The sequence below is a fragment of the Andrographis paniculata genome, unplaced genomic scaffold (assembly GCF_009805555.1).
Source record: "Andrographis paniculata isolate CXL003 unplaced genomic scaffold, ASM980555v1 Contig9END, whole genome shotgun sequence".
Taxonomy (NCBI): Eukaryota; Viridiplantae; Streptophyta; class Magnoliopsida; order Lamiales; family Acanthaceae; genus Andrographis; species Andrographis paniculata.
Genome location: NW_026137639.1, coordinates 1730276 through 1800635, shown reverse-complemented (window position 1 = coordinate 1800635; position 70360 = coordinate 1730276). Strand labels below are relative to the sequence as shown.

Here is a 70360-nt window from a genome sequence, read left to right as displayed (position 1 = left end):
TTGTATGGATTGAATTATATATTTGGCAAAATAGCATCAAATTCTTTTGTGATTTCTTGAATTTGTTGAAAAACTCTTTTGGTTCTAAAATTTTATAAAACCTACTCGTGATTTCAAAAATATTACACACTCGCCACCTCATTTTAAACTGCACTGACGGCGTTAAATTATTACAAAAAAATAATTGTTATGCCCCTGTCTACTTATTTATACTTAGAAATTTTAGGGTATAGTTAAAATACAATTACCTACGTCTTCTTCTCTGCACTTTATTCTTCTTCTTTCCCACCTATGTTTCTTATTTATTCCTCTCCCTTCCGTATCTTGTTTTTCCTTCCCTAACCACCTAATTCTTCTTTCTTTTTTTTTTTTTTTCTTTTTTTGAATATAGGTGATGCATGGTTCAAATAAATGGTTTTGATATACTCTCTAGTACAAATTTGGTACCATTAATTGAATAGTAGATTATTTCTCTTCACCCAAGCTAGCAAATACAATGAGCAACGACGATGCTAATTGAGAATGTAAGGCAAAATGCAAAAGAAAACTTAGATTTGATTCATCAATAAGCTTCTTAGGGGTCAAACTTACCAGGGAACCTGAAGCTCAGAATATGGAGAATACCGAATTGGCCGGTGCATGATAAGGAGGCAACATCGACTGGTTTTGGCCTTGTGGAAAACAATGGTGTCTCCCCCTAGAGTACAAATTGACTCACCTAATGGAGCCTTAAATAAGAAGAAGTATCATTTTCCACAATCAATTGCAAGCTATTATTCGACCATTGGAGTGTGATTCGGTTAAGAGGATTTGAGTTTTTCTTCAGTTATCTTCATTTTAACTATTGCTTCGTCGTAAACTTGGGCTTCTTATGCCTCGGATGGGGAGTTCAACTCCATTTTTCATTGAAACTAATCATTTTACCTATATAAAAAATTCCTAAAAAAAAATAAAAATCACAGCGCCGCCGTTGACAATCGCCGCCCGCCCGCCGCCTGCGACCTCCTCTGTCTAGTGCACTAGCCGCCGTTTTGATGCCGTGCACCGCTCGAGTCCAGAAACTTCCGCCTGAAACCGACTTGTCTTAGTCGAGGAGTGGACGGAACTCGGAAGGCTACCTCCGGTGAGCTCCAACCTTAGACCCCCTCCCTGCTACTTCTCCGCCACCGTCGAGTCTTTCCTTTCTCATAAAATCGTATTGCAAAATACTCTTCTCCATCCCGTCCCTGTTTCTCAACCTCAAAACCAGTTTCTCCTCTCTACCACCACAAATAATTAAATTAAAAATTCCATTCTTCTCTATCCCATCTCCATTTCTCAAGCTCAAAATCAATCTCTCATTTCCGCCACCAATAATCAAATTCAAAATCCACATATCTGATCTGATGAAGATCCCAAGCAACAAAGTTGATTGATTGACAAAGATATAGCGTAAGGGAGAGTGAATGAGAGAAAAATAATTTTTTTTAATATTTGGGGTATCTTTGTAATTTTATGCAGTGATATATTAGCTTTTGTAAAAAAAAAAAAAAAAAAAAAAAAAAATCGTATTCTGGATGTGTGAGATGCAACCACCTATAAATCCTAACGGAAAGTGATTTTTTTTGCAATATTTTAATAATCACGAGTATGTTTAACGAAATTTTAAGATTATTAGAAATTTTCAGCAAATTCAAAAAATTATAAAGAAAATTTGTTTTTGTTTTGTTTTGTTTTTTTCCATATATTTACTTGAATCTGAGTATAAGTTTGGACTGAAAGTCCCAAGTGGATCTCCGTTTGTGTCCTGATGAAGTTACGCACAAGTGAAGAAGATGAATAAAAGAGCACATGTTGAAGGACTTATGGTTGAATATTGAGGCTTGTTTTGTTGAAATTTATTTTACTATTCACTATTATTTTATTTAGAAAAATATTCTATTCGGTCTGCAAAAATTAGTTCATTTGAAATTAGTACGCAAATTAAGAAAAATGAATATTTTATTGTAAAAGTATAAAAATTTAGTTAGTAATTAAAAAGAATGAAAAGAAAATGTAATTGGAATTTGTTGTAAAGTGTTGAATGAATGGTAATAATTAAATATTGATTTTTTGGATTTTTTTAAATGTAGTAGTGGGGTAAATTAAGAATAAATTTAGCTGATACGGAAGTATCAAATTAAAATTTTATTTTTTATATTATACATTAAATATTAATTATATTTAAAATATTATATTAATATTTATCTATATTATCTTTACCGTGTCATTCAATTGTACGTTCAAATATTTGAATACGAATATTAATAAAAATGAATAATAATAGCTATATTTTGTCTTTTATAATAAAAATGACAAAAAATACTTCATCCGTCCTCCGTACTCTATAATATATTTTATTTTTGTTTGTCTCATGTATACTGCAATATTTTAAAAGATATGAAATAATTAATACATTTTATATCATCAAACCATTGAGAAAAAAGATATATATATTTTTCTATCTCATCAAATCATTTAACTTTTACTTTATTTTACCCACCTAAATTATCCTTATGGAAATTCAAATGTTGCTTCTTATATGGAACAATGGAATACTATACTTTTTTGCTATAAAAAAATAATAATAATAAGTATATTTCTTTAGCCGAGCTTCCCCAAATTTTACTATTTGGACTTTGCATTTTTCGAAAGAAAAAAAATACATTTTTTTTTTTTATGAAACATCCCATCAAACATTATTTTCACACCAAACTCAAATCAATTTTTTTTCCAAACTCATCAAAAGAAACACAATATTTTTATGATAATCCAAAAATAAAAATAAACCTAAATTTGAATGATAAAAATTTAAAATTTTTTACTTTGACCATAACTTAAAATCTAAACTTCATTGAAACACATACTTACCTGGTACTTTGAAAGTAGAAACTGAAGTTGACTGATATCCAAAGCGTATCAAATTATATTGGATATCCTATTTAACCTACCCGAATATCCAGAAGCCATACCTCAGATAATACGCCAAACCCGGTCTATGAGACGTTACTTCAACTATATACATACGATAATATATTCTCAAGATTTCTTCAATAGTCCTTTTTGACAAAATCATTAATAAATAAATAAATAAATTTGGATAACGCTAATCTAATCCTAGCCGGCCATATAACTGTGTAACGTGTCCAACTCAAATATATATATATATATATATATACATTAATTATTATAATAGTAGAATAAAAATATTCCCAATTAACATAAAGAAATAATAATATTTGTATTCGTGCTTATCACTTGTGACCAACTCCCAAATTCCAAAGTGACTTCAATGACTATACAATTCATTCTAAAACTAATCCAAACTAATATAATACTAATAATAATAATTCATGTTCAATTTCTATTTTATTTTATTTTTTTTTTCTAATATTTTATGATACCTAATGATTGAATACCATCTGAGGGTTGGGTTCCAATCCCACCTTTATTTATAACTCTATAAATGGAGTTTGTTATAATGTTACTCTATTTATTGACTAGCACTGTAATTTTACTCTATTTTTTAGTTGATTTTTTTTGTAATTTTGTTATTTTTTATGGTGTGTGTAATATTATTATTTTTTTATGAAAATAGTGTATTAATTTTTTTGTTTTGAAAATAATTATTTTATATATTTTTCATAAAGTTAGGTGATAATATAAAAATAATTTAAAATTGAAAGTAATTTATAAATATAAAAAATGAAATAAAATAATATATAAAAATATATATATTAGAACAAAAGTTAAAATATTTTTATTGTAAATACTGTGAAAAATAAAGTAATAATAGGACTGAAGAAGATGTAAAGAAAAAGTAAAAATTACTTTTGTTTATTTACCAAGATAAGGATTAAGGCAGCGCTGGCCTACAGTGACACACCGTACAGTTCCATCCATTGAGTGTGCAAATCCACAAAAGCGTCGAACCACCAAAAACTAAAAATGAAAACACGATTTACATAATAAAATGAAAACAAGGAAATACATCAAAGCGCAGAAGGGTTCAATCATTTTAGAATTCGCTGCCGGGAACCGCCTCGTGGCTGTGGCTGATGAAGAAGATCTCGTACACGGCGGCGGCGATGGCGGCGCCGATAAACGGCCCGAGCCAGTAGATCCATTGGTAGGTCCAGGAGAAGCTGATCAGAGCCGGCCCGAACGACACCGCCGGGTTCATCGACGCGCCGGTGAATGGACCGCCGGCCAGAATGTTCCCGCCGACGATTAATCCGATCGCCAGCGGCGCAATTATTCCGATCTCGCCCTTCTTCGGGTCGACGGCGGTGGCGTAGACGGTGTACACCAGCCCGAACGTCATCACGATTTCGAACACCAACGCGCTCCACACTGACACCCCCGACACTGTGAACGCCGGCGCGTTCTGCACACGCCCCACCACATAATTCAGTTATCAAATAAATTAATAAATAAATAACTAATTAATTAATTACCAGTCCGCCGGTGGTGAAGAGGAGGAGGAGGCAGGCGACGACGGAGCCGAGGAGCTGAGCGATGATGTAAAGAAGGCCGCGGAAGAGAGTAATATTTCCTCCGACGAAGAGGCCGAAAGTCACGGCGGGGTTGACGTGGCCGCCGGAGATGTTGGCGGCTACGGAGACGGCGACGAAGAGGGCGAGGCCGTAAGCCAGGGCCGCCGCGACGAGGCCGGCGGGGGATGTGGGGTCGCCGCCGGTGATCTTGTGGTAGGCCAAGCTGGATCCCGATCCGGCGAAGACGAAAATCAGGGTGCTGATGAACTCCGCCACCGCCGCCTTGACGGCGCCGGCCTGCCGGAACTCGTCGGCGTTGCCGATGGCGAGGCGGCGGAAGGGGACGTTGAAGTACTGGTTGGGGCCGGACATCGTCGGAGAGTTTGGATAATTATCAAAATTTGAAAAATGTGGCAAACAGTGGGACGATTGGGAGTGTTTATATCGAAGAGAATAAGGTAGGGTTTAGGGAGTGAAGGGGAGACTGGTTAGCCGGTTGCCGGTAAAGTCGTCCAATAATGAAGTTACAGGTGGCAGTACACGTCATATGATCTGTATGATGTGACTGGCTGGAGGAGCGGCCGTGATTATCTGGCGCCAATTATTTATGGTGGCTTTGGAGTGCTCTAGAAATGGCGACCCCAATAAACAAAAGTTTCGGAATTTTTGAATTTATTTTTAATAAATAATAAAAAATTGAGTATATAATATTTATATATCTACATATATATATATATATATTCTTTAAACTAAGAAATACTAACAGTATTTAAATGATACTTGTTTCTATTTTGTATGTAAGGATTTGTATTTTTATTTTTTGGTTTTAATTTGATTTAATATTATAAATATAAATAAGTATTAGTTTTAAAATATTTATTACATGAAGTGTAGTTACTTTTATAGAAAAAGAAACGCATACTTTGTTGTTACAGACAAAATTGAAAAAAAAAAAATATACATATATATACACACGCTTAGAATATTTATCTCATATAGTTCGTTTAGTGTAATTTATTCTATCAATTTAATTTATATATTATTAAATTTAATGGATGACCTATCTAAAATACTCCAAAATCAGTACCTATATCATAAAAAAATCATAATTATATAGTGTTTTATGAATATATATATATATATTTGATTTGATATTAAAAAATAATAATAACAAAAATTGTCTACAAATAATACAGAAATTTTGGTATTATCTCCGTAGAGAGAGCCCAAGTGAAATGAAATTTTAAATTCGTTCGTAATTATTTCATCCGCTATATAAAATATTACTTTCTCTGTCTCATATAGTGTGTCTGTTGCACGGTAGACACTGTATTTTAGAAATTGTGTAATTAGTAAATAATTAAGAATGTATTAGTGAAAATAATTATCATATAATATAAATAATTATAAATTAAAATTAAGATAACTAATTAGTTTAATTAAAATTTAAAAAAAATAAATTTAAAAGTTTAAAATGATATTAAAGTGTGTAATTATTTTTCAAAAAAAGAAAGTGACATAGATAGTAGGACGGACAGAAACGGCAACGTGAACATAGTAGGTGGGACAGAGGGAATAATATTTTTTATTTTCATATGTTTTATATAATTGTTATTTTTTTTAAAATATAATTATACACTTTATCATATTTTAAATTTCATAATTTTAAATTTTAAATTTTAAATTTAATTATTTAATCATATTAATTTTAATCTATAACTATTTTTATTATATTATAATTATTTTATTAATACACCTAATTATATACAAATTTTGTGAAACTAGGGAGCATTAATTATCGAATAGAAAGGAAATGATTCCTTTTGACCTAAACCACCACCTAAGCATCATGACTAAAATTAAACTATATTTCAAATATAAAATATGTGCTTTTGAATGATTGAGGCCAAAATGGCGGATTATTGAGAATATTTGATTTTTTTATTTTTTTATTTTTTTATCAAAACAAATTTTATATGATGTTTATTTATTAATATTTATTTTATTAGCATTTAAAAGCATATTCTTTTTGGGGTGGTTGGAACTACCGGTTTGCAAATTTAGTTTTAATAGCGTTGGTGTACTTTTACAAATAAAAATTAAGAGGTAATTAATTGGTTAATAATATTAATAGGTTTATTAAGTAGCAAATTGCGTGGTTAGGTAACACGTGGTGAATCATTAGAGCGAAATTATATGAGGTAAGAACCATGCATATATATTTTTTATTACTAAGGTTGAATTTTTTTATTTTATTATTATTATTTTTTTTTATGGATAATAAGGTTGAAATCCTCACATTTATGTGTTATTTCCTATTTTTATTTGAGGTTTGTTTAGTTTTGATTTGAAATTGAAATGGTAATTTGAATTTTTGATTGAAATAATGGCTTTGGTACTTTATAAAAAAAAAAAAAAAAAACTAATATATATTTATTAAAAATTATACATGATATAATAGTGTTATTTTGATTTGAATTATAAAAAAACCAAATTCTAAAAATTACAAATTTAGGATGTATTCACCACCCTACACTAAATTTTCTAGCAATACTGGATTAATATTATAAAATAATATAATACATACATCATATATATATATAGTAATACTGACATAATATCAAAAGTCAAAAGATCAAATATTTTTAAAAAAAATATTATACTGAAATTTAAAAAAATTGTAATATATAATTCATATTGTTTTTTTATAAAAACATGTTAATTCTTTAGCCTTACAAAAATCTCAATTAAACTAATATTTAAACACAAATTAAACTAAACGCATCCAAATTCTAATACTCACAACAAATGTGATGTTTTATTCTTTCTTACATAATTCACTGAGGGTGTGTTCGTTTGCAAGATTTTGCAAAATTCTTACTATTCATCTAATTTTTTCCCTCCAAAAACATCAAATCAAACACTTATTTTTCATTTTTTATATTATACTAAAAATTAATTTTACATTCAAAACATCACATCAACCCCTATTTATATCACATCATACAACTATTCAAATTCAAAATTTTTACTATTCAAATCCCAACTCAAAATCCAAACCCCCAAATAATTTTCAATGATACTTTATATTTTAATAGTCATTCAATTTTCATTCATAAATTACCGAACATATTTGTAGACACTAAAAATATATGTCTAAAATCAATTAGATATCATATATTTTGGGAGAAAATAAAATTCCAATAAAATAAATATATGGTATTTAATTATGCACATATATTATTTTTTGTATAATAAATATCAACCATTAATGCAAAATATGCTTAAAATGGAAGATATCGTACAAATATTACGTGCATAAATAGAGTCATAATAAATTTGGCAGCAAAATAAATTAATCTTGTCAATAAAGGAAATATATAAATTAATATCTTCCAAACAAGGCAATGATATGAAGATCTTGTTAATAAAGGAAGTATATAAATTAATATCTTCCAAAAAAGGCAATGATATAAAGATTTTGGCGAGAAATGAAGGTACACAATCAAATCCGTCAAGAATGGAAAACAACATCTGATGGAAAAAGAAAGATTATAAAATCTTTCCATACACGTGGCACCATCCGAAAATGAAGCCAAGACCACACATCCCCTATAAATAGGAGTCATGGTCAGTTTATTTGACACACCGAAGTTCATTTGAAGACTCGCGCAAGGGTATGTCTCTCTAGACTCTCTGCATGTTCTTCATTGTTCTTCGTGTAATTCGAAGCGTTCTTCGTCGAAAAGTCACCGATTTGGACAAATGATTCAATATTGGTTGACGAATCGATGAAGTTAACGTTCTTCGTCGTATGTCAAAGCCAAGGGAAGGTCTTCAAAGTTCCTCTTAAAGCTTCAAGATGTTCATCCGTTCTTCAACAAAGCATCAACTAGGCCCTCTTCGATCCAAAAAGTCAAAGGGACATGCTGCCAAAAGCGTTATGGAGCACTAAATCCACATCCTCAAAGATCAAAGCTGCGGATCGTTCCAAGAAAACACCAAATCCAAAGCCGATGATCAAATCGCCTACACGGAGACCAAAATCCTCAAAAAGCGGCAAAACCAAAGCAAAGGTCAAAGCTGCGGATCGTCCAAAGAAGACATCAAATCCAAAGCTGAGGATCAAATCGCCCACACGGAGACCGAAGCTCTCCAAAAGGTGGAAAAGGCAAATCAAAGATCAAAGCTGTGGATCGTCCAAAGAAGACATCAAATCCAAAGCTGAGGATCAAATCGCTCACACGAAGACCGAAGCTCTCCAAAAGGCGGAAAAGGCAAACCAAAGATCAAAGCCTCGGATCGTCTAAAAAAGACATCAAATCCAAGTCGACGATCAAATCGCCCGCACGGAGACCAAAGCCCTCCGAAATCGGCAAAGACAAATTAAAGATCAAAGCTGCAGATCGTCCAAAGAAGACATCAAATCCAAAGCTGAGGATCAAATCGCCTACAGGGAGACCGAAGCTCTCCAAAAGGTGGAAAAGGCAAACTAAAGATCAAAGTTGCGGATCGTCTAAAGAAGACATCAAATCCAAAGCCGACAATCGAATCGCCCACACGGAGACCGAAGCTCTCCAAAAGGCAGTAAAGCCAAAACAAATGTCAAAGTCGCGGATCGTCCAAAGAAAACAACAAATCCAAATACGATTATCAAATCGCCAACACGGAGACCGAAGCTCTCCAAAAGGCGGAAAAGGAAAACCAAAGATCAAAGTCGTGGATCGTCTAAAGAAGACAACAAATCCAAAGACGATGATCAAATCGCCAATACGGAGACCAAAGTCCTCCAAAAGCGACAAAACCAAAACAAATGTCAAAGTCGCGGATCGTCCAAAGATGATGATCAAATCGCCAACACGGAGACCAAAGTCCTCCAAAAGCGGCAAAGCCAAATCAAAGATCAAAGCCTCGGATCGTCTAAAAAAAAAGACATCAAATTCATAGCTGACGATCAAATCGCCCGCACGGAGACCAAAACCCTCCAAAAGCCGGCAAAGTCAAACTGAAGACCAAACCTCTTCGGATCAAAGAAGCCATCGAAAACCAAGTTGAAAAATAAATCGACCCGAAAGGAGAATCAAAGGACCCATTTAGAGAATAGGACCCACTTTAAATTCAAATCAAATATAATTTGTACAAATTTTGTGTTTATTAAAAATAACACAATTTTTTATCCACAATATTGTATATATCTTTTAGTATGATATTTTCTCTTATTTTACTTTATTTTTACAGTCAGATAAAATTGTATTGAAACTTTAAAAAATTATAGATATTTTCTTTAATTTTTTTAATATAATTAATACTACAATTTCTATGAAAATATATTAGTAATTTTTTCATCTTACAAAAATGTCAATTCAACTAATATTTAAACACAAGTTAAATCAAACATATCCAAAATCTAATACTCAATGGGTCAAGTGTACTTTGATTTTTTTAGGGTTTATTTTAAAATATAATAAGGATAAATTATATAACATTTCATGTATTTTAGTAAAATTACAAATAATACTTTGTATTTTATTTATTGGTGTTGGTGGTAAAAATTCAACAATAAAAAATAAAATTCGAAAATATACTTCGAACTTGAGTGAAGAGTGTCTGGGATCACGGATCCCTAGATATAGGGTACATAATATTGCTAAAGAAAAGAAAAAAGAAAGTTGAAAAACTAAAAATGATGATCCCCAATGAAAATTTCTCTAAAATTGATGTCGATTGAAGATGCTCATGCTTTCTCGCTAAGGCTGCTTATATACGTATCAAATTAAACCGTTCAAAACCGCTTCCACGTCGATTACCTTTGAACCTCCAGAAAAAATCGCTTCAACGTCGGTTACCTTTGAACTAACAAAAAACTGCCTTCACGTCAGTTACATTTGAATCGCCCAAAAATTTGAACTGTTAAAAAATTGCTTTCACTCCAGTTACCTTTGAATTGTAAAAAAAAGTGTTTCCATGTTGGTCACTTTTGAACTGTAAAAAAACTGCTTCACGTTGGTCACTTTTGAACCGTAAAAAAACTGCTTCCACGTCGGTTACAAACCGTTCAAAAACTACTTCTGCGTCGGTTACCGATCCGAACCGTCCGAAACTGCTTCCTTGTTGGTTATCTATCCAAACCGTCTAAAACTGCTTCCTCATCCGTTATCGATTCGAACCGTCCGAAAACTGCTTTTTTGTTAGTTACCGTTGTAAACAATCGCCCCAAGGTTCAAATTCGGATGAAGAAGCATTCAAAGGGCCAACCATACGATTGGTTGGGCCCAAAAACCATCTAATCCGAATGAATATGGCTAGCCACTTGACCATCACTGGGCTCATCCACTCATACTCATTTGTCCAAAATTGATATTTGACTGTAAATACAAAGTTAATTATACAAGTTTTATAAAAGTAATAATAAAATATATTTAATAATTTTTTAATTATAAACAAATAAATTATCAATATTTTATTTTATAATTTTTTAATAGATGATATGTTATCTGATTTGTAAAACAAATTATAAAATAAGAATTGATCAATTATTTATTTTTTATTTTATTAAAATAATTGTTTTTTTTTTTTTTATTTATTTGTATAACCTTGTATAATTGAATCTGTCTTTACAACAAAATATCACTTTTTAATGAAGAGAATATTTTGTATGTCTTTTAATTTAACACAAAATAATTTTAGAAAATAAATAAAATACGAATATGATTATTGCATTGCAACAATGCCATGATTCTACAAATAATGCTAAACGAATTGAGTCCGTAGCTAGACTTTTTGTATGAAGACAAGTATGAACTGAATAATACTATTGTTTTTCGTGTTTTTACCAAAATTCAAATCATATGTTTTTTTATTTAATATTTTACAATAACATTATATTTAATTTTAGTATAATTTAAAACATAATAAATAAGTATTTGATTCAATTTTTTTATATAATAATAGTAAAAAATTTACAAAAGAATTGAAAGTATTTAATGTAATACTCCCTCCCTCCGTCCCATAACAAAATATCCATTTTTTCATTTTAATATGTCCCATAACAAAGTATTCATTTCATTTTTTTTTAGTAAATATACTATCTACTTAACATTACAAATACTTTACAACTTACAATATGTTACACAAATGTCATTACCTTATATCAGACGTACTAATAAGGTTATTTTAGTCATTTCTATTTTATTTTTACTACATCAAAATATAATACTAATATTTCTAAAACTACGTTGCAAAAACTAAATGAATATTTAATTATGAAACGGAAGAAGTATTATATTTTTGTTAAAAAATTATATTTACTGTAATATCTTTTAATTATTATATTGTCAAAAATTCGAAAAAATCTCATATAAACAGAAGCACAAATTTGAACAGATACTCATTTATTATTGGTACAATTATTTATATAGTGTAATTTAATAAATTATTATAATAAATTATGCTATTATTTTATTATTTTTTATATGAATAATTTAGTTGGTATTTTGAAAATATAAATTATTATATATAATTAAAAAAATTTATAGTATGTATTTAAATATTTTTAGTATTGTATCCCAATAAAATATGCGATATATATTATTTTGTAGATAATGAAATTTATATAATATAAATATATAACATAAATATTATTATATTTATAATCATATAATATTACTAAGGATAAGGATAGTTTATTTTTTTTAATCTTTATTTCTACTATATTATAATATAATACTAATATTCTTAAAACTTCATGTAAAAAGTAAATAAATAATTATAAAAGAGATAATATAAAATTTTTATACAAAATTAAAAAGTCTAAATACTTATTATAAGAAATAAAAAATGTTATTACGAAAAATTAAATATCCAATTTAAAATAATACTAGTATTTATATTTTGACACACACCACACATTAAAAATTATTTCGTAAAAAAAGAAATGTTAACAAACTATCAATTTTTTCGTATTAGTTCGTTTCATAATAAAATATTATTTTTATCTTTTTTATAATTGTATTATATACTTAATATTACAGATACCCTTCTAATTTATAATATATTAGATAAATATCATTGTCATTATATTACACTGTACTAATAAAGTTAATACCAACATTTTTAAAATTTGTACAAAAACAAACGGATAACTAGTCGTGGATGGGTGGAAGGGCTTATTATTTTTTATAAAATAATTTGTTCAATTAAAATAAAACTAATACAAGCACCCGATTTTCACTTATACTGTTACCGTGGAATTAAAACCTCGCAATCCGTCCATCTATCCCACAATACAATACAATACAATACAAGCCACTCATCAGCTCCAATCCCTCTGTTCCAATCCTTGAAGTTGAAGATGCAGTCGGCCTTGGCGGCGCACACCCTCGTCTCCGCCGCCGCTCCGGCGGTCCACCGCTCCCTCTTTCCGCCCATCTCTACCTGCTCTGCTTCCCTTGATTCCTCACGCAATTCATCGATTCGGCTCAATTCCTGCTTCCATGGGGTCGCACTGAAAGCCACTGCTCCTTCATTCTTATCCGTCTCAGCCCCCACACCAAATCGCCTAACTATTGTAGCTGCAGCCAAAAAGGCCGTCGCCGTGCTCAAAGGCACATCGGACGTCGAAGGTGTTGTCACTCTAACGCAGGACGGCGACGGTGTGTTCCTTTCTTTTCTATTTCAAGTCTTCGAGGTCAGGAGAAATCCTGAATTTTTTTCGACGTTATAGAATTTAATCGTTAGTTTAGAGATGCGTGGTGAACTTCGTTTTAATTTGGATTCCTAGGGTTTCTGGCTCAGCGTAATGCTTTCATTTATGGATAAACTTCTGAGGTGTATTTGCAAATCGATTCATCTTCTTTACTTTGTCCGATATGTTTTCGTGTTCTAGGTCCGACCACAGTGAGTGTTCGAGTAACTGGACTTACTCCAGGGAAGCACGGCTTTCATCTGGTCAGAATTTCTGTAGAATTTGAAGATATGTGAATTAACCTCTGTTTAGTTAATTTCGTGAGCTAAAGCCTATAATTGGTTCTAAACTTTGTTTCTTTTGGGTAATTTGTAGCATGAGTTTGGTGACACTACAAATGGATGCATATCCACAGGTTTGGATTTAACTGCGTTTCAATGTTGGGTGAGTTGAATGCTGATTTGTTTTTGAACCTTTTGAAACCCTTACTTTGTTTCTTGTAGGACCACATTTTAATCCGAATGGTCTGACACATGGAGCTCCCGAGGATGAAGTTCGTCATGCGGGTGACCTGGGAAACATAGTTGCTAATGCTGATGGTAGTTCTTTGGACGCTTAAAAGAATTTCATCGTTACTTGCAATGTTTCTCCATTTTGATTTTAGTTAAAACTTGAAAGCATTGTGCATTTGACACAGGTGTGGCTGAAGCAACAATTGTCGACAGTCAGGTAATATTTTGTATGCTTATGTACCACTTGTGATCAAGTATTGCTTGTTTTGGCTATACACAGACTTGTTAGTTTCATTCGCCATTGATGATGTTAGGATCTTTGTAATAAAAAATTGTGCAGATACCATTAAGCGGTCCTAACTCTGTTGTTGGAAGAGCTTTTGTGGTTCATGAACTTGAAGATGATCTTGGAAAGGGTAAAGATATACATTCTTTTGTTGTTTTAGTTCTTATCAACGACACCTGTTGCTTAGTCTTGCTCATATTGGATCTACATGTTTGACAATGTAGGTGGTCATGAGCTCAGTCTTAGCACTGGAAATGCAGGGGGCCGTTTGGCTTGTGGTATGCAATTTATATTACGCACTGCAACATTTTCCCCCCTTTATTTATCCTTTGAAAATTATGTTCTATGCTCTGTAATTCTTAATGCATTGATCTTGTATTTGCTGGAATCAGTTTCGCACATGTTATTTTTGTGGAAAATTTTGTATCCTTTCAACTTCAAGTTTAGCCAGACATTCACTATTTCCCTTCTAGAACTGAAATGGGATATTTTAAGTTTATTGTTCCAATCTTGATTCTCTCTAGGCTCTAGTGAACAAAAGATTTATTGAGAGAAGAAATTGTTGATTGTTGACGATTCTTACAGCTCTAGTGAACCTAAACAAAAGCTACTTGTTCGATAGCATTAAACACCGCTAAACATATATCTATGATTATTGAATTCTTATATGCACAATAGTGACCATCACCACACCTATCACCTATCTTATGATAGCTTGTTGCTCCTTTCACTATCTGTTTCATCTTATTATTTCATTATTGGGTTTTCATGTAGAATGAACTTTCCTCTAAATAAGATAGCAGCACTCTTGGAATGATCATACATGCAATAAAATCGAGTGTCAAGAATCATAACAGGTTATTGATGTTAGGATTAGGTTCCCTAGTTTTGAGATTTATAATCATTATAAAAGTAAAGTTTCTATTATTCAATTGAAATGGCAAAATGTTTTCTCACTCCTCACATAAAGAATGTTTTCTGAACTTTAAAACCTTTTCAATAAATGCTAACATCTGGCCGCTAGCTTGTGTAACTTATAACGACGGGCACATCTTTTGCCCTCTTATTCAATCACGGGATTAGCTTTTCCTAACACTGCTAGAATCTCCTTTGTATTTGCAGGTGTCGTTGGTCTGACTCCTCTCTAGATCTCTTGTCTTTCAACGAGAAGTCATCCGAATGCTGTATGCATCCTTGCGATGTTTTTGTTTTTCGAATGGTTCATATATATAGAGAGAGGGATGTGATGGCAAATGGATGCTGTTGTGTTCAAGATTGTTGTAGAAAATAAACAGTCTGTTTGACATTAACCGCACTGTAATTTGGTGATGATTCATTCAACACGGAAACTATCTTTCGTGCCAGTGTGTTGTTTTTGAGCTTCACCGTTGTTATTGAAGGAACGAATATCCGTCCGTTTAGCTTAGTTTAGTTTAGTTGTGGGAACTTTCTCTCTTTATAAGGGTGAAAGGCTACACCACACCACGTAACATCAATTGGTTTTTTAAATTGAAACTTTGGAAATTTTACGAATATGGTATCATATCTATGATATTTGTATTGGGTATTCGTCCTGTTTAGGATTTTGAGATGGTATATCATCTCGGAATCCGACGTGGTGTATGATATGTATCAACATGGCACTATTTGGATAGTCAGCAGCTGGCTGACCGAACAAATTAGGTCGTGTTCAAAATTTACATTTTTGGCGAGGAAGATCGTGAAATCAGCTGTCTAATACACACTTAAATTGCTTATCAGCTGGCAGATGGCCTCGCAGAATGGAACCTATGACCATCCATTGTGTATTAATGGCCAATAATTAACCGTGACAATACTCCGTGAGGTATCTGAAACGGTTAAGGTCGATAGGTACCAACGAACTCTAGTTCATAAGCTTTGCCGATATCGCTTTGGGCAACTTCTATGAAGCAAAAATACTTCCGAAAAAATTAATTTAAACTTTTTTTATATAATATGCAAATAATTTTAAAATAATTATATTATACTACTATTACAATGCATCATATTATTAAAATGCTATTATTAACAAAAGGGACAAAAATGCTATTATTACAATGTATCATATTATTACAAAATACTAGTAATAATTTACAATGCATTTTATTGTGCTACTGTTCCAATGCATCATATTATTACAAAATACTAGTAATAACAAAAAGCATCGTATAATTACAATGCTATATAATAATATTACAAGAATATATTACAGTGAAATAAATTTTAACTTTAGCTATAAAATATAGGGCAGAGGGACATAACATATTCATTGTTTTCTTACAACTGTAATCTCGATATAATATTATTAATTTTTTATGGCTGCAAAATCTTGTCTTATTTTTTCTCCTTGTCTTGTTTTGTGGTATGCCTTCTTCTACTTCTTCGCTGCATATATATTTTTTTCTTCACATTAACACATATAATTAGGAAGTATTTTAATGTTATATATATATATATGTATATTAAACGTAATAATTTGAATAATAAAAAGTATTTCGTTACGTATATAATATGTCCCGTAAGAAAATAATGCAATTGTTTGTTTGTTTGGCAGGAGAAATGACGACGATGAAAATGAGTGTAGCCGTGTGCTGGAAGCGGAGCGAGCTTTACAAGGGAGAATGTGTCCCGGCGCCATGCGACGCGGCTTGTAAGAAAGATAGGTGGGAAGAAGGACATTGTGTTACCGACAGGGGATTTCCTCACCCGCCTTGCTATTGTTATAATTATAAGAGGTGTTAAGTAATAACAATCCCGACTATACGTGTGGAATATGCCTTTAATTGAATTTTCGCAATAAGGATTTCATTTTGTCAAGTTATGTCTATTCGATTGTAATAAAATTTGATAGTCAATTATTTATTTAAATATGTAAATCTTTATATAATATCTTTATTATAAATACTAGTGTTATTTTGTAGTAAAAAGCAGAATCTAATGTGCTACCAATAATATAATCCCTCTCCCAAATCAATGCATCAGTTTAATTTTGTACCTATATTTTTAAAATATTAATATGTAATAGAATAGATGTGTGAATGAACAATTCTATTATCGAGTGACTTAAAATAAGTGATGAAATTGTTATAATTGTTGGGATGGAAATGAGTGCACCTCCAATAAATCCTCGTACACAAATCCAAATGGGCCAACCTCCCGAAGCGTAGTTATATCACAGTTATGACATCCACTTGTCGATGAAGTAAATGAAAGTATTTCAAAGCAATAAATGAGATGCTATTTGTTTACCCGGTTCGGATATAAACCATCCTACATCCGGGGGATACCAATCCAGGAGGTGTTCATTAATCAGTGCTGATTAATAACAAAACACTCAAACCTCCACCAACCCACGCTACGAATTAATTACCCTTCAAGGTTCAGTTGTTACAAACTCGTACTAACAACCGTCATAGCTGGGCTGCACAGAGTTCGAATGCTCCCCTGATCAGAACTCCAGTCTTCCTTTGATCTCCAAGCTTCTCCAACAGAAATACAATGAAAATCACTTACTTAATGCATGGAGGTGGAAGGGAAGTTGTTGAGAGGATAACCACAATAATTATCTTACTACCCAATCTCTCTAAGATCACTCTCACCACTTCCCAAAACTCTAATACAACGAAACATACAACCACAGCAGCCATGAAATGACATGCATTAAATTCCCTTTGTTCTAACCAAGGAATGATGTTGTATCAAATCAGTTCTGATCACAAGAAGACAAATTCGAAATGTCCAATTTGTCTTTGAGCAGCCACCAACGAGAGGGGACACAAGGGCTGCATGATTGGACTTAATCAGCAGATCCAGAGTTGCTGTTTTTGAAAGCCAACGACCACAGAAGCAAAAAGTGTTTTTGTCACTATGCCAAAAATAGATGTAGAGGAATTGAGATTATCTTAACAATCTCCCCCTTTTTGGCATATGTGACCACACACACAATGCAGGAGATAATCTCCCACACATGTAGATTAACCCAAATTAAGAGCAAGTTAAGGTTAGGTTTACATGCCATCAATCCAGAGAAGGCTACATGCAGCCTTTACAGAAATTAAAGTCCAAGAACAGCAAAACAAGAGTCTAAAACAGCAACAGGCAGAAGTTAAGAAGTCATGACACAGTGATGCTACAAACACAGTTCAAACAGAGCTCCCCCTTTCTTGATGATCCGATGATCCCATTCCTTCCAGTAATGCAGCAGCAATCCCCCCTCTCTCCTGCATCTCTCCCCCGTGCGTGGACAGATGCCAAAAAAGGCTGGGATGCTTATAGGAAGTCAGGGAGTTCCTCCTCCTCATCCGGACCGGAGGCAAACCGAGGATGAAGATGTAGAGCACGAATGATTTTCTTCCTATGTTCAGCTAAGGTGGAGTGAATAGAAGCTTGTCCCTGCAAAACTTCAAGAAGTATCCTTCGGGCTTCCAAGAGCTGACCGGACGGATCGGCTGGGAGAGGTTCCTTAAAGTCGTTGAAAAGCTTGTGCAAGTTCGACCGAGGCTTGAAAAATGTTGTTTGAATGGAATCTTCAGTGGGATCAGGAAGGATCCCATTCTGCTTCAGTAACAGTGTAATGAGGGCCGGATATGGGAGGTTCGTTTTGTCAAATGACTTGCCGCGGGCATACTTCATCATTCTGGAGATGACAACAAAGCCGAAATTGATGTCAGCACAAAGTTTGTCAATGCAGAGAAGTAACTTACCCATCTCATATCCAATGTTAGTCCCATTACTGGTGGGAAAAACATTCATTGCACAAAATCGAAACAGACACTGATATTTCATAGTCAGTTCAGTTGCACCCAGGCCAGCTCGTCCAAAGTCATCTGATTTCCATGCAGATAGTCGAAGTGCCACTTCTCTTCGGGATTCTTTGATCAAGGTAGACGGATACACTTCAGGATTATCAGACGGAAGATGTAGTAACTTGTTGATTACTTGAGGACTGAGTTCAATCATCTTTCCCCGTACATAAGCCCTGTGAAACCAAGGACTTTCCTCTTCCAGTACGTCTCGTGTGAGATTGGCATAGAACTCCCGGACAAGCTTCGGGCAATAGGATTTGAGACAAACTGCCCAACGTCGCAATCCTTTCATCCTCAAGAAAGCGAGGAACCCAACATCTTTGTGAAGGGGGTCGGTAAAACGGGCCTCAGGAACAAATTTCCGATTGGCTAAGATATCGTATTCGAACAACTCTGCTCCATCGTCGAAATGTGTAACGTCCATTGCTTGTTCAGCCGAGACTGGGGGAAGTGTAGCTTTCCTTTTTCGAGATTTTGACTTCTTTTGCTTCAGTTTCATCTTGGCAATCACTACCTTCTTTCTTTTCTTTGAAGGACCAGAGAAGTCATCAGAAATCTTCCTTTTCTTCTTTTGTTTTCCAGAGTGGCGTTTTCTCAGAGTGGCAAGAGGGGCATTGTCCGAGTCGTCAGACTTGGTTTCTGGTTCAACCGGTGCAGGCATCACCACAGTATTTTCATGCTCCATTCGTTCAGAAAAAAGTTTGTCAACAGTTCTATCTATGATTGTGTTGAGACTTTCATCAGAAAGAGACAAAGAGAGTTCAGCAGTTGCACCTTCATGAGTAACCGCTCGTTCCTCAGGATGAAGGGGTGAAGTACCCTTTTCGATCCTCTGATGTTCAGATTCAGGGGCTCCCTCGGAGTGTATCATGGTGTCTTCCGCAACATTTCTAGGATCAGCTTCACCAACCTCTTGTTCCTTCCTATCGTCCTCTTTTTCAGCATGATCAGTCGCTTGATCTCCAGGAATATCATCCTCAGGACTATCATTTTGAGTTTCATCAAGGGTTTTCTGCACAAGTTCCTCAGCATCAGCAATGTGATCCCTAGGAGAGGGCGGAGTCACACTGTCAGTGACCACAGCCTGAACTTCCTCGCTTGCTTCAGGTTGAGTTGGAATCTCACTAACTGGTTCGCTGGGAGGTGGAGAAGAACTGATTCGTCCACCACGGCGCCCACGACCTCTGTTTCTTCCACGACCACGTCCTCGAGCAACTGTACTTCCTGACCCTGTTTCCTTTCCGAAGCGAGTTCGCACCATTGTTCTCTCCAAGAGAAAATTGTAGGAAGAAGAGTAAGGATAACCCTCACCACTGTACTCAGCGAAGTATGAAATCACGTGAAATGAGGAAGACGAGTGACCTGTTCGAGTTATGTATTCAATGTCCTCTGAAACACCACTTCCTATAAGGCTGTGATGACAGCCAGAGCAGCGACGCAGAGCCGTCAAATCACCCCTTTTTGGGTTTTAAAATTAAAACCCTTCTCCAAATATCGATAATATCCTTGGTTCAGATATTCACTTTTCACAAAATGATCCTTCTTCTTTTTGATATTTTCAGAAGACTATTTTTAATCTCCAATTTTCTCCCAAACAAAATGGAGATGTTTATTTATTTATTTAAGCATGCATCATCAAGGAGGACCTGAGCACATACCCAAATCCCTTCGGAGCTTTTCGAATCGATCAGCATCTAGAGCCTTTGTGAGAATATCAGCTTTTTGATCATTTGTTCCAATGTGCTTTAAATCACATACTCCATTTTCCACCAAGTCTCGTATGAAATGATACCGTATGTCGATGTGCTTTGTTCTTCCATGTTGAACGGGATTCTTGGAGATATTGATGGCGCTAGTATTGTCACAAAACAGGGTGAATGAGTCTTGAGCAATACCATAATCATGCAGCATTTGTCGAATCCACAACAACTGAGCACAGCAACTTCCAGCAGCTATATATTCAGCTTCGGCAGTCGATAAGGCAATGGAATTTTGCTTCTTCGAACTCCAGCTAACAATGTTATCTCCAATATAAAAGCATCCACCAGTTGTGCTCTTCCTGTCATCACAACAGCCAGCCCAATCTGAATCTGTGAATCCGATGAGATCAAGACCAGACCTGTTGGAGTACCACAATCCTAGTTCTGTCGTTCCTTTGACATATCTGAGAATTCTCTTTGCTGCCTTAAGATGTGATTCCTTAGGAGCAGATTGAAATCTTGCACATACACCAACACTGAAGGAGATGTCTGGACGACTTGCAGTCAGGTAGAGAAGGCTTCCAATTATGCTTCTATAGAGTTTCTGATCAACTGTTTTTCCACCATCATCTTTCGACAACTTTTCTTGTTGTCCCAAAGGAGTTCTGACTCCTTTTGAATCTCGAAGTCCAAACTTCTCCACCATGTTCTGAGCATACTTGGTTTGACTCAGAAAGATACCATCTGCATGTTGTTTAACCTGCAATCCGAGAAAGTAATTAAGCTGACCGATCATGCTCATTTCAAATTCGGCTTCCATGAATTTCACAAATTCATTCTTCAAGGATTCTGCAGTCGACCCAAACACAATATCATCAACATACACCTGTGCAATCATCAAATCTTTTCCCTTCAACTTGATAAACATTGTCTTATCAGTTGATCCTCGAACATATTCTTTCTCCAGCAGATAATTTGACAATCTTTCATACCATGCTCTAGGTGCTTGCTTTAATCCACACAAGGCTTTTCGTAACCTGTAGACATGGTCTGGATGGAAAGGATCCACAAATCCTTTTGGTTGTTCTACATAGATCTCTTTTTTAATCCATCCATTCAAAAATGCTGTCTTGACGTCCATCTGGTAGAGAGTAAAACCCAAGGAACATGCAACAGACACCAGCAATCTCACTGCTTCAATGCGGGCAACAGGAGCGAATGTTTCATCATAATCAACCCCTTCAATTTGTGTGTACCCTTGTGCAACTAATCTCGCCTTATTTCTGGTAACATTCCCTTTTTCATCAGATTTGTTCTTGAAGATCCACTTAGTTCCAATGACATTCACATCAGTTGGTCTTCCAACCAGATACCATACTCGGTTTCTTGTGAACTGATTCAACTCATCCTGCATTGCATTGATCCAGTATTCATCCTTGAGGGCCTCGTCTACTGTCTTTGGCTCAACTGTAGAAATAAAACAGTTCATCCCAGACAAATTCTTGAAATCAATCTGTTTCCCTCGAGTCAGTCGACCACCCATTGGATCACCAATAACTGCGTCAATTGGATGATTGTGTGAAACTCTTGAACCATGTCTCCTCACTTCAGCATCTGATTCAGTTTCAGCAGGTTGTTGATTGGTTGTTGTTACATCCGTTGAGCATTCAGGTTCTGACCAATCGAATCTTACAGAACTCTCTGCAGGAATGTTGTCACCAGTCTGTGGCAGAACATCTTGGGACTGAGGAATGACTTGAACCTCTGAAGGATTCTGAGTCACCTTAACATCTGGTACAGTTTCATCATCATCATCATTTGAGTGAATAGATTTCTTCTCTGAGATGGTATCATCGAATATCACATTCATGGATTCCATCACTTTCTTGGTACGGTTGTTGAATACTCTGTAAGCTCTCGAGTTCAGTGAGTATCCCAAGAATATGCCTTCATCTGACCGAGTATCAAACTTATGAAGTTGATCTCTGTCCTTCATTATATAGCACTTACATCCAAAGGTATGAAAGTAAGAAACATTTGGTTTCTTCCCTGTCCAGATTTCATAGGCTGTCTTCTCTGTGTGAGGTCTGAGATAAACTCGATTAATCACATAGCAAGCTGTGTTGACAGCTTCAGCCCATAGATATTTGGCTACTCCCTTTGCATGCATAATCGATCTAGCCATCTCTTGTAACGTTCGATTCTTCCTTTCCACTACTCCGTTTTGTTGTGGAGTCTTTGGAGCAGAGAATTCATGCCTGATTCCCAATCCATTGCAAAATCCAGCAAATCTTTGATTTTCAAATTCCTTTCCATGATCTGTTCTCAATCTGTTAATCTTTGATTTCTTCTCATTCATGAGTCTCGTACCCAGTTTCTCAAAAACATCAAACGCATCACTTTTCTCACGTAAGAAATCGACCCAAGTATATCTCGAAAAATCATCTACACAGACCAAGATATACTTCTTTCCTCCAAGACTGCAGACATCAACTGGACCCATGAGATCCATATGTAACAGCTCCAGACAGTTGCTGCTGAACCGTTGTTCCAAAGAGGAATGCACAGTCCTTTTATGTTTTCCTCTTGCACAGTCACCACAAGTAGTATTTGGAATCTTTGAAAATTTTGGTAGTCCTCTGACAGCTCCAATTTTGCTGATCCTCAACAGATTCTGTGGATTCACATGACCTAATCTGGTGTGCCACAGCATCGATTCATCATCCTTCAATATCAGTGCTTCCATTTGAGGATATTCCAGTAAGTAACAATTGTTCTTCGAACGAATACCAGTCATCACACATTTTTGTGCAGTGTCATAAACTTCACATGAATCCTTGGTGAACTTCACATGTAGATCATCATCGCATAGTTGACTTATACTGATCAGATTCGTACTCAGCCCTTCTACGAAATAGACTTTTGATAGCCTTGGAATTCCTTCTCTTTCAAGAATACCATAGCCACTGATCTTTCCTTTTGCTCCATCTCCGAAAATGACTTCTCCACTTCGGTCTTCGACAAAATTCTTCAGAATTCCCTTTTGATTAGTCATGTGCCTTGAGCAACCACTATCAAAGTACCATCGATCAGCTCTGGTAGACTCTTGACTTGACAAGATCACATTACACTCGAGCTGTTTCTGAGTCTCCTTAGGTATCCATACAAACTTGACCTTAATGTTCTGTTTCAGCTCTTCAGTAGGCCATTGAATCCGTCTCCCACTGATAACATCTTTTGCCAGCTTCAAGCACTTCACAGCCGAATGACCTGGATACATGCAGTACTTACAGTCAGTAGATTGTGACAGCTTTGTCTTCTCACTCTGAGTTTCTCTGTGGTTTTTGTTTCTGATTCTGCTTCTTTTCTTTCTTGAATTCTGTTTCCAGACTTGAGTTGATTTCTTTTCTGGAAGTTTGACATCAGTAAGCAGACCACCTCGTACAAATGTAGTTGGTCTACTTTGAGAGGATTCACAGAAGCCTAGTCCTTTGTGATCACCAAACGGTTTACCAATTGAGAGGACTTCATCCAATTTTTCCTTCCCTTTCCGAAGTCTATCATTTTCATTCTTCAACTTCAGATTATCTGACTGCAATTCCTTTGATTCAGTAGATTTATCTTCAATGATCTTTGTCAACTTCTCAAGTTCATCTTCAAGTTTCTCCTTTTGAGCTTCCAAACGATAAATGGTATCCAGAAGTTCTTTATTTTTTACAACAGCTTTCTTTTGCTCGGCAACCATTTCCTCATAAGCCTCAATCAACTCATCAGTATCAAGTTCTCTTGACTCATCAGTAGTTTTAGAACTGGATTCTGTCTTCTCATCACTGGAATCATCATCATCTGCCATGAATGCAACAACTTCATGATTCTCAGTCTGTTCATCACCACCAGCAGATTCACCATCTTCATTGTCACTCCAGGTAGCTTGATATGCCCTTTTCTCCCTTTTCTTAACTGTTGGGCACTCAGATTTAATATGTCCAACACCACCACATCCATAACAGGTAGGTTCTTGAACCGTCTCAGGTTTTGCAGACACTACAAACTTCTTCTTAAATCCACCGTCAAATCTATCTTTCGGTTTGCTGTATGCAGTAGGTTTCTGCTCAGGATACTTTCGCTGAGAGCTGGATGTACCTCCTCCCTGATAGCTATTCCTGTTTTGAAACTTCCCAAACTTTAGCTTGGCAGCTCGTTTCTCACTGATCATTCGAGAAAGTTTACGACTCAGCAGAGCCATTTCTTCATCAGACTCAATCATCTCCAAGTCTTCAGCACTCAGAGCCACACTTTTGGGTGCTTCATCTTCAAGGTAGTTCATTTCATAGCTTACCAGTGTACCATATAGTTCATCCAATGTCATGTGTCTCAGCTTTGGTGGTTCATCGAGCATAATCACCTTTGGCCTAAAATTTTTTGTGAGACTTTTAAGCATTTTTCTCACCAGTCTCTTTTCTTCAAAGTGCATACCAAGAGCTTCAGCTTGATTTACAACATCCATGAATCGGTTGTGATAGACAGCAATTGTTTCATCTTCATTCATCTTTAGTGCTTCAAACAGAGTTTCAACATGATCCAGCTTTGATTCTCGAACCTGCACAGACCCTTCAAATGCATTTTCAAGAATATCCCATGCTTCCTTAGCAACTTTGCAGTTTGATATCAGCTTCGCTTGAGTTTCATCAACAGCATTGAAGATCGAAAATAAGGCTTTCGAGTTGGCGATTGCAGCAGCCTTTTCATTGAGAGTCCATTCTCTTTTTGGTTTCTTCACAAGAGTGACAGTATTATCTTCATTTTGAATGGTCTTCATGGGATGAGACCATGCAGACTCGACAGCTTCAGAAACATCTTCACCTTGTAACATCAGAAAGGCTTCCATTTTGTTCTTCCAACTTCGATAACTTGTTCCATCAAACAGTGGAGGTCTCGATGTAGATCTACCTTCTTTACTCATCTTTGCAAACTGTGAGAGAATCTACTCAGCAACTTAGAGAACACTGCTCTGATACCAAATGTTGGGATGGAAATGAGTGCACCTCCAATAAATCCTCGTACACAAATCCAAATGGGCCAACCTCCCGAAGCGTAGTTATATCACAGTTATGACATCCACTTGTCGATGAAGTAAATGAAAGTATTTCAAAGCAATAAATGAGATGCTATTTGTTTACCCGGTTCGGATATAAACCATCCTACATCCGGGGGATACCAATCCAGGAGGTGTTCATTAATCAGTGTTGATTAATAACAAAACACTCAAACCTCCACCAACCCACGCTACGAATTAATTACCCTTCAAGGTTCAGTTGTTACAAACTCGTACTAACAACCGTCATAGCTGGGCTGCACAGAGTTCGAATGCTCCCCTGATCAGAACTCCAGTCTTCCTTTGATCTCCAAGCTTCTCCAACAGAAATACAATGAAAATCACTTACTTAATGCATGGAGGTGGAAGGGAAGTTGTTGAGAGGATAACCACAATAATTATCTTACTACCCAATCTCTCTAAGATCACTCTCACCACTTCCCAAAACTCTAATACAATGAAACATACAACCACAGCAGCCATGAAATGACATGCATTAAATTCCCTTTGTTCTAACCAAGGAATGATGTTGTATCAAATCAGTTCTGATCACAAGAAGACAAATTCGAAATGTCCAATTTGTCTTTGAGCAGCCACCAACGAGAGGGGACACAAGGGCTGCATGATTGGACTTAACCAGCAGATCCAGAGTTGCTGTTTTTGAAAGCCAACGACCACAGAAGCAAAAAGTGTTTTTGTCACTATGCCAAAAATAGATGTAGAGGAATTGAGATTATCTTAACAATAATAGTAATTGAAATATAACAGTCTCTCTCTCTATATATATAGCTAGGAACCACAATTACTAAAAAATATATATATAAATTGATTAGATAAGTTTTAAAAAATTGAAAAGAAATTATAATTTATATTTTTAAATTTTTAATATTGTTACAAATAATGACACAAATAATTTGTTAAAATATAAAAATTATTTTCGTCAAAATTAATTAATAATTAATATACATTTTATTAATAAAATTAAATAAATAAAAAGATCTTACTCTATTACATCTATCAAATCAACTAAATTTAGAGTAATGAACTTTTTAATATATATCTTTTTAATAATGGTGTCTAAAAGAAAATGATATAATTAATATCTTTTAGTAGATAGAATATATATTATATATTTTACGTAAATTTATATTGTATTTTTATAATATTAATTAAGAAATGTGTTGAAATTTTTTGATTAAATGAATAAACTCTTTGGTTGTAGTCAAACATCGTATTTCCAGGTTGGGTCATTTAGTACATCTTAAAAAAGGTTGAGGAGAGACATTTTTAACACACTCCTAACAATACCTCGTATTTTTAATTGACTGTCATTATCCACTTATTTTTACAATATTAATTTTGAATTTGATTTTGTCTTTTGTCTTTGAGTTTGAGTAATGTTAAAAACTCAATAAAGTACAAAAAAGGTTTATTTATTTTTTATTTTTTAAAAGAAATATTTATACAACTTTTAAAATGAATTAGGGTGTGTTTGTTTTTTGAAATAATTTGAACGAGATTTTTTTTATATGAGATATGAACAATTATGTAGAAAATATAAAAATAATGAATGTGTAATATATTAATATTTTTTAAAAAAAATGTATATATATATATTTTTTTTTTTAAAAGAACACACCCTTAATCTTGTTAGATTGACTTTTTTCAGTTCGCCTTACTTTAGTTCAATTCATTTCTACTAATAGACATTAATCGATTTCGAAAAACTTCAAATTTAATTTTTGTATTAAATTCTATTAACTAATTTTATTCAATTAATTAACAAGAATTTCTGAACCTAAACAATCTCAAAATCTCCGAGACTATTTTGGATGGCTTCGGAAATTTTGAGGCCTTTTCAATAAGCTCAAATTTATGGAGGTCATCGAACTGGCTTCAAACCTAATTAAAATTGTCTTGAAATTAATTTAATTTTTTAATCAAAATTTCTAAGATAATTGCCAAATTTGTGGTAATATATTTTTAAAATATTATATCAAATATTTATTATATAAATTCTAAGAATATATATACACAAAATAAGCAAACCGAAGGCCTAATAAGGGTTCTGTATGGTTTATTTATTTTACACACATATATATATATATATTTTAGATTTTGCATTTTGGGATTTGTTTACATTGGTTTTATGTTTGTGTGTAAATAGCTATTGTGGGAAATTTTATTAAAAATAATAATATATTTATAATGAATTTGTGTAGTTTAAAAAAAACAAATGTAGCTTCTTGAATAATAAGAGCACATGCTACCTGAGGATTTCTACTGCAAAGACCCTCTGGCTCATTCTACTCAGCTAAAAAAAAAATATATCCAGAATATTTCTTGAATTTTTAAGAATAATTTTGTATTATATATAATTTTACATTTTACACAAAAGTATAAATATTAATATATTTATATTTATACTTAATTTTAAATTTAAATAATTTTGATATTAATTTAAATATATTTTTTATTGAGGTGGGGAAAAGAAATAATGTAGAGGAGAAAAAGGGGTTTGTTATGTTATTTTTTTTACAATTCTCAATAAATATTATAAAAAATATAATATATACAAATATTAATATAATATAGTATATTTCTTCACCTAACTTTAATATTTATATTTACTTTTGTATTTGAATTAAAAAATAGTATTAATATCTTAATATTAGTGAGTAGATATAATAGTATAAAGATCAAATTATCTTACTTTTAAATATAAATGTATACTAAATTAAAGGTAAAATGGTAAAAAAAAATTTAAAAATTATTAGTAGTTAACGATAGGATCCACAATTACTAAGAAGGAATGTAAACTTTTAATAAAAATATGTAAAGAGGCCGAGAGTATATAATATTTCCTACGTCCCACCGAAATTAAACCATTTGATTAGGGACACGATATTTAAAATAAGAATGATTAATTAGTTAATAATAATAAATTATGATATTATGATATTATTTTTTATATAATTGATAATATTTATAATTTTAAAGTAAATTTAATATATATGATTAAAAAATTAAAATATATGTTTAAATATTTAAAAATTATATAGCAATTAAAAAATATATGCAATATGGATATCATTTCGTAGAGAATAAAATTTTCTACAATTATAAAAGATGTATAATTTTAAATATAAATAAAAATATTCATTTTTTTTAGGAGAGAGATAAAAATAAAAAGGATTTTGAGTGGGTCCTACGTATGATGTTGTAGGTTATGTAGTTAATTAAGTTGATTTATATTTGTTAAATATATTTTGATTTAATAAATTTTACCAAAAATAGAAAGATTACAATTGTTACGGAACAAACAAAAATAGAAATAGTGTAAATTGTGATCGGACGGATGGAGTATATACTACTTCATTCACTTAAAAAAAATCAATAATATAACAAAAAAAATTATCATTTTTCATTTTATGGACTTAATTCCTTGTATCTACTATAAAAAATACATTTATATATATATATATATAAAAGAAAAAGTAAGAAATACTTCAGGAGTGTGTTTGTTTGAGGTTTGGATTTTGAGTTGAGATTTGAATAGTAAAAATTTTGAATTTGAATAGTTGTATGATGTGATATAAATAGGTGTTGATGTGATATTTGGAATGTAAAATTGATTTTTAGTTTAATATAAAAAATAAAAAGTTTGTGTTTGATTTGATGTTTTTGAGGGAAAAAAATGAGATGAATAGTGGAAATCTAATCCAATCCCTCAAACAAACACACCCTATACAAAACTTTCAGATTTTATTACTCCCTCCGTCCCGTTTGAAGGGTTGCGTTTGCTTTTTGCACGTAGATTTTTTAATATTAATATTATATTGAAGTGTAGTAAAAAAAAGACAAAAATACCCCTATTAGTATGGTGTAATATAAAAGTAATGACATTTGTGTAATATTTTGTAAGTTAAAGGGGTATTTATTATGTTAAGTAGGTAGTACAATTACTAAATTAGGAAATAATAACTTTGTTTTGAAACGAAAGAAAATAAAAAATAATAACCTTTCAATAAAAAGAAAAAAATATTTAATTTCTATCTTTTAACATCAAATATTATTTTAATATTAAACTCAAAACAAATTTTCTTAAAACCAAATCAGATGAATCATCTTAAATTCGATATAAGTAAGCCCAAAGACAATGATCCTAGCGTCTTAGCCCAACCAATCACATCAACTTCTAACAACCTTAATTATTTTTCTCGAGTCATGTCAAGATAAGCCCCTCTGTAAAAAATATATATATATAAAAAAAAAAATTATAAAAATCGTGAAGTCAATGTTCATGCGTGATGGTTGACGCCACGAACCAAGGATTTGAATACATTAATTTATATTGACATATATAAATAATTAAATTATTTCATGTACATACATATAGGATATAGCTAATTCTCAATTTATTGTTTGAATTAAATTAACATATATAATGTGAATTATTTATTATTATTCGATCTTAGTTCATACCGTGTATAATATGCATTTTAAAATTTTTTTAATAATACTTGCATAATTTTGAATTAAATTAGCGTGTCACTACAAAAAAAATAATATATTTGTAACAGAATTTCGTCCCTAAAGTTCACGTAACTAATGTAATTTCATTCCTATTTCCGTCTCTAATGTCATTAGTAACGAAAAAAATAGATTTAGAGACAAAAAAATTTTGTTACAAAAATAATTTTTTCTTGTAGTGTGTATTTACTCGTAACATTTTGGTTTTGAATTTTTATTTTAGGTAGTAAAATTTTGAAGTGAAATAATTGTTTGATATGATATTTTGAATATAAAAATTAATTTTAGCGTAATACTTTAATTAAAAGAATTGAAATAGTAAAACCGAAAATCAAATCCCACGAGTAACATTACAAAAAAAATAGTATATTTATAACAGAATTCCGTCCATAAAGATCACGTAGCTAACGTAAGTCCATCATTAATTCCGTCTCTAATATCATTAGTAACGAAAAAATGAATTTAAAGACAAAAAAATCTCGTTACAAAAATGATATTTTTTTGTAGTGTAAACACACCCATAGTGTACTTACTATTATCGTATACTCTTTCCGTCCGTCTCTAAGGGTCACATTTACTTTTTACATTATTGTACTTAACATTAAAAATATCCTTATATTTGTATAATTTATTGTACAAATGTCATTTTATTAGTATTATAAGACACTAATGAAAGTATTTTTTATAATTTTTCTTAATTTGTACTACAGTTTGATATAATAATTAATATTTAAAGATGTTATGAGAAAACGAGAAAGAAAATAAATAAAGAACACAGAGGTTTTACGTGGTTCGATGACGAAATGTCATCCTACGTCCACGGGCAGGAACCAAAGAGATTTTATTATACTGATTCAGAGAGTTACAGTCATGTCATACGACTAGGAACTATAGCTATCTATTTATAAGCACCCCAAAACACCCTAAACTCTAAGCCTATTTGTATTAATTAGGATAAGCTCAAAAGGGACCCTGCCAATTGAAACAGCTCTTTCGCTTTGGTTTCAGGTTGGGTAAACAGCTAAATCCAAATCGCTTTTTAACACTCCACCTTAACTTGGAGTTTCTCCAACCGCCAAAGGTTTGTAATATCTCTCAGTCGTCTCCTTTCTGCCAGATGCCCCGAAAGGACTTTACCTCCTGCTAATATTCAACAAGTTCAAGTAGTGCTCGAACTTCTCCGTCGGTAGCGCCTTTGTCTAACATATCAGTTGGATTGTGTTCTGTAGCTATTTTATGAATAGAAAACCTGTCTTCTTCCAGAACATCACAGATAAAATTCAACCTTACATCAATATGCTTGGTTCTCTCATGATACACTGGATTTTTAGCCAAACTCAAAGCACTCTTACTATCATAGAATAACACCGGTTTCTCCACCTTCAGACCCAAACTCTGCACCAGACCATGTAACCAGATACGCTCCTTAATACCTTCAGTCATTGACATGTATTCCGCCTCAGTCGTCGACAGTGCAACCGTAGGTTGTAAAGTAGACTTCCAATTGACTGCACATCCAAACAGGGTGAAGATAAAGCAAGTCAATGATCTTCGTTTTACCAAGTCACCCCCGTAATCAGAGTCTGCATAGCCAACCAGACCATCACCATGGCCTTTATCAACATATACCAGACAAATATCAGACGCTCTTTTCAAATATCGCAAGATCCACTTTACAACTCCTCAGTGAGCTTTACCCATATTAGCCATAAACCTGCTCACCACACTAACCGCATAAGCGAGATCTGATCTCGTGCATACCATCGCATACATAAGACTTCCAACTGCACTTGAATATGGAACCGTCTTCGTATAGCTAATCTCTTTATATGTAGCCGATATAGTGCTTCGATCAAGTTTAAAGTGTGCCGCCAAATGGGTACTTACCGGTTTGGACTGATCAACAGAGAATGCCTGCAGAACTTTCTCAATATACTTTTCTTGAGAAACCCATAGCCGTCTTGCTTCTCTATCACGCCAGATCTTCATACCTAGTATTTTCTTTGCCGCACTCAAATCCTTCATCTCAAACTCACCCTTTAGTAGAGTCTTCAAGTCATTAATTACAGCCATGTTTTTAGATGCAATTAACATATCATGCACATACAACAACAAATACACAAATGAATCACTAGAAACTTTCTTTGAGTAAACACATTTATCAAACTGATTACGAGTATAACCATTAGACACCATGAAAGAGTCAAATCTCTTGTACCATTGCCTCGGAGACTGTTTCAAGCCATACAGAGATTTATTTAACAAGCATACTTGGGCTTCTTTAGAACTGTCGAATCCCTCCGGTTGAGACATGTAAATCTGTTCTTCTAGATTACCAAATGTTGTTTTTACATCAAGCTGCTCAAACTCCAGATCAAAAGCACCCACCATTGTCAAAAGAATCCGGATGGTTTTGTGTTTCACCACAGGAGAAAAGACTTCATGGTAATCGATTCATTCCTTCTGTGAGAACCCTTTTGCCACCAATCTCGCCTACTACCTAGCAGGTTCAACACTAGGAATTTCCTCATTTCTTTTCAAGACCCACTTACATCCCACTGGCTTCACCCCTTTTGGTAGTGCAACAAGATCCCAAGTTTTGTTCTTTTCAAGAAACTGCATCTCTTCATTCATTGCCAAAATCCAAGTTTCTGCATCTTTACTCGCGACAGCTTCTTTATATGTCTTTGACTCATCAGAGCTAAGATCATCACCAACCACCAGTGCATAAACCACATAATTCATGTCACATGTATTGACATATCCTGCAAACCTAGCTGATTTCTGAATATTTCTCTTTCCCTTTCTTGCTGCTATGGAATCTTCAACCCTAGTACCAGCGTCATCAACTTCCCCCTCAATCGGTTTCCCTTGAGGTTTTGACTGATCTGGTTAATCGGATTGATCAATAGTATTATCCTGCTGCTCTTCCTCTAACATAACTATGTCAGGAGTCTCAAACTCCACCCTCTGGTCAGCACCACAATCTTTTGTACCTGCAATACTTTCACAACTTCTACTCTAATCAAGCATAACTGATTCATCAAATGTTACATCTCTGTTAATAAGAAATTTACTAGGATTTTTACCTTCAGTACACCACAGTCGATAACCTTTTACTCATGTTGCATACCCTAGAAATATGCATTTTACCGCTCTCGGCTCCAACTTACCATCATTCACATGAGTATATGCAAGGCATCCAAATGATCTTAGATTAGAGTAATTAGAGGGTTTATCGGACCATACCTCTTGAGGAGTTTTTAAGTCAATTGTAGTTGATGGAGATCTATCAACCAAATAGCTAGCAACGTTAATTGCTTCAGCTCAGAATTGCTTAGATAAGCCAGCAAATATGCGCATACACCTAGCACGCGCCATGAGAGTTTGGTCCATTCGCTCTGCAACTCCATTTTGCTGTGTTGTATGTCGTACAGTGCGGTGCCTCACTATACCTTCTTTCTTGCAGAAATCATCAAATGGAGCGTTGCAGAACTCCAACCCATTATCAGTTCCTAGAGTCTTGACCTGTTTACCCATCCGTTTTTCAACCATGGTCTTCCACTCCTTGAACTTCCCAAACACCTCATATTTAGACTTCAGAAAGTACAACCAGACTTTTTTCGAATAATCATCTATGAAAGTGACAAAGTAAGAACACCCTGCGATTTCACCGGATAGGGACCCCATAGATCTGAATGAACATACTCCATAATTTCTTTTGAAGTGTGATGAGCGGTACTAAACTTCACCCTGCGTTGCTTCCCTTTTACCCAAGCCTCACATAATTGAATTTTGCCTATCACATCCCAACCAAATAAACCCTGCTTGCTCAACACAGACAACCCTAGCTCACTTATGTGACCTAATCGACGGTGTCACAAATTTGTCCTGTCGTCATGTTTATCCAAGGATTGGGATACCGCCGCCGTTCCCATCACTGAACTGCCCTGTAGAAAATAAATTCTATGCTGCAGTTTTCCCTTCATCTTCACCAGAGCACCTTTTTAGGACTTTCACCCACTCACTTTCACCATGATTTTTTAAACTATTCTTGGCTAAGGTGCCAAGAGAAATCAAATTCTTTCTGAGTTCAGGAACATATCAAAAGTCAAATTTCCTGAAAGTACCGTTATACAATTTTATCTGCACTATCCCGTTCCCCTTTATGGCTAGAACCCCATCATCATCTAACTTCACCGTTCCTTTCGACTCCTTAAAAGAAGTGAGTAGATCACGAGAGAACGTCATATGGTGAGAAGCACCGATATCCATAATCCAGGAATCAGCAGTACTAGTACTACACGCTGTCAGAACTTCACCAAAGTCCCCATCATTAGAACTATCTTGTACCACAGCAGCACTGCTGCCACTATTACTAGAATCAACTTTTGTATTCTCCTTCTTCTGTGGACAATCCCTTTTAACGTGCCCCTTCTCCTTGCAAAGATAACACTTAACTTTGCTAGAGGATTTTGATTTTGAACACGACCTCTCATTTCCGTTACCCCTCTCATGTGGTTTTCCCCTACCTGCAAACAGACGTGAACCTGAACTCTCTTCCAGAGAAACCTTTCTTTTCAATTCTTTCGACATAAGGGCATCTTTCACATCATTAATAGAAATTGTAGTTCTATCATATAGCATATTATCTACAAAATTCTCATATGAACCAGATAGTGAACACAGTAAAATTAAGGCTTGATCTTCATCATCTACTTTAACCTCAACCCCTTGAAGATCAAGAATGATACAGTTAAAGGTATCAAGATGATCCTTTACCTGATTACTTTCGGACATCCGGAGGGTGTAAAGACGTTGCTTCTGATATAGCCTGTTCGTAAGAGAGTTGTTTTGGTAATTCTCACACAGTTTATTCCATAGCCCAAAAGCCGTCGTCTGATCAACAACGTCCCGTAACACCTCATCAATAACTGACAGCAAGATCGCGGAATGAACCCTTACCAAAATCTCTTTATTTATCTTATCCTTCGTGTCTTTAGAAAACTTATCTTCTCCCTCCAATGCAACATCACATCCTTGTTGAACCAGAAGTGCCCTCATCTTGACCTTCCAGAGCGTGAAGTCATTCAACCTATTAAACTTCTCCAGATCAAACTTATACGAGGACATCTTCAATCAATGAGATATGACTCTGATACCACTTGTTATAAGAAAACGAGAAAGAAAACAAATAAAGAACATAGAGGTTTTACGTGGTTTGGTGACAGTGTCTCAACCTACGTCCACGGACAGGAATCGAAGAGATTTTATTATACTGATTCAAAGAGTTACAGTCATGTCATACGACTAACTATAATTATCTATTTATAAGCACCCTAAACCCTAAGCCTATTTGTTATTAATTAGGATAAGCCCAAAAGAGACCCTGCCAATTGAAACAACTCTTTTGTTTTAGTTTCGGGTTGGATAGATAACTAAATCCAAGTCATATTTTAACAAAAGATCAACATAAATGAGATTTTTGAGTCTAATGAAAATACCATTGTTTATTCATATTATATAACTGTATTATGGGAACAGCATTTTGAATCTATCCTCGGAAGGGTTTGTCAGGATATGAGATAGGTGGCATTCCGGGGAGGTCTTAATTGGTGATGGCTTCATTAAGCTGACTTTTCATCTTAAAAATTGCAAATATTCAATTCATCTCCACCGTCAGATGATCCACATCATCATCTCTAGCTAAGTCAACTACTCTATTCTCCCTTGAAATAAATATACCAAATTCCAGGGTTTTTCAATTCGTAAAAATCTAATTGCAGAAAGAAGAAAATAATCGATCGACATGGATTTCGAGCTGAGCTAGGGTTTAGGGTTTGTAGTTTTGTTTGATTTGAAACAAAATTAATCAAATTGGAGATAGATAGATAGATAGATTATGATGATGAATGGAGCCAATTCTTTCTACCCTCATGATCAAGTTCAAGGTGTAATGTCGTCGTCGTCTTCATCCATGGACCCAAATCCAGCTGGATCACACCAATCCTGGTTTCTTTACAATCTCTCACTCATGAAAGAAAAATTCAACCAGGTCCAATCCCTAGCCGCCCTTTTCTTGTCGCCGCCGCACGAGTCAACGCCCGCCGCCGCCGCCATCCCCACAATGAGTACCTTGATCCAAGAAATCATCTTCACCGCCTCCTCCATGATGTTTTCCTGCCAGCAAATGTCCCTCGCCACCAATTCCCCCCCTCCGCCGCCCCCGCCGCCGCCGGATAATTTTGACCCCCCAGACAACAAACCCGATCCCGAAACCGGCGGCGGCACCAGCCGCCCCCCACTATTCCCCGATTACACAATCCTAGATCACTGCACCACATCGTACAATTGCAGCAATCCGACGATGACGGAATTAGGGTTTGGAAATTCCGACGAGAATCTGAATTCAGACATCGTCGAGCTGGCGGCGGCGGATCTTCTGGCGAAGTACACACACTACTGCGAGGTTTGCGGCAAGGGATTCAAACGCGACGCCAATCTGCGGATGCACATGCGGGCGCACGGCGAGGAATACAAATCGGCGGCGGCGCTGACAAATCCAAGGAAGACGAAGAAGGAATCAATGGATAATAATAGTTGTAATAATAATAATATAAAGTATTCGTGTCCGCAGGAGGGGTGCCGGTGGAACAAGAAGCACTCCAAGTTCCAGCCATTGAAGTCGATGATCTGTGTGAAGAATCACTACAAGAGGAGCCACTGTCCGAAGATGTACGTGTGCAAGAGGTGCAACCAGAAGCAGTTCTCGGTGCTGTCGGACCTCCGGACGCACGAGAAGCACTGCGGGAACCTCCGGTGGAGGTGCTCCTGCGGGACTACGTTTTCCCGCAAGGACAAGCTCATGGGTCACGTGGCATTGTTCGCCGGTCACGTGCCGGCCATCATCCCCGACGCCGCGCCGGTACATAATTAATTAGTTTATTGGAATCTTGCGTTTAATTTAATTTGGATCACTAGGTAGACAGATAGATAGATAGATAGACAGACATCTACAGGTGATTGAAATAAATAAATAAATGGTTTTTATGTTTGTGCTTCGATCGGGTTTGTGAATTCTACACACATGCGGAATAAGATTATGGGTTTTTATTATTAATCTCTTCTCTCAAGTACGATAAAATTATACTCCTTCCGTTTCATATCTATCTATCTATTTACTTTTTGCACAGAGTTTTAGAAATATTAGTATTATATCGAGATGAAATAAAAGTAAAAAAAACTAAACTAACCTGATTATTAGTATTGTACGGTAATGACATGTATGTAATATATTATAAATTGAAAAAATATTTGTAATATTAGTTAGAAAAAAAAAAAAAAAAAAAAGAATGCATACTTTGTTATCAACGTACTAAAATAAAAATGTGGATAGATTGTTAACGGACGGAGGGAGCACTAAATTTAATTGGATAAAATTGTTGAAGAAATAATAATATTATAATATTATAATATAGTATGTAAAAATAAAATAGAAGTATTTTCAAAAATTTACTAAACAATCAATAAAATGTAGCGGGTTAAATAGAAAAAAAAGTTAAAAATTAATTATTATTTATTAAAGTAATTAAAAGTCCAGTTGGATTAAATTGTTTATTATAAATAAATTGCATAGGAATTTAACAGATGACAAGAAAAGAATAGTGATATAATTTTGGAATAGATGAATTGTATATAAGTCTTAATCTAATTGCAATAGATAATTCTGAGGAATAAGACTCTACTTAATGTATATTTTGGTAAGTTTTAATACTATTTTGATCGAAAAAATATCACATTAAATAATTAATTTTTAAATAAATAATTTTAACTATTTCTAAAAAATTTCAAAACTCTATCTATATGCTATGTAATTGCTCACTTATTCCTTTACATTCTTAGAGAATTAAATATCACATCCTTATAGCACAATACTAATTTCAATACCTTACAAATTATACTAGTAAAAAAAAGAAAAAAAAAATCAAATTAGATAAGCCGTGTATGGTAGGGAAAACCATCATACGTCCATATAATCACAAGTATACTTCCACACCACTAAATCATCCATCCACAGACAATACTAATATTAATTTTACAGTATATAATACTTGTATTGAAAAAAAGTATTACTTGAAATATCTGTTTTTTGTTATTTTAAAGAGACTTCGAACAACAATTTTAATAAAACAAATTACAAAATACCATTTGAATGTTGATTAAAAAATTATATTATTTTCATTCGGTAGATAAGATGTAAGTATGTAGAGACTAAAATACCATAAGAGTTGTAAGAACTCACATCTAATAAGGAATGTGTGTTAAAATAAATACTTTGATATTATTTATATAAAATAATACTACTATAATACTTAATCATTATTATGAAATTACACTTAATCAATAAGAAAATGCTTAAGTTATTTGTAAAGATATTAAACAACAAAATATATTTATGGTTAGACAAACTACAATAGAAACCAAAAGAGACTCCTCATAAGTGATAACATATATATTTAACTTTGGGAATCCCTTGAGAAACAAGCAATATATCATCCCACAATATTCCCATCAATGAGATATTGATTATAATTAAGCACATTATATAATTTATTTAATTTAATCCTTCTTTCAAATTAAACCCTAGCTACAAGACAAGAATATTTGTCTTGAGTTCCATCCAAGAAACCTCAAATCAAAGCAACATATATATATATGTATATATACGGCTTATAAGGAATCATATATCTTCATTAGTCGCGGGATTCATAGATAGATGGCTCAGCCGGCGGCACCACCACAGCGCTCGTCTCTGGTGAGATGCATCGGCTTGATTTTGGTGGCCCTTGTCATCCTCGTCGGCCTCATTGTTATCATCACATGGCTTGCTGTCCAGCCCAAAAAACTCAGATACTCCATAGAAGAGGTAACTTTACTAATCATGTGTGTTTTTTTTTTTTTTTTAAGAAAATAGGGAAAAAAAAATGAAAACACAATGTGAGTGAATGTGGGAAAAACGTAAATAACAATGAATAATTCTTTTATTTTATTACGGAGTCTTTTTTTTTTTTTTTTTTTTTTAAGATTTTCACTATTTTTAGTGAAATAGTTGTGTTGTATGTAATGATTTAAATGAAAATTGTGGCACTTTAATTTAGGTTGCACTTGTAGGTTTTCTAAAGATTTGTACGTTACCAAATTAAAGACATATTTTCATTTATTATATATTACACTAAATTTAATTTTCAAAATGAAAACCCCACAAGCTAACACACCCTGAGTTAATTTGTTAATTTGGTTGTAGTTTGGAATTAATTTGAAATGGAGTATTGAGTTTTTGTTTAAATAATATTTTATGTGATAGTTTATGAAAAAAAAAAAAAAAAAAAGCATATTTTCTTTAATTTAAAATGTACAAGGTCAATTATATTGATTTGAATTCGAAATGGTACAAAAAAATAAAAAAATCATGCTAATATTCAATGGAAAATCTAGAAATTACACAACAAAAAATTATAAGGAAAAAAAATACTCCAAATAAATAATCAAACCCTAATCTGTTTGGCATTAATTAATGAATAAATTAAATTAGGGTTCGATCAGCGGCTACAACCTGACGAAGAGCAACCATCTGAACGCCACCTTCCATTTGGTCCTCCGGGCGACAAATCCGAGCCATCAGATGTCGCTGTACTACGACAGGATCACCGTAACGGCGTCGTTTGAGGACCAGAAGCTTTCAATACTCAATGTGTCCCCGTTTTACCAGGGGAGGACGAATGTGACTCATCTGGACCTGCAACTGGCGGCAGAAGGGGTGGCGCTCTACGGAGCGGTCGCCGGAGACCTGAGAATGGAGCAGGCGGCGGGGTACGTCGACATCGACGTCGAATTCCGGGCTAAGATCAGGCTCAAGTTTGGGGTTTTCAAGGTGCACCGGAAGCTTAGGGTTTTATGTGGCTCTGTAACAGTCCCCTTGGGGAAGAAGCCTATGGGGTTTGAGAGGGTTTGGTGTGATGTAGATAGATATTAGAATTGGTTTTTTAATTTTTTATTTTTCAGGATTATGTTGTGTTTGTAATTTGTTGTTTGTTGTGATGCTGTGCGTTTGAATTCTTTTGGTAATTGAATATCTATATAGGACACATATATTAAAAGAAATGATTTTTCGTCATCATAAATGACACGTTGTCAATGATGTGGCTCACCAGAGTGTTGATTTGATGCTTACGTGTTTGATTTGTCAATGTACTTTGCAACTTATTTTTTGCCTTTCTCTAAGATAATGTATCCACAACAATATCAAAACACTTCGTCCCAATTAATTTGTTCATCTTAGCTGAGAGGTTTAGATATTATATAATTAGTAAGTAATTAAGAAATATACTAGTAAAAATAATTATGATTAAAAAAATAATTAAAGATTAAGATTACTAAATAGTTTAATTAAAATAAAAAAAATTATAAATTATAAATTTAAAATTTGATTAAAATATATAATTATATTTTTAAACAAATTATGCGAGATAAAGAAAATACAAAATAAAAACAAAGATAAATTAAAACGTGATTGTTAATACAAAATGGTGTGTATGGGGCTGAGCCCAATAACTTTTAGAAAAACAAGCCCACTTCTGAATTCGATCCATTTCTGTCTAAGTTAAGGATGAAAACTAATAAACACTATAAATATAAATATTCTAATTATTTAAAAAAATAAAAAAAATAATAATAAAAGCCTTGTGCTTGAAAAGAAAGGATATTAAGAAGGGAATTACGTGAAAGAAGATGATTAGTTGGACCACATTAGAAAGTGAAGTTTGATAAGACAGAGGTACTGTGTGCTTCAACAGTTGTACTTGTTTGTTTCAATTACTAAATTAATTGATCTGATATATGGCCTCACTCGTCACGTTCGGGTCTGTCTCTCAAAGGAAATATGTTTTGTAAGAAAAGTGACAATAATCTCTAATCATTAACCTTGTCTCATAATATATACATACATACATACATACTTATATATCTTTAAAAAAAAAAAATTAAATGTGGCATAAGTCTAATCATTTCAATCTATGTCCATTTTTTTTTTATTTTACTCAATTAAATATTGGCATATGTATTATTTTTAAATAATTAGTTTTAGTGTCCCAAAATGTTAGAACATTGCTAATGACCATTAATTATAATTAAGAAAAGTAATTAAAATAAATTTGGTTGAATGAGAATGAACCTAACCTACTACTAGAAAATGACTTGTAACAAATTTAGAGAATTTCTTACAATAATGAAATTCAACCATATTCACATATGTCCCTTCTTGCTACCAAATCAATTTCCCAACAACATTTTAGACTGTGTTTGTTTAGTATTTTTTTGGTATACAAATTTTCAAAAATACTACTGAAAAAAACATACAATATACACATATAATAGTAAAATATTAAAAATATTAATTATTATGTATTTATATATAATTTTGTCCTCCAAAGCTATCTAAATTTATATATAATTATGTCATTATCTTTTATTTAAATTTATTAGTTAAATATTAAATAAATTATAATATTTTGTCATCCGAAATTTAGATACTAGTTTGTCGCGGACTAGAACCACGATATGTATATATATATACAATGGAATTTTAAAAATATAAAAATAATAAAAAAATCTGAAAAACTTATAGTTATCTTTACTTTTTCATTTATTGTACTTTATTAATTTTATCTAAAAGAACTACTCCCTCTGTTCCAATACAATAGTTTTATTTACCATTTTTGTCTTATCTCAAAACAATAGTCTCATTTCCATAAATAATCATATCACCATAAAACTATCTTTACTTTTTCATTATTATTACACAATTGTCACTACTTTTTACACTAATATATTCACAAGGACAAAAAAGTCATTTATTCTTACTTTTTTATCAACTACCAATATAATATCAATATTGTTTAAATCATATGTTCAATACAATAAGACTATGATTTTGAGAATGAGGGAATATCAAATATTTGTTTTTTTTTTTTTAATATATGTTACATCTAAATTTATTTACATTAAAAAAAAATCAAATATATATTTAACTATAGTTACATAAAAAATTACTTATCACTATTTTATTCTTTTTGTAGTAATATATTATTTCTATTATGAAAATTATCACATAAAAGATCTGCTTTTATTTGAAATACTAATCTGAAAACACTTATTTATATAAATCATGCATCAATTTTGATTCAAACAATTATGTTAGATGGGTTAATTTATTCAGTTCTGTTAATACTTAATTATCATTAATTCTAAGGTAATAATTGTTTTCTTTTAAAAAATATCGCAATTAAATACATATTTTCATTCAAACTATGGCAAAAAAGTGACCTTTTTCTATATGTAAAATATTGCATACAAAATTTATTTTCTTTGAAATTTGTGCCACTTTCAAAATACTTTCAAACAACCAAAATTTGTCAACAACAATTAAAATAATTAATAATGGAATGTGTATTTTGTATTTTTTTATAATAATAATAATAATAATAATAATATATTCTTCAATATTCAATTTTCTGTAAAGAACGTCGAAGGTAAAATAATATTGACCCATGTCTCATACTTAGAGCATTGAAAGATGGATTAAAAATAAAAATAAAAATAAAAAATCAATGAATAAAATTTTAACAATAAATAAATAATAAATAAATAAATAAAGAGAAGCCAAATGAATTTTTTTTGTCACTTATTGAAGTAATTAGTGTAGTGGTTGAAATAGACATAGTTTTAATTCATGCAATTTAGGCACGTAAAATAGTTAGTTGCACCTACACAAGAGAATCATTTATTATTCCCAATAAAGACAATTATATATTTCTAAATTTATTGGGTCCCTTTGCTTTCAATTTATGTTATTTAGGAATGAATACTTGCACACATATAAATAATAGCCTAATCATTTTGTCACAGCTTTTCACTCCACATCACATGTTACTTCAATTTTTATTTTATTATTATTATTATTATTATTATTATTATTATTATTCATATTATTAGTCCCAACAAAAAGCTTTCTAGCCAAAAGAATTTTAAATATATTATTTGACCATTCAAATGGATTTTTATTTTCTTTAAGTGGGCGCCATAATATATATGTATATATATATTTTTATTTTCCATATAGTTTGAATTGAAAGTTGTAGATATTATATACTCCCCTCATTCTATATTAATATATTTTTTTTTTTTATTTAGTAAATTTATTCTAATGCAAACAATAAAATACTTTAATTTTTTATTTTATTTTTATCAAAAATTACGATAATGTACTTTAATTTGGGTAAACCCCCGGATCCGACAGAAAAGTTACATTAGGCGAACCACATATAAAAGGTGACATGAGGGGGTTTGAACCAATGACCTCATTGTCACAAGTCCAACCCCTACCCCACTAGGCTATCCCTTACGGACACTAGTGGTCATTTTGGTTTCGACTTTTTGATTGTTTGCTTTCAAATCCAACATATTTCGACCGTAAACCACTTATTTTTTTGTTTGAATTGAAATTTCAGTTTTTGTTTTTTGGAAAAAAATATTAATAATATGTTTAACAATTCACTTGCACCAATTCGACATTGCCAAATATAAAAAGACGGTGAAAGGTTGTGTGCTGTGGTAATATATAGGATAAAATATTATATATTTTAAGTTGCAGTTTAACAAGAAAAACATATATAATTTCGTTTGGTATAATAATCAAATTAGCTTTCAAATATGTTTTATACAGAAATAGTCTTATATAGAATTTTTCATTATCTTTCTAGGCCACGATTACAGTATTTATTTAAAATAAAAATAAAAATCAACATGCATGGGCAATACATAGCAAAGAGATAATAATCAAGAAAAAATTTTAGTGTGTCATCTAAACTTGATCCAATGCAAGAACCTACATGTTTTGAATATGGCGGGGTTGGATATATTAGGCTCGAATGTTCTACGGTCAAGAGAATAAAAAAATATGAAGACAAAATTGTTCATAACTCTCTTGTAGTTACAAAACTCAGTATAAATCCTCCATTTACTTTAAAAATTGCATGACGTCCTTTTATACTTTCAAAAATATTGCATGAAACCCTTCTACAATTTCGAAACTCAATGTAAATTTTCATTTTACTTTAAAAAGTGTGTTCAAAACCATAGGAGAGTTATAAGCAATTTCTACCAAAGATGAATATCAAGTAGCATGAAGTGATGACAATGAAAGTATTGTGGCTACTAATGATGTTGAAAGTGATAATGAAGAAGTTGTTGCTTTGATAATCAACAATAGCGAATTAAGAAAAGCTCACGATGATACCTCTTGTGAAGAAAATTCTGAATAAACTAAAGAGCTTGATGTTGGTAAGTTGATTGAAACATATGAAGATGTGGTTGATAAACAAAAAAAGTCCCTTAAAAAAAAGAAAAATTTCTTGAGACAATTAATATATTAGAATTTTTTAATGAAAAGTTCGATACAGAGATTGATCAACTGAAGGATACTATACAAATGAAAAATATTAAAACTAATGATCTGAAGACTAAAAATATGTGTTTAAAACAAGAGAATGACAAGCTTAGAAAAAACTTTGAATTTATTTTTATCCATTAAAAATAATTTAGTAATCACAAAAGACTTGAATTATGTGTTTCTTCTGAAAGAAAGGATATTATCTTTGTCAAAGTTGGCCTCTTATTTTATCATTGTCCATAATTTTCTTGTGATTATGAAACTCAGCGTAAATCCGCCCTCTACTTTAAAAATTGTATAGTGTTCTCTTATACTATCAAAAATGTTGCATGAAACTCCTATGTGGTTTCGAAACTCAGTGGAAATCTCCACTTTACTTTTAAAATCACATGACATCCCCTTATAGTTTAAGAGATATTGCATGAAAACCCCCCATCATTGAAAAAATATAGATAGGAAATCACTTTCTCATCACACAAAAGAGGTCTCGTGGTGGTGGGGGTTTCATGCAACGTTTTTTAAAATATAAGGGGGTGTCATGAAATTTTTAAAATACATGGAGATTTTACGCTGAATTTCGAAATTACATGAGAGTTATGAAAAATTTTACCAAAATCTAAAGAAGTCTTATAAACAGAAGATAATAGGAAATTGAAAAAAATGCAAAAAATGAAAACATGTTCAAATTTTTAGAGAAGTAGAGCAAACACAATTGTTGTTACAACAATCGAATGACTTCAGATACTTCGGTTTTCATGGACACTTTGCAATGAAAATGTTTAATATTAATAAAGGATCTTATGATTGGAATGAATATTCATTGGCTTCCAGAATAGCTCAAGATGATATCTTGAAAGAAAAAAGAAATCATTGTTGCTACCCATTTGCTAGAGTCTATATGCTGTTAAAAAATTGCATAAAAAGTGGAGAAGAGTCTGAACATATCACTAAACCTATAGAGTTAGGTATTGCCGAACATATCCTTGCATTTGTTGTTATAACATTTAAATAACAATGTATTCTCACTACTTATTGAGATAAGGACATTGTGACATCATTATAGTAATATAATTGACATTTGCTACCAAGATAGGAATATAGATAAATAACGGATCAAGAATGTGGGAGGGAGAGGTCATGAAGAAAGCGGGATAGATAATTAGTAAGTCTAAAGAATTGTTATCAGCATGTTTTTATGACTATGGTCTATTGTTTGATTACTTTTACTGATTATTGGTATCATACACAAAAGATAAGAAGAATGTTTGGAATTTTTATTCCTATGTTATTTATATTACAAAAATGTCTAAGATTATTAGATTGTCAAAGTTACACAAGAACAACAATAGTATGCAAAGTTGCACAATGTATACAATATTATGCAGGATGGTGCATGACATACTATGTCTCTTTCCATGTTGGTTTAGAAATGACATGAAAAGAAAAATAAAATAATTAATAATTTGTCCGATATTATGAAAGACACTACATGGACATTTTTTTTGTAAATGATTTTGAATGTCCTAATTTCAAAGTCAACACACAACATACATTTTTCTAGACTAAGTGAATAATCTAGATTGTTAGTTTTTCGGGAATATATGAGTGTTTGTGTAACTGCATGTTAGTTTGTTAAGCTTTGTGATAGTGTTTGCTTAGATTTTGTGATATATTTTTTTTTCTTTGTGATAATGTGTGCAAACTTATATTCTTAGCTACTTTTTTATCGACGTCAAATTTTTTGGTGTGATATATGATTGTCTTTGTGTTTCGATGTATTCAAGCATGTGATAGGATCCTTTAGTGTAAGCGTTCGCTATGTTTTTCTTTGTGGTGTCATGAGATGTATATACTTTGTGATTAGTTCTTAGGTTGAGTTTACATGTTGCCTCTTTTTTGCGTTAAGTTGTCCCTTTTTTGAATGAGTTATTAGTTTATGCAGGACTAATGTTTACTTGTGAGTATAGGGTTTACTTAACATTTGTTGTGAGTGTAGCTTCATTGTGTATGAGTGAATCTTCTCGGGCAATTCTCATGCGACTTGATTAGGCGAAAAGGGTCACTAGAGTATGATGCATCCCTACGGGAGCAACCATCGGTAAATGATTTGGCCAAAAAGGTGGAGAATGTTGATATTTTTTGGCTCAACCCATTACCAAGCCCAACCCGCAATCCAAAACCCTTTAACTTAACGGTTCTAAGGACCCGACCCGACCTGCACCTTATAACTCCCACTTCCTTCTCATTCGATAAAGAGTAGATCGCGGTTGAAAATTCTGGTTTTTTGTCTCTGGTTCATCTTCTTCGCCGTTCTTCTCGGTAAGTTTGAGAGTTTCCTTCTTCGCCAAAATTGCAATCGTTCTAGTTCGATTCCTTCGGTAAGTTATTCATTTGAGTGTTCTTCGTAAGGTTCTTAGGGAAATCAGTCGATTAAAGTTAGGGTTCTAAAATTGAGTCTGTAGATTTGGGGTTTTGGTTGGAGGCGATTAGATTAGTCCCTAAATGAGTCTTTAGGTTGTAGAATGGATCGTCAAAATAGTTTCTCCTATCATTTTTCGAGTCGCTTGAAAATCGCCGGAGGAGCAAGTCGCCGGAGCTGCTGTCTTGTCGCTGCGCGTTGCCTGGGTTTGTCTGCGGGAGTTTACCATTGCCGCTGTCGTCTGTCACTTAAAACCATCCGAACAGATTGTTGGTTGCTAGCCTCTGTCATCGTCGGTACCCAATCGATTGTAGTGCAAATCTATTTTGACATACCAACAGGAAAATATTCAATTTTTAATTCCAATTTAATTACCCTTGTTTGTTTGTTTTTCAAAAAAAATATATATTTATTTTCAATATTTCTGGACACATTCTATTTTAATGATTTTGTTATTTGACATATTATGTAAAAACACAACAACCTCTTTACTGGCGGTTCAAGGGGATTTCGAATGTGTATTTTCGAACAATACTTATTGTTAATTAAAAAAAAAAAAAAAAAAAAAAAGCATATAAATATACTCATATTCACTATCATATCTTAAGATTGTAATTTGAAGGACATTTTTATTAATAATACTCCATCCGTCTTACATATCATGTTCATCTTTTCATTTTTGTCCGTCCCACTTATTTTGTCATTTTTTTTTTGGAAAAAAATTATACACTTTAATCTTATTTTAAAAAAATTTAATTTATAATTTTTTTAATTTTAATTAGACTAATTAGTTATCTTAATCTTAATCTATAATTATTTTTATTATACGATAATTATTTTCATTAATACATTTTTAACTATTTATTAATTATATCCCTTCTAAATTCCCGTGTCTACGATAAAGCAGACAAAATAGTCGACTACTATCCAATAAATACACACATAATGAATGAGGACAATATATAACATCCTTTTCAACATTTTGATATAAATTGTTGTGCATTTCCGATGTGGGAAAGAGGTTGAGTGCAAATACATGAGCAGTATAATTTGAATGAAGTATTATAATGAATCCGTACGTTAGTTAGTGCAATTAATTAAAAATTAATATACGTTAGTGGGATTTGTCCGAATGGTTACCTAATTCACCAGCATTTTATGCCCAATTTATTTGCTATTGTCTTCGATATCACATACACATATATATTAAATAATAATAAAAAAAATAAAAAAAAAGTTCAATATATTATTCATTAATTTTTATTTTTTTCACAACTATCACAAAATACAATATCACATATTCAATTTTTTTATTATTTTTTAAAAACTTCAATAACATTATTATGTAATGAAATGCTAAATATGGATTTGGATTGGAAGTGATAGTCAGTCACAAGTCTAAGTTAATTGAATTAATGATTGGTTTTAGCTGTTGGTTGGAATTATGAATAATGACACAGTAAAGTCCATAATAACATTTAGGCTGTCTGTGGGTACTCAAATTTTAGGATTGGCTTATCCATTGTCTCCCCTCCCCAATGCATTATCAAATCATCTTTTATTATTATTATTATTATTATTATTATTATTATTATACTCTCTTCGTCTCATAACAAAGTGTCCATTTTTCTATTTTAATCTGTTCTATAACAAAATATTTATTTATTTTTTTAGTAACTGTACTATTTACTTAACGTTACAAATACCCTTACAACTTACAATATATTACACAAATGTTATTACCTTTATATCTCACGTACTAATAAGGTTATTTTAGTCATTACTTTATTCTTATTATATCACAATATAATATTAATATTTTTAAAACTACGTGAAAAAAACAAATAAATATTTACTTATGGAACGAACGCAGTATTACTTTTGAATAAATTATAAATATTAGTAAAACATAATAATGTAAAATAAATTATTTGTTCTATTTGTATTTAATTTATTTTTTTACTATATAATTATTGTAATTTTAATATAAAATATACTATTGTACTATCTAATAAAAATATTTAAATACAAATTTTAAACCCGAATACAAAAAGAACCCAGTCAAATTGTTTAAATGATCATGTATAAATATGATCAAGAACTTAGTCTTTCTAAATAGGTCCGGGGACTCCAACGCCAAATCAATCCACACAATCGATGGTGGCGAAATCTGAGATGGTGTTGGAGTCCTGGATCTTGAATAACAAATCTGAAGCTATGGTGATGCCTGCACGTCTCCTCGGTCTTTGGCTCTTCTCATCATCACCGCCTACGACTTTATTTGGGAGTATTTTTATTCGAGTTTAGATTTTGGATTTAATTTTTAAGTAGTAAAACTTTGGATTAAATATTTATTTATTTTTAATATAACATATTGAAATATAAATTTAATTTTTAATACTCCATAAACAATAAAAAAATATATTTAATTTAATTTGTATATTTATTTGAATTAAATACCAGTTTTAATAAATAGAATAGTACTTTCCTCGTCTAAAAATTTTAATAAAACTTTTAATTTTTTTAAAAAAGAAATTATTAACTAAATATTAAAATACTCATTATTTTAATTTTTTATATTACTTTTATTTTAATGTCAAAAATAAAATAGATATTAAATTATTTTATTAGTATATTATATACTTTCTCCATCCCATAATTAAATATTCATTTATTTTCGAAAATATTAGTATTATATTTGGATATAGTAGGAATAAAGTAGAAATGATTAAAATAACCTTATTAGTATGTATGATATAAAAGTAATGACATTTGTGTAATATATTGTATGTTGTAAGTTGTAAGGATATTTGTAATGTTAGATAGAGAGCACAATTATTAAAAACAAATAGATACTTTGTTATGAAACGGACTAAAAAGAAAAAATGAATACTTTGTTATGAGATGTGGGAGTATATAAAATTAATTTATCTCAATTTGTATGCAAAAATTAAATGAAAAACTTACTCATGGACAAATAAAATATTATATTGACTGTGATTATAAGTATTTTGAAAAGTATACGTATTAGTTAATAACATGATATAAAAATTTTGATATATTGACGGTGTAAGTAGTAGTAATTTCTTTTTTTTTTTTAAATAAGTATAATAATTATATATATATTTAAGAATATATAAAATTGTTTGTTATAAATATTTATTTAATAAAAAAATAAAATAACCATAAATCTAATAGATGAATGGAATACTATTTAATTAGTTATGATAAAATAAAAGATACTATTATGCATATTTCAAAAAAAAAATTGATAATATTTATCAATAATAATAATTTTTTAATATTATCAAATACTTCTTCCATTTTAGATAGGTTGTTGGTACTTTTCATTTCACCCTGTTTATAATTTTCTTAATATAAATTAAATTAATTAGTTATTATAATGTTAGTATATATAATTATTTGTATTATACGATAATTATTTTTATTAATATATATCTATTTATAAGGTACTAAAAATTATGCGAACAATATTATTAATTTGAGTTTGATATAAACCAAACACACCCTATTTCCCCTCGTAAAGTATCATATATATCTCTATTTAAATATTCTACCGTCAGTCAAATTTATTTATATTTTTTTGTCCATATGTTAGATTACCTCTATACTATATTTTAAAAAGTTAAAAAAATTAAACGAGTTCAAAAGGACGATGCCTGTAGATTTAAGTTTTTGTTTGTTACATTTGGTTCGCATAGTGTAACTTATTTTATATAGCCTAGTTTACGAGCTATTAGGTTTGTTCAGGATTTTATCCAAAGCGCACTCGAATAGTAGCGGTTGACGATTTCAATATCATAAAAAAATTAAAAAAATTAAAAATTTTAAAATCAATATTTAACTATTATCCTCCATTAATACTTATCTACGGTAAATATCATCAAATTTATACATTATTTTACTTTATTATCTTTAATTACCAACTAAATTTTTATAATACTTTCAACTATTTCTTTTATCATCATTATTATTATTATTATTATTATTATTATTATTATTATTATTATTTTTCAATACAATATTAAATTTTTAATTTTTGTGGCAAACCCAAATAAACTAAATATAGAACGGAATGTGTTCAAATTTTGATTTTTAAACTAATAAAAAATTAAGTAATGTATTACGAAGTTGTTTTGTGAGGAAAAAAAAAAAAATTAATATAATATTTTTTAAATAAATTATTATTGATGAATATCATCAAAATTTTAAAAATATGTGTAAACTGAGTTAATTTTAAATTATTTTTAATAATTTCCAAAACTTAAAAAACACATGTACAAATGGAGCATAACTTTTATGATAAGTTGATTTGCAGCTGTAGTGGAAAATATTTTAAAATTTTAAACCGGAATATAAATAACTTTCCTATATAATTACTATATTAAATATTGACCTAACATTAAGCTGATTTATGCCTTAATTGCCTACCTTAAAATATTTAAATTTTAATTAATTTATTTTACAATCACCAACTTCGGCCGTCATGTTAGCAAAAGACCATTTTTAGTCATTGGTTGAAGATATGATGGTTGGTATGCATTAATGGTAATTTAAGGGCTTCTTGTTTGATTATTATTACTCCATTTTTCATTCAAATTTATACTCACTATCCTTTTTATCTTGTCAATGAAAAATATTTTCATTACTTTTTTAAATAAAAAATTATTACTCCCTCCGTCCACTTACAATGTTTACGTATTTCTATTTTGGAACGTCCAATTACAAAGTTAACGTTTCATTAAATACCCTATTTTTTTCAAAAAATACCTTTACTTTACATCACATCATTACTTTTACACAAAAAAGTAAGGGCAAAAATGTCATTACTACTTTTAACTATTCACTATAATTAAAATACTATTATTTCTTAAACACCGCACCAAAAGTAAATGTAAACTTTCAAAGCGGACGGAGAGAGTATATTTTTGTATATTTTTTTACTATAAAAAAAAAGTAACAATTATTACTCACTTTTATTAAAACTTGTGTTCGGTCAAATGAGCACACATTTGCATGACAGAGGAAGTATTGTTTTTTATCATTAGTTTTGATATAATACTTTATAAAGTATATATATATATGTATATCTTATAAAAAAAATATTAATGTTGGATAGTAAAACGACTTAAACAAACCTAAAAAAACAATCTTAGGGTGTTCATTTGTAGGGGTGTTAAGTTTTGTTTTCGGATTATTAGGTTGAATTGTGGGTGTTTCGATTTGAATCCAATTTTTAACCTTAAATTTTAAATTCGAACACGATACAAATTTTTTTGTATAAGGATTCAATCACCAGATAACTTAAACCAACTTGAAGAACCTGACATGAATAGATGCAAAAACCTAAAACAAATTCGGAAACTTGGTTTTTATATATATATATATATATATTTATAATTAGCATATCATTTATTTATTTTTATAATTTTAATTTTTTAGTACTATTATTTTGTTTTGTAATTTATTATAATTTGAAATCAATAAAAATAATTTTAATTATAAAATCAAGTTTAAATCAGGTGAGGGTTGGGCTTCAGGTTATCCGTGATCAGATTTCTATATTTCAGATTATCAGGTCAATTCAAAATTCAATATTATCCAACCTCTTTTTTTTTTAGTTGAAATTGACCCAATATTTTTTAAAATACAAAACACTTAAATCAAAACTTGAAAATTTTTAAATTGAACGAATTTGATTTTTAAGATAAGTTCAATATTGACGCCTATTTAATTGTTTATGTTTTTTTTTTTTTTTTTTTTTTTTTGGGGTAATAAGTTTGGTAGTATAATATATTATGATAAAGAAGATGATTATTTTTAACAAAAATTGATGAACACTATTCAATGAAAAAATATGCTGAGATGTTTTGTAATAGATTGAAATACTTTGTATGATTTTATACAAGATGTTAGATAATTACAATTAATTAAATTGAATGTTATAAAATTTAAATTATTTATATATTAGGGGTTCATATTCATTTATAATATGTTTACCATAATACTTAAATATAATGAAAAGTGTGTTTGTTTAGCAATAAAATCCTACATAGTTTTTCAAAAATATTATTTAGAGTATACATTAAAACATATAATATATATTCATAATAATAAAAATTAATAAAATACACATGAGCTCATTCTTTATAATATATTTACAATCTTCACATTCCATAATAAATATACTTAAAATTATAAATTAAATAAACACAATTCATATTTTACTAAATGCCATTTTTTATAAATTTTAAAATGCTATGCTATGTTAAAAAAATAAAAAATTGCTGACATTGCTATCATAAAATTAATCTAATTTACCAATATTTGATTTGTATAGTACAATATATCATACTTCATTAATTTGAGATGGTAGTGCAAGACTTCTATTATTGTGCTAACTAATTATATAATACAATTTATTATAAATTAAAATTATACAATTAACTTATCTAATTAAATTAAAAAATTAAAAAATGATTGAAAAACATATATATATATATATATTTTCAAAAAATAGCATAAAATGTGAAATGTACAAACAACATTGTTGATACTTGAAATAAATGAAATATTGTAATTTCTAACAAAATATCAAACTCAAACTTCTATTCCAAATAATGTTTTCCTAATACTTAATTTAATTTAATATTTTGTAAAAAAATTATGTATTTTTCTTGTGGAATGTAACACCACATAGTAATTAAATTGAAAAATTGATCAAAATGAGTCTATTTTTTCAATATATTTATGATATAATTCTTACCATTTTTAATAAATATATATTTTTACAATATCCTATTCTACTCATAATATAAATAAAAAATATCAAAATAATAATAAAAATATTCACCTTAACCAAAATCCAATTGAAAGACAATTTCTAAAAGATCAGGAGTACACAGTCCAGGAGCTCGCAACGAGCAATCCGCACCCATCCATATCAGCCAGTAATACCTCAATATCAAATATGAACTGTCCCAAAACAAAATACTAATAATATCTATTTAAATATTTAATATTATTATTGCTTACCGTTACATTAAAGCTACGAAGGGTAACGTCGTCATTTCACACATGACAATAAAGCACTGTTCGCAGTACACACGGCAGCCAATAGCATTAATTACTTGGCAAGAACAAGCGTTTTTTTTTTATTTTTTGAATTTTATTTATTTATTTATTCTAAACCGTAAAGAAAAAATATAGACGTTAGAGTTACGGCAAACATATAGGCGATTGCCAAGTGAATAAATTAAATGGCGCCGCGAATGTGTCCCCTCTCCCCTAATTTTTAGCTGTTTCTATTTATTGCGTACCAAATCCCTAATTTATGGAGTTTCTTTTACCGATCTTACTGGAATTTTCCGTGTAATTGATGCTTATAGTCGCGCTTTCTCGTTCTTGTTGATTGCAGTGTAGTGTTGCGTTTGGTGAAGAATTGTCGTGCAGAGTGGTTGCAAAGAGGTGCGGTTTCGTTTTCTGATTCTTTGTGGTGTGTGTGTTTTAGCTGATGCTTTGTTAGTTTGTGTTTTGTTTTGATTTTTTTATGTGAATGTAAATAGTCTGTGATTTGGTGTTTTATGAGGTGAAGAAGATTTTGGGATGATGTTGTGTTTGATGATTATGCTTTTTTTTTTTTTTTTTTTTAATTTTTTATTTATGTTGATAAAATTCAAATCGAGTTGGATTTGTTCTTGATTTTAGTTGTTGTTACCAAATCAGATTTGGTTCGGCAGAATGCTTTTCTTTTGCTCTGAAACCTTTTGGTGAGTTGTCGTTGGCTATGGACAAGATGGATCTACAAGTCATCTCCCTTTTACTTTTTTCTTACCTTAGTTATTTAGTTTTGTAATATTTGGGGTATATGAAACTGAGATATTTGAAGTTGTGTTTAAAAATTTATGGTATATCTGTTGCACTTCTTTGAATGATTCTATTTTCCTTTGAACTACTTAGCGGATGATTATGATGGATTCTAAATATATTTGATGAATTCATTATTTAGATTTTCTAAATCTACCATTTATAGCCAATATATCAGATCTTTATAGGCGATTACAATAGCATAAATGCTGAATATTTAGATCTCTTTGCAGGCGCTGGTTTATTTGAGGATTGAATTTGAATTGGGCGTTGGAATGATCGAGAATGATTTATGGAGTTGATGGTGTCATATGATTCTTTCTCTAGATTAATGACAAGTTTTTTTGTATAAATTTTACTTGACTGTGATTTAGTGTCCTGTGTCCACAATTTTGGAAATGGCTATTGCTGGGCTGCACAATGTATCTGCATTTGGCCCTTCATTTTTTGGGGAGGGCCGACGGGAACAGCCGAGCACCCGGGCATCCACGCTCTTGCAAATATGGCGAGAAATTGAGGGTGAACATGCGGTGAATCAATCTTATAGATCAAGGCAGCCTAGAAATGGTTCAGATTCTGAGTGTTTGAGCACTTCCACATCTTTTGAAAGAGGAAGTGATAATGGAGATGATATTTCTCAGCATTCTGATGAATCAGAGAATCAAGGTTTTACTGGATCAGAGATGGATCCAGGGGAAAATGGTAGTATTGCATCTGAACAATCTAGTGATTTGGGGGAGATTGAAAGGGAAAGAGTGAGGCAAATTTTTCGAGAATGGATGAATAGTGGTTCGAAAGGGCCTCCATCGTATGAGTTAAATCTTAACAACTGTTCGGGTCAATGGCTTGGTGAGACTGAGTGTCAAAGAGTGAGAATTATCAGGGAATGGGTGCAAGCAAATGCACAGCAACGAAACAATTGTGGATCAGTAAGAGATGGAGTTGCTCAATCTGGCTCTCAGCTCGAGCAGGTGCGCGATGGGTTAGCTATCAGTCATTCTGAGATTGGCCAGCGAAAGCACATTCGAAGGCTGTGTGGTAGACAAACACTGCTTGATCTTCTTCTTAGGGCTCAGAGTGAAAGAAAAAATGAACTTGTAGCCTTGTCTGGGCGGAGGCCAGTTTCTGATTTTGCTCATCGTAATCGAATTCAGGTTACATTCTTCTTCATGTTTGGTACTTGGTAATTCCTTTATTGTTTTTACATGTTTTAATGTTCCTTTCATCATCATATGTTAAATGAAGAGCATATATGTTGCAAATAGGTCATTTTTCGTGATGGACCTATGTAGACATTGAACTTTGTGATTGTTGTGTTTGCTCATAGTATTCCTGGTTTAAGTTTGGAGGTTTTGTATATCATAAACAAGAACTGTATTTCACTTGGATTAAGTTTAACCAACTTTGCAGGCCCTACTCAGAGGTCGATTCCTACGGGACCAAAGTTCAGTAATTCATGAGAGAACATCATCACACGCTGCCACTGAATTGAGTTTGCTGAGGCAAAGACATACGGTTTCAGATCTTAGGTAATCTTTTCCTTCCCATAACTCAATCTATTTTCTTATATTACATTCTTCAAACCCTGGAAGTCACAATGTTTTCAAGATTTATTTACATTTCCAATGCCTCCACAGGATCAATAATTTTAGAGATGGCTTTGAACAGCAATATTATATTTATTTAATATTCAAATAAATTTAGTACTCAGAACATGTTCTTGTTTGGAATTGTTTGCTGGCAAGTCTTTTATAAGATCAATCTGATGCATTTTGCTTGGTTGATTGAAGCTGTCATTGTTCTTATAAAGCTAATGGAATCTTGATAATGGGCTGTACAGGGAAGAATTTCTGTCCAAGTTGGAAAATTCTGCCTCGGCTTCAGCCAACACTGCTAAATGTGATTGCTCCTCCATTGGTGACAATAATGAGGAATCAGACTCTCCGAGAACCCGAAGGGAAGTCGCAAGACTATTGAATTTACAAACTGTTTCAGATGTAATCACAAGCCCTCATGAACAGGCAACTGAGACAGAGGATCATGGCTTCGACAACGACGGAAGAGAGCAAGAAAGATCGAACAATGGAAGTGCCAGTTGTGTCGAAGAACCTGCTTCAGCTATGCAACAAGAAGTATTCACTGCTGATGCTAATAGTAACAGAGATGAACTGATCAATGCCGTTTCTAATGAAACTTCGACAGAGTCTGAGGGAATACATTCTAATGGCCATGGTCGTTCAGAAAGAAATGTCAATGAAGAAGCTGATGATCTGCACGATCCAATATCACCGTTAGAAGAGTTCCAAGAGCCTGGAATCGAGACTCCAGACAGTTCCCGGCAACAAGTAGATACAGTTGCATCTACCGAACTGGTTAACCCCACAGAAGTGGCAGTCGGTAGTTTGGGGGAAAGCACGAGCAATCAATGGTCTCCCGGAACATCTCAAAACAATGGCGAGGAGCACCAAGATCAGGTGCAAGAATCACATGGAGACTGGCCAAGCCAAGATTTTGAGGAAGCTATCGACAATTGGCTAGATGATACCCCTACGAGAGCAGAAAGCGAATCGTTTGGAAGAACTGATCCTACTTATTATTTCCCTGATGACGACAACGCCCACTCGATGGAACTGAGGGAGCTTTTTAGCCGGTATGTTATTCTAAATAGACATAATATTTCAACGTAGAGACATTCATGGTAAAATCATCGATAATCTATATTGTCAATTTTACAGGAGACGTGTCTCCAGTCTCCTCGGTAGTGGCTTCCGCGAGAGCCTAAATCAGGTGCTACAGTCGCACGTCGAAAGGCTAGGTCATGCTTCTGACGATTGGGAACTGGAAAATTCACCTCCGGAACAAGATCAGGAGCAACTCACTGGTGATCAAAATCTACCTCCAACTGACAACTCCGAAAGAAATCAATTCGCGCCATCTTCGAACTATTTTACGTCTGAGATACTCTGGGGCGCGGAGCTGCAGCCTGCAAGTTGGCCACGACACATCTCGAATCAGCAATTGGGAACGGTAATGTCCTTTATTGCACCGACAGGAATATCCAAAAACAGAAAAGCATCTGTCGTTCGAGCTAATGTTTGTTTCTTACACATCAGGAGTGGGAGGTAATCAATGAGCTGAGACTCGACATGGCGAGGCTTCAACAGAGGATGGACAACATGCAAAGCATGCTCGAAGCGTGCATGGACATGCAAATAGAGTTGCAACGAGCCGTGCGTCAGGAGGTTTCTGCTGCATTAAATCGCTCTACTTTCGCAACAGGTAAAAAAAAAAAAAAACCAGAATTATCCATTCCAATTCAAACTAGTGGATTCGAAAAGCGTTTCTCGTGTTCATCTCTGAATTCTCATCGAATGCAAATATATATATCTCAAGACGCTGGGCAGCAGCAGCAGCGGCAAGTTCATGACGGTGAGTCCCAATGGGATCATGTGAGGAAAGGAATTTGCTGTCTATGCCAGGACAGTAAAATCAATTCCCTTCTTTACAGGTAACAAAACAACCTCCTCCCAATCTGCATTACATTACAGTTTTTTGTCGTCATCCTCGTCGATCTTCTCTCGAATTCGTTACACGATTGTATTTGTCCGTGCAGATGTGGGCACATGTGTAGCTGTTCAAAATGTGCAGAAAATCTTGTCCGGGAGAAGGGGAAATGCCCAATGTGTGAAGCTCCTGTGGTTGAAGTGGTGAGAGCTTATTTTGTGCAGTGACTTCCTGATATATATATATATATATATATAATTTACTGAAAGGTGTTACCGGGAATGTGCCATGTCTCTTACTATATAACTATATAACTATATATATATATTGGCCAATTGATCTATTGGTGACGAAGGGAGAGGAGAGGATACTGATTTGTTATTTATTACTTAAATATACACAGATTGACTGATTTTATCTGATCCAAAAAGGCCATTGGGTATTAGTGATGGCTTTTTCTCTTTGGAATTGAAATAAAAATCTATATATAAATATTGGAAAAAAAAAAAAAAAACAAAATTTGTTGCTTGGTTAATGATGAATGTGATAATTATGTTGTACCTTTCATTTTGTGTTTGTTAGCTTTAATTTATTATTATTGTTTTGATATTCTTTTGTTTCAATATCTAAAATCAAATAAGTATTTAGTAAAAAAGTGAACAAACCCTTTTCATGCTTCGACATCAATGTAAATAATTGAATTTGCTTTTCTTGTCATGCAAATCAAATTAATCACGGCTTTCCATAACTTTTATTGTTTGAATTTAAGAGGGCAACGTGGATCTCATGCAAATATGCAGATACTGTAGTATCAGCCACATCATTTTGTATATATTACTTTAATTTGGGGACAACTAATTACCCAATGATCATCTATCTCTATATCTACATGCATGTACATATATATAAATATATAAATATACATACAATTATATTATCTTATCCACCAACCCAAATTGATTGCTATATTTCCTACACGAGTAACTTCACATATTTTTATATAATAAAACACACAATTAAAATTTTTTTTTTTTTTTCCAAACAGATAAGAGAGTATTAAAATACATACATTGTCAGAAACTTGTGGTTCTCTGCAGAGCCGTTCGATTAGCCAACTCAGCGCAGCTACAGACCCTCCGTACGCCACCAGAGCTCTCCGCCCTACACGTGTCCTTATCCCCAGCCGTCGATCCTGCGCTCTCCCGGCTCGGCTTCACATCCAGCCGGACCTCCTCGCTGAACAGCTGAGCCGACCTACACAGCGGGCAGGTCACGTGCGACCAAAGCCACGTGTCGAGGCACTTAGGGTGGAACACGTGACCGCAGTAGGGTATCGCCTTAACCGTATCTCCGTCGCGGAACTCGCCGAGGCAGATCGGGCAGTCGTCGATCATCGGGTGCTTCGTCGCCGCGCCGTAGGCCGCCACCGGAAGCGACTCCACGGCGCACGGGTCCAGGCCGCGCTTTTCCTGCGGCGGCGGCGCCGCCCGCCGCGGCGGGGATTGCGAATTCTCCTCCTCGGCGGCGGTGAAGCGGCGGATGTAGACGGAGAAGAATCCCATGAAGAAGAGCGCGGTGAGGAGGACTAGAATCGTTAGAGCCATGGAGGAATCGAACGGCGTCGTCGGATTGAACGTCGACGTCGGGTCGCCGGGCGGCGGTTGCGCCGCCGCTGCCGCCTGGAGGAGGAACCTTCTGGAAGAAAGGATGGATGGTTTCATCATATGGGGTTGGGATTTAGGGAATGGTGACTGATAATATTTAATTTGTCAGTTAGGGGCAAAATTGGGAAAGGGATTTTGAGTGTAATGAAGTGAGTATGGGAGAGAGTAGAGAAGAAGATGAGAGTGTAGAAGTTGTTCAGTGAAGGAAACGGCTGCGGGGTGATAACGTGATAATGATTGGTGACGTGGGCAAAACGACAGGTGCGGTTGTCGTGTCATTTACACTGTCAGTCACTGTATGTATTTGTAATATCTATGAAGCGAATATATTATTTTTATTTATATATATATACTTAATCAGTTCATTTTCTAATATCATATTTTATATTTATATGTATTTTTAGTTAATTAAGATTTTTGTTATAAAATAATAAATTTGTCCTTAATCTTTTGTATAGAAAATGAAAGAATAAATAAAGTAAAAATAAAAAAGTAAATTTTATGTATAAAAATAGAAAGAAGACAATAATTAATGGACATTCCAAATAAGAAAATAAGACGTTAGTATGTAAACGAATGGAGTATTTTATAACATGGAATCAAGAGAAATTCACAGTTGCTGACCGAGTGCGTTTGAGTAAATTTCAATTCGAACTTAATAGTTTACAAACTAGATCAAGTAATGCAAGTCACATTAAATAAATCATATATGAAGATAAAATTAAAAATTGTTGGAATTTGAACCGATGGTCATGAATCTATTTCACTAGATTGAACTATTACTTGAAGAACTCATTTTTTTTTTTTAATTGTCGCTTTAAGCGCTTTTGGGTGTATTTGATTTTTTTTTTTAAAATTATATGAATCAATATTATCAAGTTTGTATAATTTTTTATAAAATTATTTATTTTTATTATAAAATATTATTTAAATAAAAAATACAATTTTATATAAAAACAAACATGATTTTTTACTTAGATTATCCATGTACTATTATAAATTAAATACTCTCTTAATTCCATTTTATAATAAATCAATAGATGGTAGTATGAGACTATAGGAATATTTTGATCCATATGTAAGTTTTCTAGTTTAGGTTCTATGTCGGACTAATATATTATCATAATTTCAAGTAGTTAGGTGTTAATGCGTGTATTTATTATGTGTGCAATTGTATGTGTGGTGTAGGCGACAGTTACTGTGCTAAGCAAATATAATCAACACCGGGCTAATAGCAAAATAATATATACTAAATAATGGAGTATATTAAATGTAAATTTAGAAAACAAAAATAAAATAAAATTAACAATACATACTAATACTTTATACGCTATGTGATGTTTGTTATATATATTTTCATATACTATCTATAGTAGACAATCAACATTGTACTCGTAAATTCCCAATCAACACCCCAATTAAAATGGTCTATGTATATTTGTGTGTATTTATAAGTTTATTTGATTGTAATTTGAAATAAAATGTTCATTTGAATTTTTGTTTAAATAATATTTTGATATGATATTTTGTGAAAAAAAAATATATTTTCATTTATTAAAAATCGGGTGATGTGAATAATGATGATTTGTATATAACACTGTAATCAAACAAATATGTCATTGTGTGTGGGCTTATATTTGTGTATTGATTATGTATTCATATTTATATACTCTTCCGGTCCCATAAATACAGTCTTAATTGGGTTGGGCACGAGATTTAAGGAATATTGATATTATATTGATAGTTGGTAAAAAATATGGATAAAAGACTTTTTTGCTTTTGTGAATGTATTAGTGTAAAAAGTAGTTGCAATTCTGTAATAAAAATGAAAAAGTATGGATACTTTTATGGTGATATGATTATTTATGGAAATAAGATTATTGTTTTGGAAATGACAAAAATGGAAAACAAGACTATTGTATTGGGGCGGAGAGAGTATATTTTTATTTATACGTTAATTATAGAGCTGACAATTTGGTGTATCGGGTCAAGTCGAATTTTTAAACGGATCAAACTCTTTAACTCGAATTCGACCTATTTATTTAAATTTAGATTGTGTTCAATTTATACATAAATTGTATTCAATTTGAAGTAATAGTGTTTTGAAAAAAACTACTCCTCACGTCCCTTAATAAACTATCAATTTTCCCATTTTGGTCCGTCTCTAAAAAAATATCAATTTTTTTTAGTAACTGTATTATCTACCTAACATTATAAATACTCTTACAACTTACAATATATTACATAAATGTCATTACATTTATATAATACAATATTAATAAAATTATTTTAGTCATTTCTACTTTATTCATACTACATCATAATATAATACTAATATTTTAAAAACTCTGTGAAAATAACAAACGAATATATAGATATGGGACAAAGGGAATATTAAATTAAAATTATTTTACATACATAATAAATATATTAATTAATATTCATATATTATAAACGAGTTGTCGTATTGGTTTCCAATTGAAGATCTCAACCCTAATCCGATTAATTTATTATCATATTGGGTCCGTATCGATCTGTATATATAATCAGATCGAAATAGTTGACTCAAACCCAATTATTCTGTGTCGAATTCGTATGTATAATTTTTTTTTTTCAGCTTTCTTTTCCCTAGTTTTTTTTTTCCAACAATAAATAATAGAAAAAATCATAATTTTCCCTTGAGCAACTATTATGTCAAATAGTATGAATCCTAAAAATAGTTTTTAATCTTCATGTTCATAAAAAATACTCTATCCGTCCATAAAAATTAGTCTATTTGAAGTTGACGCGGAAATTAAGAAAAAATAAATATTGCGTATGTCCGTCTCTAAGGGTTGCATTTACCTTTAACGTCATTATACTTAACATTAAAAATATTCTTATATTTGTATAATATTTTGTACAAATATAATTATATTAGTATTATAATACACCAATAGAAGTATTTTAGTTTTTTTTTTCTTAATTTGTATCACGTTTTAATATAATAATTAATGTTTAAATATCAATATGTAAAAAAAAAAAATGACTCTTAGAGCTTGACGAAAATAGTATTTTATAAAGAAAGTGGAAAAAGTAAAATGATAGTTAGAGATATTTTTGAAAAGTTAGTTAATAATTAAAAAGAATGAAGAGAAAATGTAATAAATTATGACCCTTAGATCTTGATGAATATAATATTTTATAGAGAAAGTGAAAAAAGTAAAATGATAGTTAGTGGTATTTTTGAAAAGTTAGTTAATAATTAAAAAGAATGAAGTGAGAATCTAATAAAATTAGTGATATTTGTTGTAAATAAGTGTTGAATAAATAATAATAATTAAATATTGACTTTTTGACTTTTTCAAATATAATAATGAGGTAAATTTAACGGACGGAATGAAAAGTAAAAATGAAAATAAATTTGAGGGACGGAAGGAACATAATTACAATAAAATATTGACATCATAAAATTTAAATTTATTGTAGAACATATATTGGCAATCATATTATTTATATACAAGTTTTTTAAAGTTTTGATAATTCATCGGTCCACTTCAAAAGTATACATTTACTTTTGAATAAAATAATTTTGTTTTTGCTTTTGTGTAAAAGTAATGATTTGAATATGTGATAGTAAAGTAGAAATATTTGTAAAAAAAAAAAAAGATATTTTTGAAATAGTTACTTCTTAATTGGACAATTCATAATAAAAATATGTATACTTCGTAAGCGGATAGAGGGAGTATTACTTATCAATAGTATTCTTTTTTATTATTTTTTTAAAATAATTATTATTTCAAATATTTAGTTTTCATACAAACTATTATATCAACCGGTCGTTTTTTATATTCTCAAAATATTTCAAGAAAATCTATACTTAAACAAAGATTTTTAGATCAAATCCACAAAAAACTGTAACAAAAAATAAAAAATAAAATAAAATAGAAAAACATGAATGTTTGAGAAAAAAAAAATAATAATAAAAGAAGAAAATCCGCCGTTGTTGTTTGATTATTTATAACAAAAAGTTTTGGTGTTTAGTTTGTGTGTTTCCTTAGCTTGTGAGATTTTATACTAGTTTCACAGTTTCAAAATATCCCTACACAAAAAAAAAAATCAAATAAAATACTTAATTTTTATTAATTATTTTACACTAAAATTTGATTTTATTTTTAAAAAATCACATCAATAAATATTTATGTAACATAAGATAATTATTTCAATTCAAAATTTTACTATTCAAAATCAAAATTTCACAAGTAAACACACATTGGAACAAATAAATTAGCATGTTTGATCTCAATTTTTAGATTTACATCAACAATAGCTTGTTTTGAATATTTTCATTATCAAACGTCTTATGTTTAAAAATTTTCATATTGCCGATTTTTGTTTTGAATAACTAGTAAATAAATAATACTCCCTCCGTCCCACATAATTTGTCTCTATTTTCTATTTTCGTCCGTCCCACATAACTTGTCATTTCTATTTTTGTAAATATAATTATGCATTTTAATCGCATTTTAAATTTTAAATTATATATATTATTTATTTTAATTAAACTATTTACTTATTTTAATCTTAATCTATAATTATTTTTACTAAATAATAATTATTTTTACTAATACACTTCTTAATTACTTACTAATTATACTTTACCTAAATTTCTGTGTTTACAGTAATACACCCATATTATATGGGACGGAGGGAGTAAATAATACTTAGTTCTATTATGTTAGTGCTAATGTTCATATGAAATTAAAATAAGCAAAATAGGATTTAAATATAAAATATTATAATATACTAGTATATGATTTGGTTGCAAGTTAGAACTTGCAGTTGAAATTCAATTTTAATGTTAATTAACTAATAAGATATTGTTTGATTGTTAAGCTGAATTATGATTTAATATATATTTGATTAAAATAAATATAAAATATATTTGAATAATTTTAAAAACTATGTTTTAATAAAATATATTCAGAAATATTATTTTATAGATGATATAATTTTATAGGATACAAATTAACACTACTAGTATATATATACATAATTAATATAATGCGATAACCTGAATGTAATAGAAATAAGTTAGGGAGGATGTGATACTAAGGTGTTGAATAAAGATTAAATGAATTGTATATAATTTTCGAGAGCCTCGATGTTGAATAAACATTAAATAGATTAAATAAACTACTCATGTCAATAATGTGCTAAATCATTTTTAGGAGTTCACTTTCGAGTTAAACATGCATGCTTTAGGGTAATTTGACAAAACACGCAATCAAGTCAAACTAGGGTGAATGTCAATATAATGTTGATCTTGAATTAAATTCTCAAACTCATCCCCAAAGCCACTCAACCCAGATGAATGAATAAATTTTCTCCAAGTAATCAAATTCTTATACTCGGATCAACAAAGAAATTTGCTTTAACTGTTCTCTATTCTTCACAATCCTCAATGGAATCTTCACTCTCCTTCCTGATCGAACCTAAGAAAGAATTGTTGTTCAGGTACTTAAATATACTTCCTCTCGTATTGTCTTTCTCACTCTAACTGAAGCAGAAAAAAAAAAAAAAAAAAAACAAACAAACCAATCAAAAATCAAGCAAGCAAATCAACTAAAAATGAGAAAATTCAAAATCAAGTTCGGGAGCAACACAAAACTAAGATTGTCTATTCTGACCCTAAAACTTTAATTGCAATTACAGATATTTGAGAGATTATATGAAAAAAAAAAAATGTGATTTACGGCTCAATCTCCTTTAGTTCACCAATTTTTATAGTGTTAGATACATGTTACTAGATAATTGAATACTTTTAATTTTTTAAAAATTGTTATTTCTATCTTTATTTATTTTACTTTCCAATTTATTCCAAATTTTTCTCTACCGTTTATATCTTATGATGTTTTTTTAATTTCATGATTAATCCATATATTTTTTTATCATTTTATTAAATTTATCTTACATATTATTTTAATTTTCTATAATTTTAGATATCATCTATCATTAATATATCTATGCATATAGTTATATAGTGTTAGGAACATTTGATGATTGGTACTTAATTTGAAAAGTTAAAATTGTGCAAAAATAGTATATATGTAGAATATCACATCACACCACACAACTTTTAATATTTTCATATATCGTTTTTTTAAAAAAATAATATAGTCACAAAATACGAATACAATGTTAGAATGAAAATTTAAAACTCACAACAATCCCAACAAAATATACAAATAAAATTGTATATATATGGATGTGTTTAAAATCGAAAAATAAACCTTATTTATAAATATAAAAATAAAAACATAATTAATTTATATTGTATATAGGTTCCATAAATATTATGATAATCCTATAATTGAATTCTCAAACTCATCCCCAAAACCACTCAACCCAGATGAATTAAGAAATTTTCGCTAAGTAGTATGAAATCAAATTCTTAGTCTCGGATGAATAAAGAAATTTGCTTGAACTGTTTTCTATTCTTCACAGTTCTCAATGGAATTCTCACTATCTTTCATGTTAGAACCTAAAAAAAGACTTGTTGTTCATGTACTTGAATCTACTTCCTCTCATGTTGTCTTTCTCATCCCATAGCTCCAACTGAAGCAACTAAAACAAATAAATCAACCAAAAATCAGGCAAACAAATCAACTAGAGATAAAAAAAAATTGAAAATCAAGTTCGGGGGCAACAAAAAACTGAGACGGTCGATTCTAAACCTAAAACTCTAATTGCAATTACAGATATTTGAGATATTATGTGACAAAAAAAAAAAAGAAGAAGAAGAATAAGGTGATTTACGGCTCAATCTCCTTATACTTTTGTCCCTTATTAGTTCATCAATTTTTATAGTTTTGGATAAATGTTTGTAAATAGTTGAATATTTTTAATTTTTTTTCTAATTTTTATTTTTGCCTTTATTAATTTATTTTTCAATTTATTTTAATTTTTTCTCTACCGTTTATATCTTATGATTTTTTTAATTACATGGTTGAACAATAATTTTAATTTTCTATAATCATAGATATCATCTATCGTTAATATATTTATGCATATAATTATATAGTGCTAGGAACATTTTATGATTGGTACTAAATTTGAAAAGTTGAAATTGTGTGAAAATAGTATATATGTAGAATATTACATCACACCGCACAATTTTCAATATTTTCATATATCATTTAAAAAAAAAATAATAGTCACAAAATAAGAATACAATGCTAAATGAAAATTTAAAACTCACAACAATTCCAACAAAATATACAAATAAATTGTATATATATGTATTTAAAATCGAAAGATAAACCTAATTTATAAATATAAAAAATAAAAAATAATTAATTCGAATTGTATATAAGTTCTATAAATATTATGATAATTCTAAAATTGAATTCTTAAACTCATCCCCAAAGCCCCTCAACCCAGATGAATGAAAAAAATTTCTCTAAATAATATGAAATCAAATTCTTAGTCCCGGATGAATAAAGAAATTTGCTCGAACCGTTTTCTATTCTTCACAGTCCTCAATGGAATCCTCACTATCTTTCCTGATTGAACCTAAGAAAAGAATTGTTGTTGAAGTACATGAATCTACTTCTTCTCATGTTGTCTTTCTCATCTCATCGCTCTAACTGAAGTAATTAAAAAAAATAAATCTACCAAAAATCGGACAAGCAAATCAATTATAGATAGAAAAAAAAAAACTCAATATCATGTTCAGGAGCAACACAAAACCGAGACAATCGATTCTGAACCTAAAACTCTAATTGCAATTGCAGATATTGAGATATTATGTGGAAAAAAAAAAAGAATGAGGTGATTTAGGGCTCAATCTCCTTATACTCTTGTCCCTTACTAGTTCATCAATTTTTATATTGTTGGACATATATTTGTAAATTGTTGAATATTTTTAATTTTTTTTTCTAATTGTTATTTTTGCCTTTATTTATCTATTTTTCAATTTATTATATTTTTTTCTACCGTTTATATCTTATGATGTATTTTAATTACATGGTTGAACAATAATTTTAATTTTAATCATAGATATCATGTATCATTAATATATTTATGCATATAATTATATCACTTTGATGATTGGTACTGAATTTGAAAAGTTGAAATTTTATGAAAATAGTATATATGTAGAATATCACATCACTACATAAAACTTTCAATATTTTCATATATCATTTAAAAAGAAAATAATATAGTAACAAAATATGAATACAATGTTAGTATGAAAATTTAAAATTTAAAACAATACCAACAACATATACAAATAAAATTGTATATATATGGACATGTTTAAAATCAAAAGGTAAACGTAATTTATAAATATAAAAAATAAAAAACAATTAATTCAAATTGTATATAGGTTTCATAAATATTATAATGATCCTAAAATTGAATTCTCAAACTCATCCCCAAAGCCACTCAACCCAGATGAATGAAGAAATTTTCGCTAAATAATATGAAATCAAATTCTTAGTCCCGGATGAATAAAGAAATTTGCTCGAACCGTTTTCTATTCTTCAAAGTCCTCAATGGAATCCTCACTATCTTTCATGATCGAATCTAAGAAAAGAATTGTTGTTCAAGTACATGAATCTACTTCTTCTCATGTTGCCTTTCTCATCTCATCGCTCCGACTGAAGTAATTAAAACAAATAAATCTACAAAAAATCAGACAAGCAAATCAACTAAAGATAAGAAACTCAATATCAAGTTCGGGAATAGCACAAAGTCGAGACAATCGATTATAAATCTAAAACTCTAATTGCATACAGAGATTTGAGATATTGTGAAAAAAGAAGAAGAAGAAGGTAATTTACGGCTCAATATTTTTATACTCTTGTCCCTTACTAGTTCATCAATATTTATAGTGTTGGATAAATGTTTCTAAATAGTTGAATATATATATTTTTTTTAAATTGTTATTTCTACCTTTATTTATTTATTTTCTAATTTACTTTAATTTTTTTTGGACCGTTTATATCTTATGATGTTTTTTAATTTTATGGTTGATTTATAATTTTTTTATCATTTTATTATATTTATCTCATATATTATTTTAGTTTTCTATAATCATAGATATCATCGACCGTTAATATATTTATCCGTATAATTATATAGCATTAGGAACATTTGATGATTGGTATTGAATTTGAAAAGTTGAAATTGTGCGAAAATAGTATATATATATATATATATATAGAATATCACATCACACCACACAACTTTCAATATTTTCATATATCATTTAAAACGAAAGTAATATAGTCACAAAATGCGAATACAATGTTAGAATGAAAATTTAAAACTCACAACAATACCAACAAAATATACAAATAAAATTATATATATAAAGATGTGTTTAAAATCGAAAGATAAACCTCATTTATAAATATAAAAATACAAAAATAATTAATTCAAATTGTATATAGGTTCCATAAATATTATGATGATCCTAGATTTGAATTCTCAAACTCATCCCCAAAACCACTCGATCTAGATCAATGAAGAAATTTTTGCTAAGTAGTATGAAATCAAATTCTTAGTCTCGGGTGAATAGAGAAATTTGCTCGAACCATTTTCTATTCTTCACAGTCCTCAATGGAATCTTCACTATCTTTCATGTTAGAACCTAAGAAAATAATTGTTGTTCAGGTACTTGAATCTACTTTTTTTTCATATTGTCTTTATCATCTCATCGCTCCAACTGAAGCAATTAAAACAAATAAATCAATCAAAAATCAGGCAAACAAATCAACTAGAGATAAGAAAATTAAAAATCAAGTTTGGGAGCAACACAAAACTGAGACAGTCGATTCTGAACTTAAAACTCTAATTGCAATTGCAGATATTTGAGAAATTATATGGAAAAAAAAAAAAAGAATGTGATTTAGTGTCCCTTATTAGTTCACCAATTTTTATAGTGTTGGATACATGTTTGTAGATAATTGAATATTTTTAATTTTTTTTAATAATTGTTATTTCTGCCTTTATTTATGTATTTTCTAATTTATTCTAAATTTTTCTCTACCGTTTATATCTTATGATGTTTTTTAATCTCATGGTTAATCCATAATTTATTTATTTATTTATTTTTATCATTTTATTAAATTTATCTTACATATTATTTTAATTTTTTATAATCATAGATATCATCATCATTAATATATTTATGCATATAATTATATAGCGTTAGGAACATTTGATGATTGATATTGAATTT

At 31.3% G+C, this 70360-nt stretch overlaps 7 protein-coding genes across 7 annotated transcripts; 4 read left to right on the top strand and 3 right to left on the bottom strand.

Moving 5' to 3' along the window:
* Window positions 1–3828: 3828 nt before the first annotated feature.
* LOC127244352 (probable aquaporin TIP1-1) lies at window positions 3829–4942 on the bottom strand. The gene is made up of 2 exons (XM_051264841.1): window positions 4476–4942; window positions 3829–4405 (listed from the first exon to the last, which is right to left on the bottom strand). The coding sequence occupies exons 1-2, from the start codon at window positions 4884–4886 to the stop codon at window positions 4037–4039; spliced, it is 780 nt and encodes a 259-aa protein (XP_051120798.1). The 5' UTR covers window positions 4887–4942; the 3' UTR covers window positions 3829–4036.
* A 7845-nt stretch (window positions 4943–12787) lies between these two features.
* LOC127244308 (superoxide dismutase [Cu-Zn], chloroplastic) lies at window positions 12788–15421 on the top strand. The gene is made up of 8 exons (XM_051264782.1): window positions 12788–13165; window positions 13399–13460; window positions 13573–13612; window positions 13701–13796; window positions 13895–13926; window positions 14050–14125; window positions 14220–14273; window positions 15118–15421. Exons 1-8 carry the CDS (start codon window positions 12865–12867, stop codon window positions 15141–15143), a joined length of 687 nt encoding a protein of 228 aa, XP_051120739.1. The 5' UTR covers window positions 12788–12864; the 3' UTR covers window positions 15144–15421.
* A 2864-nt stretch (window positions 15422–18285) lies between these two features.
* Window positions 18286–20082, bottom strand: LOC127244423 (uncharacterized). Its single transcript, XM_051264957.1, has one exon. The coding sequence runs from the start codon at window positions 20080–20082 to the stop codon at window positions 18286–18288; it is 1797 nt and encodes a 598-aa protein (XP_051120914.1).
* Window positions 20083–35907: 15825 nt separating this feature from the next.
* LOC127244229 (protein SENSITIVE TO PROTON RHIZOTOXICITY 2-like) lies at window positions 35908–37252 on the top strand. The gene has a single exon (XM_051264672.1). It carries the CDS (start codon window positions 36052–36054, stop codon window positions 37084–37086), a length of 1035 nt encoding a protein of 344 aa, XP_051120629.1. The 5' UTR covers window positions 35908–36051; the 3' UTR covers window positions 37087–37252.
* Window positions 37253–38912: 1660 nt separating this feature from the next.
* Window positions 38913–40337, top strand: LOC127244300 (NDR1/HIN1-like protein 10). The gene is made up of 2 exons (XM_051264772.1): window positions 38913–39075; window positions 39742–40337. The coding sequence occupies exons 1-2, from the start codon at window positions 38926–38928 to the stop codon at window positions 40180–40182; spliced, it is 591 nt and encodes a 196-aa protein (XP_051120729.1). The 5' UTR covers window positions 38913–38925; the 3' UTR covers window positions 40183–40337.
* A 13958-nt stretch (window positions 40338–54295) lies between these two features.
* LOC127244192 (uncharacterized) lies at window positions 54296–58880 on the top strand. The gene is made up of 8 exons (XM_051264619.1): window positions 54296–54562; window positions 55195–56115; window positions 56372–56490; window positions 56802–57611; window positions 57697–57988; window positions 58075–58240; window positions 58355–58469; window positions 58575–58880. The coding sequence occupies exons 2-8, from the start codon at window positions 55360–55362 to the stop codon at window positions 58690–58692; spliced, it is 2376 nt and encodes a 791-aa protein (XP_051120576.1). The 5' UTR covers window positions 54296–54562; window positions 55195–55359; the 3' UTR covers window positions 58693–58880.
* Window positions 58881–59458: 578 nt separating this feature from the next.
* On the bottom strand, window positions 59459–60313 carry LOC127244193 (RING-H2 finger protein ATL57-like). Its single transcript, XM_051264621.1, has one exon. The coding sequence runs from the start codon at window positions 60187–60189 to the stop codon at window positions 59539–59541; it is 651 nt and encodes a 216-aa protein (XP_051120578.1). The 5' UTR covers window positions 60190–60313; the 3' UTR covers window positions 59459–59538.
* Window positions 60314–70360: the final 10047 nt, after the last annotated feature.

Coding starts and splice junctions, on each gene's coding strand:
- LOC127244352 (XM_051264841.1), bottom strand. CDS start 4,886: ATGTCCGGCCCCAACCAGTACTTCAACGTCCCCTTCCGCCGCCTCGCC. Junction 4,406..4,475: donor TCTTCACCACCGGCGGACTG/GTAATTAATTAA, acceptor GGGCGTGTGCAG/AACGCGCCGGCGTTCACAGT.
- LOC127244308 (XM_051264782.1), top strand. CDS start 12,865: ATGCAGTCGGCCTTGGCGGCGCACACCCTCGTCTCCGCCGCCGCTCCG. Junction 14,126..14,219: donor TGAAGATGATCTTGGAAAGG/GTAAAGATATAC, acceptor TTGACAATGTAG/GTGGTCATGAGCTCAGTCTT. Junction 14,274..15,117: donor AGGGGGCCGTTTGGCTTGTG/GTATGCAATTTA, acceptor TTGTATTTGCAG/GTGTCGTTGGTCTGACTCCT.
- LOC127244423 (XM_051264957.1), bottom strand. CDS start 20,082: ATGGTGCGAACTCGCTTCGGAAAGGAAACAGGGTCAGGAAGTACAGTT.
- LOC127244229 (XM_051264672.1), top strand. CDS start 36,052: ATGATGATGAATGGAGCCAATTCTTTCTACCCTCATGATCAAGTTCAA.
- LOC127244300 (XM_051264772.1), top strand. CDS start 38,926: ATGGCTCAGCCGGCGGCACCACCACAGCGCTCGTCTCTGGTGAGATGC. Junction 39,076..39,741: donor TCAGATACTCCATAGAAGAG/GTAACTTTACTA, acceptor AAATTAAATTAG/GGTTCGATCAGCGGCTACAA.
- LOC127244192 (XM_051264619.1), top strand. CDS start 55,360: ATGGCTATTGCTGGGCTGCACAATGTATCTGCATTTGGCCCTTCATTT. Junction 57,612..57,696: donor CTGAGGGAGCTTTTTAGCCG/GTATGTTATTCT, acceptor TCAATTTTACAG/GAGACGTGTCTCCAGTCTCC. Junction 58,470..58,574: donor ATCAATTCCCTTCTTTACAG/GTAACAAAACAA, acceptor TTGTCCGTGCAG/ATGTGGGCACATGTGTAGCT.
- LOC127244193 (XM_051264621.1), bottom strand. CDS start 60,189: ATGATGAAACCATCCATCCTTTCTTCCAGAAGGTTCCTCCTCCAGGCG.